This window comes from Strongylocentrotus purpuratus, unplaced genomic scaffold, assembly GCF_000002235.5.
Source record: "Strongylocentrotus purpuratus isolate Spur 01 unplaced genomic scaffold, Spur_5.0 spur5_scaffold_14, whole genome shotgun sequence".
NCBI classification, from domain to species: Eukaryota; Metazoa; Echinodermata; class Echinoidea; order Camarodonta; family Strongylocentrotidae; genus Strongylocentrotus; species Strongylocentrotus purpuratus.
The window spans coordinates 23,758,320-23,830,408 of NW_022145599.1; the positions used below are offsets into that span (position 1 = coordinate 23,758,320).

Here is a 72,089-nt window from a genome sequence, read left to right on the forward strand (position 1 = left end):
GGCCACTTTCAAAGTGAAATATGCTTTTGTAATGATAAATACTCTTTGCTACACTCGTCTGACAATGCGAAAGGAAATGGAGCAAAATTTCCTGAAATATTAATCAAAATTACTCGACTGGGCATGTGTTGGTACTAATCTGACTGATGACATCATTAAGAACTGTACATGAACAAATTTATTTTTTATTTTCGTGAGCCGGAAATAGCCGGGAAAAAAATCGGAAAAGTGTCAAAGTGAAGGCTTTAGGATTGTGCATTTTACTATTTTTCACAAATTAAAACTGCTTTTATACAATGTTAGCAAATTTCTTGACACAATTAGGCTTTTGTACTCATATTTTATCATCTGTTCGATTTTCCCCTTGTTAATTCAAATAAAAAAGGGAAATATTAACGATATTTCTTTGTGAACATAATCCTAATCAAGCTTTCCAATGATATTGGCGGCTTCGAACCTCCGACATCACCAGTTGTAGATTCTATTGTGCAACCTTAGAAAACGGTAGCTGCTTGGAATAATTTGTTGCCAGTTGGGACTCAAGTTCTGGTCATGCGATTGCATTGTGAAAGAAAAGGGGTGGATTGGATCAGAAAAAGTTGATCATGTGGCATGTAAGTATTGGTGTGTACTGCAATGTTTCGGAATCATCAAAATCATAATAAATTTGGCCCAGTCTTGGTAAAGCAACAAACACTGTATACACAGAAAGATGTATATTGGACTACAAAAATGGTGTCGGGGTTACTTAACTTGATTTCCTTATCTTTCTATGCTCATTACTCAGCCAGTACAATTTTGGTAGAACATGTAAATATACATGTTCTACCAAAATTGTTTGGCAAATGACATTATTTGTAATCTTGAACATTCAGTGTAAGTTTCGTTTGATTCTGTGAGAATTAATTTTCTTTTTTAAAAACCAGAACTCAAGTTCATCTTTTAAACTCTTTGGTTACAATAAGCCAGTTCATAGTTGCAGTCTGAGCATGAGCAGATAAAGGTCATAGCAGATCATTTTGTGAAATACACGGAGACGAAATACTGGATACGTGCTAATGAAAGTTATGTAATCATTATTAATTTATGCACAAGCAGTGCATTCCATGATACATAGGTGGAAGCATTATTTGAAGAGGGGAAACACAGGCTATTAAGCACCTCCATCGCTGTAGAAGTGATTATTTCAAAATGTACAAAGTGGGACCTCTTCATGTTTTGAAGATCTGTGGATATTCGGGGTAATTTGGGACATGTGCTAACCGTGAGCTGGTCTATTAGGTTCCTTCATATCCAAAAGATATAACAATGATGGATACCTATGTAGGATGATCATGATCGCATACAAAGTTATATTCCCTTCAGGCGATGAAAGCTAAAACGACGATTATTTCAAGGGGACCTATGGAAATCCAAATTTCATGTTGCAAGAGGGGCTACCCGTCTATTGACAGCCAATTCGTGAATTTGAATGCCCAAGACCACCTGTCAGACAGTATAAATATACTGGTTTACTGACATAATTATTCACATTTATGGATTTTTCTTTTCTGGGTCCTAATGACGAGGTATCCATTCACCTGTTATCAATGAATGAACTACAATACTTGGAATCCAGTCTGCATACATTACTTGTTGCTATGTCGGGCAAGCCTCGGACGAGCTTTCAGTTTGTAAAGAACAACCTTTGTTAAAAAAAGTATGCATACAATTTGAATATGTTGGTAAACCGCTCTATTGCCGATGAATTTGATTTTGAATGAATCTTAGGACACGAGCTAGACGGAATGAATTTAAATGATAAAACTGCGAAATCCTTTGTCTGATACTTTAATTAAATGACTGAAGTGCATTTTCGAATGACAGTCTCTGCCGAAGTATGCTTTTAGCGCTAAAATGAATGAACGCTTTATCAAATGGACTGGAAAAAACACCGAGCGTAACCGGGAAAATTCATATGTTATGCTTATTTGATTGCAAGTAACTCTGGGGGGGGGGGGGGGGGAGCTACATTAAGTCATATTCGAGGGACTTGATAATGAGAATCAATGCCTACGAAAAATGCACAAGCGCTTCGACTTGGTTTCGAACCTGAGATCTCCCGGTTACGAAACCACTGCTACTACCACAGAGCCCCCCCCCCCCCACCATAAAAGACTAAATAAAATAACATAAAATAAAATAAATAAATTTTAATAAAATAGAAACATTTTTTGTTATAGTTCTGCATCATTTTTTCTCTCTCTCTCTGACCTATTTAAAATGACTTCAAGTCTATAAACAACCGTTGCTTTGAGAACGGAAATATTTTTCTTTGGTCAAGTTGAAAGCAATTTGGGGTTTCCTGGTATGGCACATATCCCCGTCATTGCCGAATAATGTGCTTATTGTTCAAGGGATAATGATACCAACGTTGGTTGAATTTTTTTTGATCAGGGATGTGATATGTGCTTTTATTTAAGGTCACGTTCAGTCATAACAAAAGTCAAAACAATAAGGAAATACATAGCTCATTTACACACCTCTTTTTAATACATGCATGCATATAGTATAAGTCCAAAATATCACTCATTTGATATATACCATGTACAGAAACGGTGAGATTTGATATCATCATTTTTACTTTGTAATTAAATATATGTCGCTAATTAAATTGACCGAGTCGAATTAAAAAAAAGTTACTTTCTAAAACAATGTGGAACAATAATTGTAAGGGTAATTTGACATTAAGCAGTTAAGGATAAGAAGAAGTTTTGGTATCAAAATGTAGTGTGTTGGTTTTTCCTATTATATTATCATAATATTTCATTGCCCTGTAATCTTTTCAATATACTTTAGGAACACATTACCAGGGCCAATAGTCCCTTTATCGATTAATAAAAGGTGGTTTTAATAGTGTTTTTTTTAATCATCGATTATTATCGTTAATGACATTCATTGTTGACAAAAAGTAGCAGCAATGGTAAAGCACGTTTTCTAAGAATGTTTTTATATAGTTAGACCATCTAGACTATACACTATTTGAGCATTCGCAGGAGAATTATTTAAAACAGAAAATCGTTTCAGCTTATTTTATAGAAACTCATCTTGATATTAATATATCATAAATCACTTCATCACATTTAGGCGATTGAAACCCGACCATATAGGCAATACAAAAGATAATAATGAATAATAATAATAGGCATTCAATATAGCACCGTCAATTCTATTCTGAGGCGCACAAAAAATAGAAAGAATAAGAGAGTTCGGATGAGTAAGTACAGGTATTGTTAAAAAAGATAAGATTTTAGCTTGGACTTAAAGATTTCTAAGGAAGTTATGATTCTCAAATTCAATGGTAAATTATTTCAAAGAGAACTTGAGGTGCTGCAGCTGAAAAGGCCCTTTCACCACAGGCTACATGTACTCGCGTATTGGGGAAGATGCTGATGTGATGATCTCAGACAATAATAATAATGATAATAATAATAATAATAATAATAATAATAATAATAATAATAATAATAATAATAATAATAATAATAATAATAATAATAATAATAATAATAACAATCTTTAAGTCCACTCCAAATTTTATTAAACCGAAAATGTAAATTCTTTTTTCCCCAATTGATAGTGAGCCCGGTAGCGAAATTTTTATTCCAAAATTAGCAGCCCGATAGCCACTGAGCAGCGCCGAATCGCCGTTGCTCTATCCCCTTATTGTTGAACGCCAAACAAGGTTACCGTAGCAGCAACTCCCGTATTTTAACGTCTTTTCGTCTGACGCGACTGGGGTTCGAACCCACGACCTCCCAGTTGTTATTAGTTTGGTGCAAATCCATTTTAAGCCTTTCATGTGAGGATAAGGAAATTAAATTCTACGCGCTTGCAGATTGACAACCAGTGCAGCTTTTTGAGAACAGGAGAAATGTGGCATAATTCATTCATGTTTATCATTCTCTTTTTGAAATAAATTTGTGAAGATAATGTCATAACCCTAAACTATCCAAAGTGAAATAAATGCGTTTTATGGAGGCATAAGAGCCTCTTTAGCGGGATAGTCACGGCATAAAAATCATCAACGATTGTGGTCAAGTAGAATACTGAGGGCTTGGTTTCGAAACAACAGGATGAAATCGAATCTATGGTAATAAATCAGGTTAAAAACCCAAGAGTCTTATGATTTCTATCATAAATTGAACTTTTAAAGACAACGGTGTTGCTATTTTGTGATTTGACATCTACATACTTAAGGAACAGTCTCATAATTAAATGCCAGGCTCAAAATAGTAATATAATTACAAGTCAAAGCTAGTCTAATCTTAAAAAAGTGAAAGTTTAATGGATTGGTTAAAGAAAATCAAAGTGTATTATAGTGCATAGAGTAAAATACAATGAATGCCAATCATGGGTTAAAACATACCACACATATTTATCAACAATAGCATGTCTCATTATTAAACACATAATTACAAATCAATATAACCTACAATGATTAACGAAAATGAAGATGAAAATGAAGGTTCACCGATGTGTCTAAAAAAGGTGCACGATGTTTGAAGGTATACCTTTGATAGTTAGGGTTATCATGTTAACGTATCTTTGATTATAATAATTTTTTTTAAATCACCAGTAAAATCTCGTAAGTTTTATTGTCCTTTGTTTAGTTATTGAGTGAAAGGGTTTTCATAACACATGACTAAATGTACAATTCAAATTTCGACATCATCGCAAAAGTAGTTGAATTAATTTTTGTTTTAATTTTTTAAAATATTTATTGTCAACTTCTATTTTAAAACGACCAATGGGAATTATATTCGTTTTATTTGTACCGTGAAACGTTTACTCATCAATTTATTGATATCATCATAACTAGAGTATCAATTTAAAAAAAAATTCGTTCAATTTTCGCCATCTATACAATTTTGCTTTCAACTACCTTCGGTACTGACTTTTCGTCATGAACAACGATAAGTACAACTGCGCACTTTTCGTTTCTACGCCAAGCAGTCGGATCTTGAAAGTTGAACCTGTATTGTCTTTCGAATAAGGTGAGCGTTTTGTCGGGTCAAGCTTCGACCTTTGGGGTCACGTCAATCATAACAGTCTTCGATATTTTACGCCAATAAGTTGTGGAATTTGTTACCGCTGACTTGAAATGCGTTGCTATCAAAATTTAATGTTGAGATGTTTGGCGAATATGTGTCCCACTTCATTATGCGATTGACCTCCTGTTTTTCGGAGATTGGACCGCAGACACGTCACGGTGACGGAGCTCAGAAGAAAATCAAACGCCTCTCATATCCCACTCAAGCCTCACACCAACGAGATAGACCATTCTCAGTAGGTCCATGAATGGACACACATACATTGAACCGAACACTTACCCCGATGAACCGGTCCGTTCGGAGTCGGTCAAACAAGAACTCATGTTGAAATGTGAAATAGCGCCATCTGGCATGCCCGATGAAATACTAACTTCATGACCTACACAAGACGGATGCAGCCAACACGTAATGTGAAATAACAACAGGGGCGGATGAGGGAGGAGGAGAGGGGGAGGGGGAGGGGGGGGGGGGGGGACAGGAAGACCACCTGCCTCCTCCATTAAATATGACAGCAGTGCCATCAAATTGGTTGGACTTACGTTATACAGCAATAACAAATCGTACCAAAAATAAATAAATACAAACTAATATTAAAACAAAAAACACATTAGCAATTATAACAGCCGTCTCACAATTGTCTCTTTCTTCACGTAACTCCGAATGCCCTTTTGAGATATTCTCATACACCATCCTTCTCCCGTCAGAAAACTGGTGACATTCTAATCATGTAATTCATCGCGATGGTAATCAGAGTTCTTTCTGTCATCACTTATTTCCTCAAACCCTTGATTATTATCACAACATGTGATGAATGATTTAAAGAGTTGAGTTCTAATCATTGTGAAAGAAGCTGCCTTGAAGGAGTTGAAGCCATTGGGAAAAGCTTGATTATATATAATATATAAGAAGGATGTACACTGTGAGGTTTGGAAATTGATGAAAATTGAAGGAAATTAAATCAACTTGATTTAAAAAAAAATATCACACAATGCACGGACTGCACACATAATTCAGAAATACGTATGTGGGACTGCATACAGATGTGGATGACAAATAAAGGTCCAAAATGTTTTAGTTACTTTTCGTCACAATCCGGATATTCCGGAGTGTTGGCTCAGTCAGTAGAGCGTCCGCCTCACAACCGGGAGGTCGTCGGTTCGAACCCCGGCCGCGTCATACCAAAAGACGTTAAAAGACGGGAGTTGTTGCTACCTTGTTTGGCGTTCAACAATAAGGCATAGAGCAACGCCGATCTGGCGCTGCTCAGTGGCTGCCGGGCTCACGATCAATTGGGCAAAAAGAATTTCCGTTTCGGTTTAATAAAATTTGGAGTGGACCATTAAAGGTTATTATTATTATTATTATTATTAAATAAGTACCATTTACCCACACCTCATGAATAAGACGGTTCTCCATGCATGCCCTACATTTATTCTTACCCTTGCACTGCATTTGATACATCTTGGTCGAGAGGGGAATTGGGAGATCGTATGAGAGTCATGAACCTTCACTAATACCATGGTGCTCCTACTGCATCTGAAAATCAATTCTTTTACGGGAAATTTCTTTCGTGTCTATTATGATATCCATCTACACTGACATACAAAGAATGGTGAAAACCGGCTCACAGATGATTCTCATCTTAACCGGAACTCAACCTTCCCTTTAAGCTAGCTAGTAGGCACATGCGTTAAGTTTTTCTAGTACATTATCGTATCTATTACACACTATCATGTTCCGGCTGCCTTGTATAATCATTGCATTGGCATTGATTAATTATCGAACAAATCAGTTGAAATATAATCCCTTCAATCTAGATCGGTCCGTTCAGAATACGTGTATCCATCTCATGCCGTATCTTGCAAGGGTGTTGTGTTTGCCATGGGAAGGGCAGGAGGAGGGGGGGGGGGGGGGGGTGTTGGGGGTGATCATTGAAATGAGAGGAGGATATGGGAGGGAATGACATGGCACTTACCCCCTCATACCCCCTCCTTAGCTACACCATTATCACATCACGTTATCATCATGAAGACTTCAACCGAAGGAATACGAACTATATCAAACACTTGCTCGTCAATGTGAACAACCCTCTTAAAACCACAAGAAGGATATGAAAGTAAATAATGTTAGAGTGTCTTTAAAACCTATCCGGGTTCGCCATCGCATATCATTTTGTTTATGCAAGAGATATCATTCTCTTTTTTTCTTTGCCAGGATCCGGGATCGTAGTCCTCATAAGGCCAAGTGAAATTGAATTCTTGTTTCTCGTCCGCATTACAAATGAAAATATGACGAGGGGGGCTGATACTTGATCTTTTGTCTGTACTTACAAATACAATCGGGTCAATTTCAACACAGGTTTGTTTAAATTATTCGCATTTGTATACGCATTTTAGCTGCTCAAGACAAGGTGAAATTGCAATTATTTATCTTTAGTTCATTCTCTACGTGTCCTAAGAATCTTCATGGTTTTATTTCAAAACAAAAATATTAAATACCACCCCCCCAAAAAAAAACAAAAAAAAATAAATAAAAAATAATAATAATAATAATAATAATAAAAGGTAGGCTAAAAAGGGAAGTGAGAGGGGCGAAAAACTAAGAATTCATTTTATTTGGCCTGAAAGACGGAAATGAAACTGTATGGAGATAGCGAAACTGATGTCTAGTTTTTTTGTCATCATAATAGTAGCTTGCTTAATTATCGTCTGTCATATTGAGCGGTCCATAATACATGTCTGGTATTGCGGATACGACAGGTTTTTGGTATTTTCTGATGAGGGCTTGAAGGGCGTGCGTTCCCTCTATATTGAAGTACTAATGAGTTTTAAAGCGCAATTCTAGTTCGAAACCTGCAGTCGAATATGGTTAAGTAGTCTGCGACGGTTTAAAGCAACAGTGCAAAACAGGTCAGATAGCGGTTTTGTATTCTCTATGGTTTGCGGTGATAGAACATCCACATTATTTTCAAGTATCCGATGATAATCATTTCTGGTTAGCAAGTAGTAAGATGCGTTAACCAGCTGTGTGAACAATTTTATTTGTGTCAATAAATAAATTAATAAGATAAATACATCATAAGTGACTCAGTTCATTAATTGTCATAATCCGGGGAAACAGACAACTTTATTAATAAAGGACATCATTCAGAAAGTCCTATGCGAGGGACTTTAGACTTTGGTTGACACAAAAATTCATTTCATAGCACTGATGGCTTAGCTATTTCCAACCTTTACACACTCGAGCAATTGATTGTTTATCAAATCAGAGTATATGAAATATTACTCTATTAATCAGAACGCATGTACATTATTTTGGTTGAAAAGACCCACAGCTGCTGTTAGTCACATCCGAAGGACTAAGCCTTCCCGACAGAGAGCACGAACACTGATTATTGGTTTCCAATGGGAGGTATAAAATAACTCTGTCTCCTGGCCAATTGACAATGCAGTTTCCGCCCCAAAACTGTTTAAATATTGATAATCTTACGACGACGATGATGATAATGATGATGATGATGATGAGAAAGAGGAGGAGGAGGAGGAGGAGGAGGAGGAGGAGGAGGATGATAGTGACGGTTGTTTGTTGCTGTCGATGATGATGTTTATTTTTGAAATAGGTATAACATTTCACTTTATATCTTATCATATTATATTAAAGTATATCACATCCTGATTATATCATGATCTTTTAGGTTACATGACTGCAATTTAAAACAGCCTTGAGCTAATTGTTTTTATTTGTGTTTTAAGAAAGATATAAATAAAAATAAATGATGACGTAGTTGTTGTGGTTTTTGTTGCTGGTGATCAAGAAGAAGTGGAAGAACACTCCCATAACTAGGATGATAGTGGGGAGGGGGATGGGTGCAGACATATTACCCTTTAATAATGCGTTCAGCATGTTCAAGGGATTCTTGAGCCGAAACGGAAACGAACATATAACTGTAAACCCTCGTTATCATGATGAAAAGGATGGAAGTATGCTCTTAAACAGGTTAGGTATCGTCTTACAAACTAGTTTTATGTGCTTTAGCATAGAAGTAACGATTTGAGGAAATGAATTATGATACGTTTTTGAAGAATATTGTTTCTTTTACTGTTTAAGATGTGTTTATTTATGCAATGATTTGTATTCTGTAATTAAATCTTCCACGGTTAGTATAGTCTGTGATTAATTTGGATAAACGTGCGTCGATGAGTTTAAGGTTAATTCACCTTGCCGCCAACATTCGAAAGAATCAAGCTTTTCTTTGCCAGACAGACCAAAAAGCAAATAGCTCCTTTGATACAAGACATGAATACGGAAACAAAGAAAGAAAAATTATGTTTACATTTAAAAAAAATGAGAGAGCCAGAGAATGAAAGAGGGGAAAGGGGGGAGAGAGAGAGAGAGAGAGAGAGAGAAAAAGAGAGTGGGAGAGAAGAGAGAGAGAGAGAGAGAGAGAGAGAGAAGGAGAGGGAGTAGGAGAGAGAACTATTATAACGTACTATTAGTTTATTTGTTCCACATTTACATAAAAATAGCAAATTGTTTCGAGGTAAGTGTGAATATAACAGACAATATGAAAACAGTGTAAATATGAGGAGCTTAAATAAAAAGCAATGCTTGTATTTCATCGTCGTTTTGTCGTTTTGTCGTTTTTATAATCATTTTGCATTGCGGAAAACACACAAAAAAAATTATGATTATAATTGTTTGTGATGACGGATCTCCTATAGCGAATAATGAAAGATTATAGGTTGTATGTGGCAACCACCTAGCTAAAAGTTTATACCCATTTAAATTCTCCAATGAAAATTTGATAATTAGGCCTACAACGTTCTACATTTGGAACGGATGGCAGTGAGTAAAATCAGATTAGTTACAATTACTCGAAGGATACATGTTCTGAACTACATTTATCTGAAAGCCTCAATATATTTAAACGATTAACGAATGCATTACATTCCATTTTGGAGGAACAACCCCTTTTCCAGCAGTAGAACAAATCAAGCAAATCAACGGCAAACAAAAATAAAACATCGTGCCCCTTCCCAACAAGCTGGCACAACTATTTCAGGTATAGTGCCATCTACGTCAAATAGCAGCTATCTTTTGACGTGTACGTATGTTGTATGACTTGCATCTCCGGTTGTAACAAGAGTACGTTTGTTGATGGGGATGGGGGGGGGGGGGGGGGGAGGCCGAGTAGTTCTATGCTGATTGAGTGATTTCTATTTAAGTAGAATAATTAGAATTTTCAATGTATTGTAACTATGAATTCCAGAGAACCCACGGTTACAATACCACAATCAGAAGGTCTATCTATGTACATGTAAATACATGTAATGAGATAGTGACTTACCGAGCTCCCCAATTCAGCCGTTTCTCGAACCCAGAATTTCCTAGTAAAAAAAACAAAACATAGCCTTTAAGTGAGCCATATGCATTGCCCAACAACAGTACTGATGCCAATGAATTACTACATAGTGTTCTCTCAGAAATCGAGGCTAGATCAGTTCTGAAAGCCTTCTACCCCCTCCATAAAAAAGGTCATATTAAACAAACAATCACACAAAAGACAAATTTAAAACAAAACAAAACATAAACGAACAGGCAAACGAATATAACCGCATGCCGTAGCTGAAGGAAATATCTACAGCATGGTATACATTTTCAGAACAAAATTCTTCTCTCCGATTACACTTTATTTTCCACTTTATGACAGAAAATGTAAAACATTCAGACTCATAAAAATAGCTTTATACAAAAAGAAAGAAAAAGAAAAACGAGAAATGCAGTACACAAATCTAAATACATTGCAGTTAATTCCAATTCAGAGTTGATTGAGTTTTACTCCGGAAAAGACGCAGACAAAAATGAGTCAGAACACGATAATATGATATATAGAATAATAAAATAAAATATTTTATTGAAGAACGTGTGCTACAAAAAGATTGCCTTCTGTGATTACAATGTGTATAATTTCAATCTCACTTCCACAAATTGCCAAGTTATAAAGTTTTCTAAAGAAACGTTATTTATAATTATAGATCAAGAAAACATATGCATACAAGAATCGCATAACTATTCTATGGCAATGGAATTAAAAAATATAAAACGTTGGTATTTCCTGTTTCGTTTGTGTAAAATTTACTGCTGTACACTTTTAGACATTCATCAGATTCTGTCTATAGATACGATAAGATACTAAATATATATGATATTTAAACAATTTTGATAAGGTTAATAATTAATCTAATAAATAAACTTGTAAGAATTTCTTCTCTTGCATGTATCAAGGCATTTGCGTAGTTCAGGGAGGGGCACGAGGGGCACTTTTACCCGCAGAAAAGGAGAGAGAGAGAGAGAGAGAGCGAAAGAGGGAAGAGAGAGAGAGAGAGAAAAAAAGAGAAAGAGAAAATATGTGTGTATGGTTGTGCACGTGGGTGTGCGTGTGCGTGTGTGTGTGTGTGGTTGTTAGAGAGAGAGAGAGAGAGAGAGAGAGAGACAGAGGATTGCGAGTGATATATATATATATAGAGAGAGAGAGAGAGAGAGAGAGAGAGAGAGAGAAAAGAGGGGGAAAGGACCCTGAAAAAGATACACCCCTTCCATACCCAACCCATAATCAGTGACATTGTCGAGTATTATACCATCCACCTAGTAAGACAAGCCCCCCCCCCCCCACCCACGTGTTTCTAGACTATGGCTACGCCCCTGTGGATGAGGTATGCAGCCTTCCTTTTTTTTGGCACACCAATGAAACACATCACCAGTGTGCAAGCATAAACCTATTACGAAAATGGAGAGAGCGACCATAATTATAAACTATCATGCGGCTCGGTCGCAAACGGGTCCAAACTGGAAATGTGTAGCTCGAACCGGAGAAGAGCATTATTGGATTTGGCGGGCTCTCGTAAAAGTGTGAACGTGTGAAAAACAGATGCGTGATAATATTGTAATTGATAGGTACCTTATTCATACTGGCGCAGATTTAATTTCATATCAAAGGTAATTATCAAGTAATGGCTTGAGCCGTCTCCATCGTTGATATTTCAGAAATTATATATTTAGTTACTTAGTTATTTATTCATTTTTCTATTCATTTATGTATTTATATATACACACACACACACTCACACACATACACCCTATCATAAACGTACATTAATTTGTTGATTTATTTATTCATTTATTCATTTCTATATATATTTATTAATTCATATATTTATGCCATCATTTGTCGTTTTTCAGCTTTCATTGGGCAACGGTTATATTTAGAAAAGACAAAACAAATAGAACGATAAAAACACATATATTTGGGTTTACCCTTTGTTATCTCTTGTATCTCTAGATTTAGCTGGCAACATATTTATTTGCGGTGACCGTTCTTCATCATAATTCTTCATCTAGTAGCACAGAGCTAGGTGATATGATATTCAAAATCCTAATTACCAGGTTAAAGTGGCAGTGCACCCTGATATTAAATTGGTCTTCGTTTAAAGGAGAAAAATGGGAGAGACAAATTAGTAAAAGTTTGAGAAATATCCGTTGAAAAAAATAGGGGAGTTATCGATTTTTTAAGTTGTCAGCAGTGAAACACAAATTGGCAACACTGTGACGTATGTGAGCTCCTCTCCAATTCGCTCTGTACTGAAAATTCAATATACTTTAATTTGTTAGTTATTGATGACGAAATAGATTTGTTTCATACAGGGGTGTATAAAGGCATAATTGCAATATTTATAGTTTGGGTGAATGTATGATTTAGGGCAAATGGGAGGGGACCTTTGAAGATACGTCGCAGAGTTGCAAATTTGTGTTTAATTTCTGATTTATAATCGGTTTTCGCTCAAACTTTAACTAACCAGATTCTCTCATTTCTCTGCTTATACAATTGTATTAAACACAACTTAAAACTAATACCAGGGTGAACTTCCCCTTTAAGAATCTTTAATTAAGATATACACAGCACAAGTACTGCTTGACCTACATTTTTGCACTCTTTGTTGTGGCTCAGAAATGCTCCCATGATGCAATAGCGATGGACATTTCTTGACTCATAGGCTGAATTGTTCTCTTAATTTTGGAGGGCATAATTACGTAATAAGAATTATGATTAACATGATCAAAAAGACTGTATGACAAATCAACCAGAGGCAATTGCATTAGGCTTGTGCGTCACGCATTGCAATGAAGTTTGACTTTAAATAATAATATACATAGGATGAACATGATTCATTTGGATATATAAATAGGGTATTGACCCTGCATGACTTCGTCTTCTTTTTTCGCGCATTTATGCTGTCAAATACCTCATTAAAAAATCGCGATGTTTTGCGCTCCCGTTTTCACTTGTGTGGAATCATCACCGATTGAAAAGCTCAGTGATGTTTTGGCGTGTTTTGGTTGGTAATGCGCATGTGCGGTATTCCCGATGCAAAATGCCTCTTCGATCAGCACGATCTTTATCTTCCAAAATTTCAGACTACGTATCATGACGCGAACGCAAGGGCCCGAATTCACAAAGGAGATTTGGCGACAAACCTAGGTTTATGTGCGTCATATGACAAACCTTGGTGTGAAACGCGTCGAAACGCGTCATATGACGCACGTAAACCTAGGTTTGTCGACAAACCTCCTTCGTGAATTCGGGCCAAATAGTTTGTGAAGGTGATAAGTTTTTAGGCTGAAACGTTTATGGGCTTACGTAGATACGTAAATCAAGAATTATGATTTTTTTTTTTAATAGAGCAAAAATATGAATAGACGCTTTTCTGTAGTCAGACCCTATTTAGTCAGCTTTAACAAAATCAATCTAGGAACTATTCTAATGGGCTATTCAATAACCTATGTCTTGTTTTTTTTTTACAGATTTTTACATATATTCGTCGTTAATCTGCCATCAAGTCCAGCGAAAGTACTTAATTACCCAAAACAAATTGCAGCAGAATCAACTTAACTGCATCTTGATTTGGAATTTAAAAAATATATGGAAGAATTTTTAATTTGCATTTAATATTTATTCAAAATGGACGTTATTGTTTTTCTTGACCATATCTAGGGATGTTTAGTCTCATAACGATAATTATAATGTTGTCGATATTGAAACAACACTTTCGATAACTCTTTAAAAGGTAATACAAAGTTTGGTATGGGGTCATGACTTTGGTTCAAATGAACATATTGGAAGCATAGGCGATTTTACAATATTCAATGATCGTTGTCGCGGCTGAAATCGAGTCTAAAGTGATGAAATCTTAGATAATAAATTCTTCATGTTGTATAGCGCCCTCTCAAGACTGATATTACTTTAGCTTTAATACCATGTTTCTAGACTACAATCGACCGATTTGGTATTTAATTCCCGTTTGGAAATTATATATCAGCACTGCATATTCTGAGATTTTCATGGTCGCAGCTACCATGAAATGGCCTTAGGCACTATTTGAAATATTTGAAATTTACCGGGAGCACCGATAAATTTTTGGATATTAAATTTCTCGAAAGCAAAAGTGTTTTAGGGGCTAAATTTTCTAGTTTTTATAATACATCCACAGGAGCATCCACATATATCAAAATTGTAAAGAAGTACTAGCTATCCAATTCTCAAAATTTCCCAAAACTTTGCATTACCTTTATAGCGAGTTCCAATAACACATCAAGTGGGCCTTCTGAAGGTGATTTGTAATTATTAGGCTTCATCGGTTAATGCTTTAGACGAAATATCAATTGATATACCGTGAAGAGCAATGATATTTTAGATCACAGTAACTGGTTCTGCCATACTAATTAGCCATCTTCCAACCATTCTTTATGGCAATAAAATGGTAAATACCCCGGAGACCGGAAAAAATAAAGTCATACGACTACAATCATGATCATAAAAACATAATAATGGGGAAGCTAATGGCATGCACATCAGGTAATCAGATTCATTACATTTCCATTTAAAAATGGAAGAGCGGAATAAAAAAATTAAAAAAAGAAGAGAGAGAGAGAGATAGAGAGAGAAAGAAAGAGAGAGACAGGGGGACGAAACATCCAATCGACAATACATTGAATTACCGTTCATTCTATCTATCAAACAAAATTCATACAAGCAGTCATCCATTCATTCAATAAATCAAACAATCAATCAATCACATAGTTTAACAGTCTATCCATTCATTTATTCATTCAATAAATCAAACAATCAATCAATCACATAGTTTAACAGTCTATCCATTCATTTATTCATTCAATAAATCAAACAATCAATCAATCACATAGTTTAACAGTCTATCCATTCATTTATTCATTCAATAAATCAAACAATCAATCAATCACATAGTTAAACAGTCTATCCATTCATCCATTCATTCAATAAATCAAACAATCAACCAATCACATAGTTTAACAGTTTATCCATTCATCCATTCATTCAATAAATCAAACAATCAATCAATTACATAGTTTAACAGTCTATTCAGTCATCCATTCATTCAATAAATCAAACAATCAATCAATCACATAGTTTAACAGTTTAATCATTCATCCATTCATTCAATAAATCAACCACTCAATCGATTGATAATTTAAATCAACGAATCAATCAATCAACATTCAATCATACGACAATCAATCATATAGTTAAGTCAGCCGAAGTTCTTTCATTCATAAATTCATTCATTCATCCATTTGTTCATTCATTCATTCATTCATCATTCACCATTCATTCATTAAACTTTACAAATAATCAATCAATTACAAAGTAAGTCTACCAATTATTTAATCAATCAATCAATCAATAAGTCAACCAATCAATCAATTGTCGTAGAGGTTTTGTGGTCCAGTGGATGCGTCACAAGACTGTTGATCAAGATAGAGGTTCGTAGTAAAATGTTATTCCTTGAATTCTGTCAGCGCCTTTGGGGCAACGCGGCCACAGCCAGGGTAACAAAATTACCTTGAAGGCGCATTGAGCACCCCCTGAACATCCTGAATGGATTATGCGCAATAGATATGTAGCTATTATAATTTTAGTAATAATCAATCAATAATGAAAATCAATCAATCATACAATCAATCGATCACATAGTTAAGTCAACCTTTCATACATTCATCTAATCAATCAATCACATAGTTAAGTCAACCTTTCATACATTCATCTAATCAATCAATCATACAATCAATCAATCACATAGTTAAGTCAACCTTTCATACATTCATCTAATCAATCAATCACATAGTTAAGTCAACCTTTCATACATTCATCTAATCAATCAATCATACAATCAATCAATCACATAGTTAAGTCAACCTTTCATACATCCATCTAATCAATCAATCATACAATCAATCACATAGTTAAGTCAACCTTTCATACATTCATCTAATCAATCAATCATACAATCAATCAATCACATAGTTAAGTCAACCTTTCATACATCCATCTAATCAATCAATCATACAATCAATCACATAGTTAAGTCAACCTTTCATACATTCATCTAATCAATCAATCATACAATCAATCACATAGTTAAGTCAACCTTTCATACATTCATCTAATCAATCAATCATACAATCAATCAATCACATAGTTAAGTCAACCTTTCATACATCCATCTAATCAATCAATCATACAATCAATCACATAGTTAAGTCAACCTTTCATACATTCATCTAATCAATCAATCATACAATCAATCAATCACATAGTTAAAGGGATCCGGTAACTTTGTCTCAGATTCTGAAACAAAATTCTGGATTTACCTCATGATACAGTGATAATTATAAACATTTAGGTCAGTCAGGAACCCCATGACTTTTACAAGCCGATCGCCTGTCTGATTATCAAGATATTTATGATTGGAATTACAAATTTTGAAAACCGTTCGCCTGACGGTTTTAATAACTCTACAGTCTATTTGGGAAAACGAGTATGGTAAAACCGGTCACTCTAAGAATTTTTACTTTTTTGAGGCACTTCTTGATCATTTTGAAGCGCAATTTTTAGGGCTTCAATGTTACACCATACCACAGACACTGATAACACGTAGGGCCGTGTATCTCAGATTTAACATTGTTAAACGATCCCTTTAAGTCAACCTTTCATACATCCATCTAATTAATCAATCATACAATCAATCAATCACATAGTTAAGTCAACCTTTCATACATTCATCTAATCAATTAATCAATCATACAATTAATCAATCACATAGTTAAGTCAACCTTTCATACATTCATCTAATCAATCAATCACATAGTTAAGTCAACCTTTCATACATTCATCTAATCAATCAATCATACAATCAATCAATCACATAGTTAAGTCAACCTTTCATACATTCATCTAATCAATCAATCATACAATCAATCACATAGTTAAGTCAACCTTTCATACATTCATCTAATCAATCAATCATACAATCAATCAATCACATAGTTAAGTCAACCTTTCATACATCCATCTAATCAATCAATCATACAATCAATCACATAGTTAAGTCAACCTTTCATACATTCATCTAATCAATCAATCATACAATCAATCAATCACATAGTTAAAGGGATCCGGTAACTTTGTCTCAGATTCTGAAACAAAATTCTGGATTTACCTCATGATACAGTGATAATTATAAACATTTAGGTCAGTCAGGAACCCCATGACTTTTACAAGCCGATCGCCTGTCTGATTATCAAGATATTTATGATTGGAATTACAAATTTTGAAAACCGTTCGCCTGACGGTTTTAATAACTCTACAGTCTCTTGGGGAAAACGAGTATGGTAAAACCGGTCACTCTAAGAATTTTTACTTTTTTGAGGCACTTCTTGATCATTTTGAAGCGCAATTTTTAGGGCTTCAATATTACACCATACCACAGACACTGATAACACGTAGGGCCGTGTATCTCAGATTTAACATTGTTAAACGATCCCTTTAAGTCAACCCTTCATACATCCATCTAATCAATCAATCATACAATCAATCAATCACATAGTTAAGTCAACCTTTCATACATTCATCTAATCAATTAATCAATCATACAATTAATCAATCACATAGTTAAGTCAACCTTTCATACATTCATCTAATCAATCAATCATACAATCAATTGATCACATAGTTAAGTCAACCTTTCATACATCTAATCAATCAATCATACAATCAATCAATCACATAGTTAAGTCGACCTTTCATACATTCATCTAATTAATCAATCAACCGACCAATCAATCTTTCACTTAACCAATAAATAGATAACAACACACTGGCAACTAGCTTTTTCAACTCATACTGAAATGAAATTAAGACCTTTATTCAATAATTCAAACTGTACAAGAACATAAATTTGGAACGACATGAACAAGTTTCGTTAACACGTTCATTATTATCCTGAAAAATTCAATTATTATAACGAATCCGACAAACAGCTATATCATTTTTGAAAAATCAGAAGATTGTTTTTTTTTATAATATGCTTTTTTGTTTGTTTTTATAAATTAAAGCTACAAAGTTCCAATCCACGCGATCTATCTCCATCAATGACTTTCTTAGGTGTGACAGCAGTGTCTTCCAGTTACAAAACATTCCTTAAACAAGGCAGACCATCTTTCTCCATATTTACAATATTTAAAAAATATATCTCTTTTCCAAATTCCTCCATATTTATGTACATCATTGCTTTACCTTGAACATGTCGAATTTTACAACTCCAAAACAATCTCGGAAGCCTTATCTTATAAATCAAGAAGCTCATAAGTGCAAAATAGTCAAATGTAAAGCTTCAAATTTTCATTCGAGTTCTTTCAACTTAGGTGATCCACTTTTGACACCACTTCCATAGTGTGTCTTTCATCCATTTTGGCAAGTCTGCATCTAATATCTGCCGCACTCTTTCATTTTCATTGGTTGAAGAAAGGCACTTTATTACTACTATATTTTCCAAAAAACTATGACAACCAACTTTAACCTTAAACAGCATTATGAAGGTAAATAGTGTATACCGAAAGAAGACAAAGAAAATACAGGGAAATAAAGTGAAGTGAAGAATGCAAGAAAGAAAGGAAGAGAGAGAAGAGCGGAAATGGAGAGGAATATGAAGAAGAAAATAAAAGAAGAAGAAGAACTTAGGATAAGGTGAAAGTAGGCAAGAAACTTTTTAAACAAATCAAATGATAACATACAATGAATCTAATTATTTTCAAAAACAAGTTCATTTTACCTTCAAATTGGTAAGTACTGACACGGTCAAATATAAGACATATCTTTACAAATTTGCTTTTTAACTTTGTCTGATTAAAATGAATCAAAATTCTCTCATATACACCAGAAAAAGAATACAGATACTTATATCAAGGTAAAACAATTTTAAAAACCCCGTCAAACTATGGAATGCTCTGTCATGACACAAATTCACAGCTATCCACAAAGGGCAGAAAATATTGTTAACAAGACATTAACAAATATATGTATGTATTCACATTTCATTTAACGTTAATTTCTTCATATTTGTTCAGCTTTTCGTTTGGACAGACAGTCGCACTAAAAGCCGTCGAAAAGTTATATAATAAAATCACATTTAGAACACTAGGCTCTCAAACAAGCTCCCAAATGAAAGTTGTCCCGTTTACCATTAAATCTATGGCAGAGTAAATTTGCACATGTTGTATACCAATGTATACAAAAATCCCAGAAGGTACAAAACTACCTGGAATTGAAAGATTCCACATCAAATATTTCACATACGATTCAAGAGCTGCTCCACGAATATGGATATTGATACAAATGAATATAACATTCAAATTATTACGATAGGATTACGTAAAGATAACCAAAAAATAAAAAAAAATCACCACTATGATTTAATGTATCGTGACTATATCAACTACAATGAGTAGGGTATCACTTGAGAGCATGAAGCATTAAGCACATCCCATGGCCACGCAGTCAATTTCAAAATGAGTACACACTCTGGTATGAATAGAGTACTATAGCTGTGTTATATCCGTCCCCTTGTGCATGCAAAAGACAACCGTATATGCTCTCTCATAAACTTGACATGTTGAATGGGTATTCTGTGTTCATTCAGATTTTAACCCATGTAATAACGTGGTTCAGAATAAACTGGAAACACACATAGCAAAACAAATTTCGTACCATTCTGAAAATGTATAAAAACAGTATACTGAATATATATTTTATGGACGAATAAAGTAACAATCAAAGGTTTTAAAACTTGTCATATACTTGAAAACAGATACAAGACAAATGTATCAAATGTTTTTCTTCAGGTATTTCATATTCTTTATACAAAGTATTTCCTTACAAGAGCGTGGTGAAACATGCTGTGCTACAGAGTTCACTGCTTGGCATGGTACAGTCATCTTCCCGTTGAAAACAAGAGTTGTTTCCGCTTTCGGTGTAGAATAACAGACTGTATTTCGACGTGTTGGCATTCACGCTGTGTTGACCAGCAAAGGGAACCCTGGTCCATTGGCATCGCGAGGTCAGTCCTGTTATCCTAACTTCTGCATCCTCTAGCAACCACGAGCCACGAATGTCCTTGATTTGTACAAGGTCTGTCTGCCAAGGGTACTCAGTGGCTCAGCGTCTTTGAAACTACTGGAACGAGCTACCAGAGATTGCCCAGTGATGTTGTCCACGCTGGTAGGAACAGCGAGTCTCTGACAAAAATCCCTTGAGACCTCTCATGAAAGTACCTCGGCAAAAGGTTTCATCATCTTTTGACCTTGAACAGTCGCATATTTGAAATATTGATTAGTCTTGCATACTCACAATGCCGATTAACCTATAACTACGAGCTGCACCAACCGTTGCTACTTTGGCCAGATACCGAAGAAGGCGATTCGCATTCCCGGAAGAATCCCGCTGGTGTGTTTCCTTCCCGAATGGCCACCGTCACGTTCCCGACTGTCACGTCCGTAACCGTCACGTGGAGGTTCTCCTCGATAGAGTTGCGGTATTTGCGCAGGAGCGCGAACTTGCCCTGCTTCAGGCTACCTACTGACGACGTCGGGGAAACGGCGACAGGGCTGCCATCTTCCCTTGGTGACGTCATCGATCGGTACGGATCAGTGGTCGGTGTGTTTGGTAGTGAGGCTGACGTAGGTGTCGCTGCACAAGGTGATGGAAGGCTGCCTGCGATCGGGGAGTTGGCATCGCGGCAGTTGCCGAAATACTGTTGACGCTGCACTTGCAGAAGATGGCTACTTTCATTCTGGTGATCACGTAAAAACAAAGTCTTTGGCTTCTTGAGGATCTTCAGATCATGCTCACGGTTAGACACTATGGGGTAGTTCCCGTTGGCGTCTTTGAAGTGTTCTTTCTTGTCAACAGCTGCAAGGTGGTTGGTTATAATTTTCTCTGGCTCCTGTGTCTTCTTGAAATCGTTCTGCTCGTCATCAGTGGTCTTTGGTTTGGTCGATTCGTGTTCTTTGTTTCGGGTGAGTCCTGTGAGTAGGCAGTATTGTCGTTCCTTTGAGTACAGGTCGTTAGTTTTTCGCCATGTTTTCAGTTCCTGTAAGGGGATATAACAAAGGAAAATGTACTGAACCAATCTATCACATTAATGTCTTGCATGTCACTCAAGCCACCAAAATTTGGATTATTATACCGATCATTATCTTCAATCTTCTAGACACGACGCAGCCACCTTAAACTTGACATCGATTTGATATTTTTATTGAGCCATGCCACTAAATATTCAACAAAGCAAAGAGTTACATACACTTTATAAATTTAATCAAATCTGAATTCGAGCAAAAACATCTTCAGTCATTCAGTTCGATGACATTCAATAATGAATTCATGACTTATGTTACTTGGCAATTTAAAAACAAAAAGAGTTGATAAGTAATCTGAAGATTATCTGTTTTAAGCTAAGCTATAATGCATGTGTATTCATTACTTTCTCTCATTCTCTCTTTTCACTCCTTTCTCCTCTTTTTAATGAATCATTTCACTGATTTTTGTTTTAGTTATTGTCATCGAGTCATATATGCAATGTTATTGATTATGTAATGTTATAAAGTAATTTCAAAGAAGAAATTTAAAAAAAAATCTTCTTTTCCATGATTTTTTTTTGTTTTGGCATGGTTCAATGATATCACTAGCCATCATTCAAGATTCTCTTGAACAAATGAGAGACAACATGCAGGGGGTGCGAAGACACTTGGCCAAATCTAAAATGTCATTTATCATCAACGACTGATTACTCATCGTCAACTCTCACATTTTCATAAAGAGTGAAAAAAATCTTAATAATCCTTGCCAGCTAGAGATCCCCTTTGAAGGTTCACGCGCCAAAAAGGCTCATATGTATTTGGCAAGCTGCCAGAATGTGGATGCTCGTCAAATCCCAGTTGCAGGATGAATTGTGTATTCCCTTACCTCTAGTCAACATAAGCATGATCAATGAACATTTTAAATGTTAAATTCAGTGTTTGCAGATTCTGCGTTTAATAACGATGATCATAATGTTGAGTAGAATTAGCGTAATATTAAGGAAAATCATCGGAAGACAAACTGTCCAGTAATTGTTCTTATGGTTAACGTTCATAGAACAATAAGACTCAATTGTCGATTGTGATCTTTTGGGAATACAAAAGACAAATCTTTAATACTCAAATATCAAACAACAAAAAGCAGAGCACACTTTAGTGAGTACGTGGGACTACTCCAACATGTGGCGTTGGAATCCAGTGCTAAGTAGCAAAACTTACTTGTCATGTTCAAAATATAAGTAGTTCTTAGACTTAAAAGAGAAATTCTTTTCGTGGGCCATTGATATTCTTCAAATGGGAAAGAGAGAGAAAGCTCACAAATTATCTTCATCTTTTGAGGCCTATCAAAACTAGACTGAGTGCCTCTAATGTGTTGAAAACATTATTTTTGTCATGAAAAGATGTGGGACAGTGGAAGACTTGTACTCGAGCGAGTCATTAGCGAATAAATAATAAATGACATATGCCTAAAAGTAGAGACTTGGAATCCATCTTAGCCATGCAAAGGGGGTCTACACTGTAAAAGGAAGCTGCATTTCCACGATCGCAGTTACTCATAATCACTTGTTTACGTTATGAGTGAGGCGATACAAAGTGATCCCTTTACGCCCTGCAACGGCTTCCGATCGCCTCATGTTTTGACTGGGAATTTTCATAGCACGTAACGATGACGTGACTTGAGGAAAGAGGTTCTTCGTTCTAGTTCGTTGTAAGGATCTAGAAAAATCTCAGTTAGATTGTCATGTGTCCTCGCAAGTCATGTTCAATTTCCAGAGCTTATCTGTAATTGTGGAGCAAGCAACTCAGCGTTCATTTGACACACTCTAAACATTCCTGCTTTCTTTGAACTTGAGGCACAGGCAAATAGCGATCAGTACTCATCTCAAGTGTATCAAAGCCAATGCATTATTAGTCTGAGGCCTAATACACTGTCTAAACATCACCAGCCACAAATTGTGTTGACAAAAGTTGTTTGGAAAATGCCTTTAAAAGTAAATTTGTTGTCAACAAAAACGGAAGTGAAAGAATGAATGTCAAATTAATGGTGAAAAGTGGAAACGATTCGGCTAAAATGCAACAAATCAAATAAATACCACATACAGTACATGATTATCATCAGACGAACGCACTTTCCTAAGACCCCTAAGTCTCGATCATTTTGAAAATAACACGTGTGATTCCAAGAACACAAAAACAGTTTGGCTATACCGCCATTTTCTTGGGGGGGGGGGGTGGTGTCAATATCTAGGAAATTGTAAAGGGCACACTTCTTTTGATGTTGGACTGACCTTTGACATTTACATCTAGCGTGATATCCAGGCGTTAACTCGGATTATTGGCTTAAAGTAAAGAGTCGTGTGTGGCAAATAAAGTCATTGTCAATAACAAAACACACGTGAACATTTGACCTGTACACTTGCAAATTGACGGATTCACAGGAAATGTCATGTCTTTTGGCTGTATCAAAATGTTGATCATTTAGTGAATAGAAACAATTGTGTACTATGACTATGGAATGATTTGGATTCATTTTTTTTTATAGAAAATTGACAACATCTTGCTTATATGACAAAGAACAAAAGGCTAAGGAAATAGATATTAGTACATGGGACTACACAAACATGATGAATCAGATTTTGGTGTCCAAATTTGTAATAAGGCTTTTCTGGTCCGTTTTGAAATATGAGAGTACTTCAAGAGCAATCCTTTTACTGTTTCTTTTTCTACCAAGTCGACTAACGAAGAATGAGAGCGCTAAAACAGCTTTGCAAGCTTTGAAAAAAAGAAAAGAAAACACACACATATATTTCGACTTTAAAGAAAAACGGATCTAAAGTATAGATAAACACAAATGATTAAGGAGAATATAGATTAGATTCAATAGGCCTTCAGGAGGCAGGACATATTCTAGAGACGGTGTATAAAAAACAAAATCAACTTTAAATTGATTCAGCCGCTCTAAAACATATATTCATGACCTTCCGTTGAAGACATTACGAGCGATAACCATGAATTGAAAATATATGATTGTAAAGTGTCAGAGTACCAGTAACATTTATATGCTGTCACGAAGGACTCGGTGTTATCATATTACTTATTGTGGCACGCAGAATATTCAATCAAATTTTATTTGATTATTATTCAGATGGCTGGCCATACATAATCAATGAGGGATCGCATGTGTATCATCTATTCCCAAACTGTTGGTGTTAGCTTCACGATAGTATCTATTTTGGAATGAAAAATGAAAGCGCGTGTTGGATTACGCATAAATCATAAATGCTGAAAGAAATGTCCCTTGTAAAATAAAACTTTATGAGGGTTGAAGTAGGAGTTTTACCTTTTAATTTCTTAATTAAAAAACCTTAAGATTTTCTCTTGTTTTCAAAAATAGATATTCTTTTCCTCGTTGTGATGGATTTTGTATCACTGCCGCAAAATGAAGGATGGTGGAAGGGGAAAAATATGAGAACATAAATGTTGAGCCACTTTCAAAAATGGAACTTTGATGCAATAACTGGAACAAAACAATATCTCGCTACTACTGCTCATTTCATTTCTCGGAAATGAGACTAATCAGACCGTAATTATTGGTTTTCCCCCAATGAGTTCCCTGCGGATCATAAACGATTACCACTCATGCACTTAGTCCCCGCCCCCCCCCCCCCCCCCCCCACTAAGGGTACGCATATGCTCGTTCCCTCTTTAAGCACCCCCTATCTGAGGACATTTCCGAACTCCCTTTCGCGGGCTTTTTGCGGGCTTTTCCTGCCTTGGAGACCCCCTTAAATTCGGAAAAATGCTCAATGTACCCCCCTAAATTCGGAATAATTTCTCAGTAGTCCAAAGAGATGAAAGAGAAAAAGAAAAAACACCCCCTTTTTAAAGTAATCTCCGGGTGAAAAGTCAAATACACCCCTTTTTTAAATTCTCGGGCCGGACTTTGTCGCACGAAAAGTACCCCTTTACCGGACATTTTGGCAACATGCATGCGGTCATTCCGACCCCGGAATTGGGGGGGGGGGGCGGGACTTAGTCTATCACACCTTTTTAAAGTGGCTGCTGTACTCATTCAATTGTGTTCCATTTCCCACGGGGTTGTCCAAAGCAAGTCATAGACATGAAAATGAAACGAAAAGCAGGCAGCATACGTTCGATAACAATGGCCTACGAGTATAATGATGGTTTGCATTTCTTGATAAAACGATGACCCAATTGACCTTATTATTCTGTCGCAATGCTTCTATTAAAGTCAAAGTCTTGGAAAAACAGGCTAAACTTGACTTTATTGCTTAACTGTATTTTGGAGCCTTATCATGTTACTTGCAGGGCCAAGGTCTCGTGCTTTCTTTCAGGGAAAGGGCTTGATTCAAAATACATTTTAACCACAATGTTTTTACGATGATCAATTTACCTCTTGATCACAGAACATCTGTCCATGCTTCTGTGAACCTCAACAACATTTTTTTTCTCCCAGTATTTTGTTTTCACAACTCATAAACTATTATAACAAGAATGAATGTACAGTAGGCTTGCGGGTGTACCATGCGAGAGAGAGGGAGGATTGAGGAGTCCTGAAAAGGACTCTTGGTAATCTTTCGTGAGGGTTTGTAGTCCAGAAAAGGACTGTTGGTATAGTCTTGAAAAAGACTGTTAGTTATCTTTCTTAGCTTGTTTTAAGGAGAACTATAGCGCTTGGAGAATGAATGGTTTAAAACGTTATTTCCGGTTCCGGTGGTTCGTGCATCTGTGAGGTATCTTCCTTTTATGAAATGAACTAGATTTGAAGATAATAAGCATGCTAGGTTTCATAACCATAATAATAATCCCTAACAAGAAAGCGCACTTGAGGAAAATGCATGAACACGGGGCAATATTAACATCGAAATGTCTTTCAATCAATCACGTAAGCCATGGATGAAACAATCGTGCTTATTATAATGATAATGGCCGATTATTTTACATATGTTCAGAATTGAGTACATTATCGTTTGTTTATACTTTATAGCTATGGTCATATCCCAAATATATAGCTAGCTACCACTCACATATTTTGAAAATCAAATTTTTCAAACACTGTGCATTACATATTCACTACATGCAAAAAGAAATGGCGTTTTCGATTGACTCATCTCGGGTCTAGCTGCGATTTATTTGTCAATTAGGTTTAGGGCATACGACTCGCATTTATGCGTGGGTTGAACACAATATACATGTAGGAGCATGACTAATAGAGCTCCCGGTAAAGAAATATAAACTCCACCCCTCTACGCTTTCTATCTTTTCATCATTCTGCTATGTGTGTCACATGGCATCACCATCTCTATCCATTTCATCAGATTGATATAATAGCAGAGTCACTCGCCGTGCACTTTAACCATAGATCTCTAGATCTCCCTCTTTAGACATGTTTAAAAGTCAGGTAGATATATGCAGCAAAAGATCTTCCCCTTTTATCTTGAAAAATAAAATGTAATTCTCTGTCACCCTCTCTCTCCCATCACTCATCAGCTCTATCTATGATTGTTTTCTCTTCGTTTCCCTCGTCATCTCCCCTCTATACCCCTCTCTCCTTCTCCCCCTCTCTAAACATTGTTCTTCCCCTCTCTGTTTCTCTCTCACTCCCTTTCTCTAAACCTCCCCTCACTTTCTTCCTTTCTCACACCTTCCCTTCCATCTCCTCCCCTCTCTCTCCACTGCTTCTATGGGCGCTCATTCTCTCTCTCATTCTCTTCCACTCTCCCTCTCTCTCTCGCTCTCTCTCTCTCCATCCACTCTCATACCATGCCACATTTCATCATAAACTGAGCAATTCTCGAGGGTACGAGACATGAGAGAAGAAAGTCATTACCAGGCCTGCTGATCGCACATCAAGTCTAAAAATAACCGCCATCTAGATAGGTTCAGACACTTTCACTCGACGGGTCGCTTATTAGTTCACATCCAGCATCCTACATACTCACCTAGGAGGAGACAGTATACATAAAACCATGTCTAAACGATGTTGACACTGCACTCCTCGTCCCCATGAATATCAATGATTTTGGAAGCATTAAACCATTTTGGTAAGCGAAACATGAATTCATAATATAAACTTCCGCAATGTATTGTCCATCCCAGAATGCAAGATAGTTGCATTTAAATGATGGATGCTTTAGGCAAGTCAGTGAACAAACTATAAACGGCCATCACGCCAGCCCTATTCGTGGTTATTTCCCCTTTAGAACCTTGTACAGTGAAATCTCATAAAAACTCTCAATTTGCCGATGTATTTGAATTTTATGCTACAAATAAGACCAAACTACACCAAACTAAACCAAACCAGTCGTGTGGTTTATCCTCACATAACGTGACATTAAATTCGTAATGTGTATAGTTGTGTATATTAAATGGATAGGCCTTTATGTATTTTCAATTTCATGCTAAAAATAAAACAACACTAAACCAAACCATTCGTGTGATTGATATTGTCCCCACCAATCATAGAATGTTGTCATGTAAGTCCATCTCTTAAAATGCATTCTACATGCTTCAAGTACTGTCGTATTTGTTTAGTCTGTCCATTTATTCCTCTGTGCACGGTGTCGTGTTTTTCCATATTCAATAAGTGCACTGCCGATACTCGATCAATCGCCCGATTTAATTTCTGTTCCGAGTCTGAAAACATCGCACATTCTTACGTCATTACACCACGTGATCCATGTAAAACAATCCTATTTCCAATATGAACAGACGAGGTACGAATCTTTCCTGGCGCGCTTTGGTTTGAATAACTCGCGTGTGTACACTGTTATTTGACATTGGACGTCAATAATTGCAATTCATCAACGTCATTACATTTGTCAACAAGATAATTGTGTATGCTTTGGTTTCCATATGATTACTAATGCGATTTTTTAAATGCGACTTTAAACATAGTACCAATAAGCTGAGTTAAATGGGATGATGCCATTATTATTAAAGCAATGTTCAAAAGAAATAAGAATGTTTTAATTTGATGGAAGAACACATCTTACTGTGCATGCCTACATCTTTAAACGAAAAATAAAGAGTGAACAACCGCGGTTCAATATTAAAGCGTATCCCATCTATTCTTGATAATTTATGATCACCCTCACCATCGCCATCATCGTCATAACGAGGTTCGCAATAGAAAACATGAAAACAAAATAATTATGCTTTTAAAAAGCACAAGAAAGGTCTTCAGAAATTTGGCGAGTGTCACACTCCACACATGCCAGCCCCCCCCCCCCCCCACACCCCAGCAACGCGCTTTTCTTTACACGATGGTAATTGTAATTGATACATAACTTGGCTTCGATTCTTTAGGTGTTTACATAATGTCGCAATCAATCAAAATTGATATACAACGCCATCACGTACCATACGGCAAACGAAGTGCTATTACACAGTGGGTGGGTAATACATTGGTGATTATGAATGCGAATTAATGTGTTTGATCTGCTGTGACCGAGCATTAATGAGAACATAAATAATGAGGTGACAGGGGTGGAGCATGAGGTAGGTTCAAAGGTGGAGCAGGAGCATGTTCAGATGCTAAAGCAGAAGAACATGAGTTTTGTTTACCAAGTTGCGTCATAATATTGAGTTCCAGTAATTAAAATACTCAATGCAAAAATTTCCCTACGAACATTATCAAGCTATTTGTTTACGAAATAGCAATAAGACCGGATAGAATTTTAAAATGCCTGCTAGTCGTTGTAAAAGCACTCCATCTCTCAATGTCTTCAAATCCAAATTAAAAACATATTTGTTCAATTGAGAGATCCGATTTTGTAGAATTTAGTAAAAAGGAGCTCTGAACCAGCGCAGCTGAATACATTTGTATAAAAGCTGCGCTATATAAATTAATTATTATTATTATTATAGACAGAGAAATAAAGTCAGACGAGAACGAAGAAAATATTAGAGAGAAGGAGAAAAAAAGAAACATCAATGTGCCTAAACGCGTACCAGCAATTCAATTCAGATTTATTCAACACAATGTATTTACCTATCATGCCTATATTACAAACCAACGAAAAGAGACGGGACAAAATCATGACTGTTAGTCGGAGTATGTCATAGGCGTTGTCACATTACATGTAAACATGAATACAGGGGAGGTGGGCGTGGGTTGGAGCACGTTACATGTAGCTCGGTAGAAATATAGAGACAGGTGCCCTCTTAGCATTGCGTCCGATGAACATAAAAATGAATTTAGATGAATACATGGGCGTGGTCATTTTGGCTTAGAGGGAAAGGGAATGTTAACAATGGAAGAAATGCCAGCTTTTTTTCTTTGGACCAACATGGATGCACCAAGAAATAATCTTTTAAAGCTCATCATCATTTCGATAAAATAATACAAAACATGCCTAAGATATACATTGCAAAAAGTTAAGCAACCTTAAACACAAATCCCCTTTCTATCCCACTTTCACGATGACTTATTCTGAATCACAGAGATCACTATAATATCCATGACGAATCGAACGATCTATACTGTCATGCCTGTTTGTTCAAACAATAATCCAGATAAATGAGATAATACAATAATGGGTTATCTATGTAGGGATAAAGTGAGTCAGCTCGTAGATTGGTCCAGCGATCAACGATGAGGGCGAACAGAATTTATCGAAGCATCTCATTATCTTTGCCTTGACATTATAAGCAACATCGTTGGAGTGAACTAGTCATCGAGCGGGGCTTTTTACTTAGGCTATTTCATTTTCGTTTTTATTTAAAGGGAATGTCGTTGATTGATAGCATGTGAAGAGCAGAGTGTTAAAGAGTGATACTTATACTTCCTTCAATTTCATATTCAGTTAAAGGAACACCAAAGGTATACCAATCAGAAAATGAAATTGTATGCGAGAAATATCTTTCCTACAACAGTATTGTATCATATCATATTCCGACTTCAAAACGAAATTATTGACAGCTTAATTGCATAAACCAGGGTCCATGCATAAACTGACTGAAACTATACAGCATGTCATTGTTGACGTTTTATTTCTCACGAAAATACACTAATTTATCATAGAGGTGACATCTGGAGAAACTATATACCATGTAAGAACATGAAATCGAAAGGTACATTCTCGATAGTGTGAATTCCCATGCAGCTAGACCTCGCACGTGGCATTGGAGAATAATAGTATACATGACATCTTTCGTTGAGGCTAATTCTCATATTCATATTCACCGCTGGATGAATATTTACCATGCCAACAAATAAATAATGTCAAACCATGAACTTTGTATAAAGGGGTAACATATCATAATACAAAAATATCAGTCAGATCATATATACAGAAGTAAATATTAATCTTGAAACAGAACAGGAAATGTATTTTTGTTGTTTCATCTTGTGCTATTCTTTATCAAGTTGTCATTGTTTCAACTTAATTGGTAACAGTGAACGCTATTATAGGTGGTTGACCACGTTTAGACATCAACATTCAATGAGTATACCTTATAGTAGCCATACCCTACTAGAAGTTTCCGTATGCCTTTTCCCCCTTTTTTTCCTACAAAGATGAGTACCTAATAGATACGGCATTCTAGCTTAAAACTCATGGATGATCAACTATGTAGGCCAATATTTGCTTAATTGAAAATTTACGACTTTTACCAGAGCATGACGAAATTTGCAATAAAGTGACCCCGTTATCAAATTTCCCAGGTGAATAATTACTGCACATTATCGTGGCAATAAAGAGAAAATGAAAATGAAAGTTGTCTATTACCAAACCTTGTAAGTCGCAATTCTTCACGTGGCCTAATTAATGACGCGATTTGATATTACACAACTATATTACATGAGGCTTATGCTCGTAAATATTTGTCAATTCGCGAGAAATCGCAAATATATCAGTCACGATAGGAAAGAGAGAAAACAAACGGAAGCTATGTAGTTTCAATATCACTTATTACCAGACACACTCCCCTCAATATCGATTCCTGAATAATGAATAAATGACATTAAGCTATTTGTAAGAGATGGTCCCTTTCCTCTCTCACTCTCACGCTCTCTCTCTCCCACCTCCCACTGTGAAGATAGGTGGTCTTTGTAGACAGGTTCCTTTAGTACATGTTTCAATAATAAACAATTTTCAAGGAAAACAAAAAACGTGGTCTCTGACTGTAGACAGTCATTTACAACACAATGTTGTTAATTCAACTTTCATGAAAGTACATGCGCACAGAGGCTAAAAACAAGGTTTAATTGCATTGTCGATTTTTGTTAACATTATTGTCTGGATATATATTTTATTCATTTCTATTTCTCATAAAATGATCGCAAAACTCGAGCGGACAATAAACTAGAAGTTTCTAAACGATACTTTATGCATAACTTGATCTTCATTGGAATTCCTTCCAGACAGCATCTTTCCCCATTCTCCGCTTCGTTCAATGTTGATTTTAGGAAATCCCAGGCTGTATTAGGTCTATTGTGTCTCGCCCTTACCCCTCCAGGCTCTCATAAATCAGTGACTCACTTTTCTCATTCTTCTACAAATTTGATACAAATGCCCATTATCATAATAAAATCACGATGAGGCCCCCATCCGACTACCATATTTATCCCGCCGAGTCTGGATGGAGCAGTGATTCACGCTGAGTCATGGTTGATGGTTTGTTTTACCTGACTGCTATATAAGAAAGCATGTGTATGCTTTTAAGCAAGCAACCATGGGACAGACGGCTTTGAGTCCTTTCCGAGGGACTTAGTAATGAGGATAAATGCCTAACCAAGGGACGCTTACGAGACCACTGCTCCACCAATCATGTTCTGATTACATAATATTATATCATTGTCATGTTTGCACATTTCTATTGATGTAGCATAAAGCTATTTACTTGTCTTAGCTAAGCATACACAGAATTCTTAACGATCGGCAGACTTGTTCCTCCCCCCTTTTCCCCCTCCCCCTTTTATTCGCCTTAACCCTATTTTTTTCCTTCTTCTATTTTCAAGGGATATGGAGACCGAGCATTTTCCTCTATTGCTCCTCGCCTGTGGAATTCCCTCCCATCATCTATTCGCGAAATTGACATCCTTGACCACTTCAAAGCTTCACTCAAAACTCACATCTTCCTTCAGACATTTAAATGCTAACTTTATTGGAGGGGCTCGCGCCTTTGTATGTTTTTTTTTAACAGATGAATGGCGCCATGCAAATGCTGTGAATCATCACCATCTTCTATTTTGCCAAATATGCTTTAATAGTAGCACTTGCTTTCTGCAAATAAATGCAATATAATGCCTACACAAATTTGATATTTTAGAAACTGATCATCCACGTATTTTACGCGAGGTTACTCCAGTTCACAGCAAAATATACAGAACCAAAATATCCCTAAGATTATGACCATGATGAAAGATTTAGATCCGCTCTGCATAGAAATAAGGGGGAAATTATCATAATTATCCCTCAGCTCTAAGCGGATGTGATCACGGAGTGATCCACTCTAATCACTCAGATACTTTGATATTCATCCGCCGATTTTAATTAGAGCGAGGGAAGTCTTGATAACCTTGTGCGATAAAATTTAATTCCCTCCCGCGACACTGCAAGCTAGAGGATCACAGTGGCGTAGCCCCAATGGGCGGCTCACATCACGGGTGATGGACACTTATCCGCCCCTTTCTGATGGGAAGATGAGTTTCCGATGGGAGTTGGTCTATAAGTATCTTCCTGTGTTCTAAATAACATGATGCTAATTGTGTGCACTTCCTGCAACCCCCCCCCCCCGGAAGAAGGAAATAGGAGATAAATATCCAATAATGATAATCCCCTTTCGGGGGGGGGGGGCTTGGTTTCTGAGGATGAAGGAACGGTACCAGTGGAGGCAGGTTGACTAGACATCGTTGTACATGGATCATAATCATCATCATCATCATGTATCGCTTGACCAAGCCACAATGCAACGCGTAAATGTATACCATAAATTGCACCGCAAAGATATATGAAAAGGTACTAAGATAAATCACTAAAGTGTTTGCACTGTGTATTGTGGCTGCCTTCTAACACGTATGAATAGCTCAAGACCTGAGGTCTATATACAGCTAATTGTCCACGAACAAACGATTATTGCATCCATTAATCATGCGAGTGAGGTCATTACTAATACATTCATGAAGGACTGTGTCATTAAAGACGTCGACTGCTTAGATTACCTGGTACTCAGTTCCACCTATTCAATCGTTTACTTTGAATTAATGCAAAGTCATGTTTATTTAATTTATAACCATTAACTTTGTATTGATGACTTGAGCACATAACGAAATTAAGAGTTTTATTGTGTGTGTTTGAGCATTGAACGAAAATCGATTGGCAATTTATTATGCATTGCAAGTTAATTTGATATGTGATTATTCTGTGCCTGAAAACGTGCTGGTGTTATCCTCTCTCCCTCCCACCATGGCACTTACAACTCAAAACCGCCACTTATGTGAAAATACAATGCTATGCTTACCTTAATTTTGAGGAGGGTAGGTTTTCTGCCTGGACGACCCTTCCTATACTCTTCAAGCAACCTGCAAAACAAATCAACAAAGAAATTTGTGAAACAAGACACGTTTAAGGAAATACACACAGTGAATATTGGACATTTAATACACATAAAAGAACAAAAATATATAACTATTTTATGTTTTAAGATACGACAGTCTCACACTGGGAACTATTAATTTTGTCATCGCATCCGATTTGGCCACACGGTAGGTTATTTTCATTTCATATTTAATTTTGTATAATCTGGTACCTACGAACGTTGAAATAATTCCATTTCGTAATCACTGATTGATTCGTCTACTGAAGAAAAAAGAAAAAAAAAAGCATTGTAATCCTCATGATATGATGAATTATGTTATGTCTATTTTTCCAGATTAGATTGAGTGGCGAAAACACTCGCCTAATAATAAAAAAAGAGGAAATTACCTAAATTGCAAGTCGGCCAAATCAACAAACATGATTAACTATAGGTGCATTGCTTTATAAGAAGAAAAACATTTGCCAACATTTTAATTTCTATCAGGCATGTGAGGAAATGTAATCTGAGTAGCTACCCATAGAATGATGTAAACATGTAGATATGAAAGTTACTAAATTGTTTCGTTTTCCTTGTGATAATTATTGGCTACGCCTACGCTACATTACAGGGAATAGCATATTTTCATTTGGTACATGGGAACAGAATTGTTTATGCTCGTGTTGGAATAATAACAGGGTTTGGATTTAATTATTCCTTCATATACGTGTTGTTTGTTTGATTTATTCCGCATGTCATTTACATGGGACAGTCAAACATGTCTATATCAACCGCCCAAGGGAAACACAAACAGTGGTCTTTGTAGACAGTTTCCTTTAGTACATGCTTCAATGAGAAATCGATCTTTGTAGACAGGGTTCTTTTAGACAGGTGGTCACTAAAGCAGGTTTAACTATATATCATTCTTCAATATAGGTACATTTATATGGTCCTATCTTTTGCTCCATCTCTCTGCATAAAAAATAGAAAATATGAATATCTTTACCCCAAAAGATTATTTCATAAACTCAAACAAATTTAAGTTTCTGTGTATATAGTTATAAGGCTCATGCCGTATTTTTGTTTGTTAAATCTTTGAGTAGACCTCTTTGCCAATAACCAATTAATGTTTCATAGGGTCCATGATATAATAAACAGCTAAATAAATCAAATTAATTCCGACAATTGGATTAAAATCAATCCATTCATGTCTAATCAATAATTCATGGTGTAAATAAAAATGTAGCTAAGTGGATCACAGTCAAATATGTTGTACAGAATCCATTTGACCTATATGGTGATGTGTACATACATGATGTTGATAATGATATTTGATCAATTATTGTTTGTTGATGTAATGGTAAAACAGTTGTGTCCCAGATCAGTCAATGTCAATCCTCTTAATGGAGCATTAACCAATTTCCCGCGTAATACCAGATACACCGCCGTAGAAGTTAATGAACTCTGACTACAGGGTACCTCAAAAGATAATAAACAATCACAAAAAATGAGCCCCACTTCTCAATGAGTAAAGAAGATTGTGGATGAAGGTGAGTTTGTTGTTTGATAAATCACATGAAGAACAATTTAATACCTGCAATACTTGCAATGAAATTTATATCATACTTCAAGGGTGCCTTAATAATCAGTATGCTACTGCTAAGTGTGTATGCATTTCACCTCTGACTTAGTCACCCTTTAGACCTATGATATTTTGTTTCGAGGGACACAGTTTAATAAAGGAACTGTGACAATGGCCGGTGAGTGAGAAGAATACAACATTCACACCAAACAATAATAATAACATCAATAATAATAATAATTAGGTAAAACGATTAAAAAAAATATCACATACACTTCCTTTGGGGACACAGATTTGCATCATTATCGAATACTTCTAGATAAACTATGATACTATTTTGTTCAAATAAATCTATAAATATTTTTAAATGATTCAACAATCCTTACTTAGTTATGAGAAAGCAAAATTAACACAAGAAATAAAACATTGGCTGACCCCAAACAGATAATTTAAGAAACTTTCGTTTCAAAATCAAATGGGATTTTTTTTCTTGAAACACCCTGTACCGCGGTTAGTTCGGTGCCCACAAAAACATACAGAATATGGTTTGAAGGATTTGCTAAATCCATGCGCATTAAACTCGAAACTATGCCTGATATATCAACTTAGTGTATAATGCATATCCTCTGAAATCTCTTCGATCACATGTTAAGGATTAATACGCCACGGAAAAGTCGTGTTTATTCCAGTACGTGATGTTAAAGATAGAGGCAAGAGGTCATTAACATCAACTGTAAAACGAACTTACATAAACTAAAATATAGTGTATTATATAAAACATTTAAACAAAATAACAGACTGCTTTTTAACGATAAAGCCCTTTTCATATTGAATAATCACTACTTACGCTTTGAAATCAATTATAAATTAAGCAAGGTTGTTTGACAATTTTGAAAAAATACGATAATATACAAACAAATAAACAAAAAATCAGGACGAGAGCAAAGTAAATAAACTTTGATTAAATCTACAGTTTCTTCAAATACCGACAAAACACCAAAATATGAGAAAACTCGACAGTTTTTGCTTGCAATGTAAATGCAGCTATTATATCTTTTTAGCCACTGAATCTCACAGGCCATGCACAAATTCAATTGGACAGAAAAGTGACCGATACTTCCTTTATTATTTTTAAAAGGTTCAGACAAGAAACACATAATAATATTTCTATTTGCCCTTCTACTTGCTGGTAATGACTGTGCTAAACCCTCTGTTATGTTCCCATCAGGGCACTACATTGACTTGCTAATAGACTTCTGTTGTCAACCGGCTTGTTGATCAAACCTAATATATCATACATTGATCTATTTCCCGAGAATCCTATTCATCAAAATGCTTTATACGCTCACGTTGCTTCGGGTTCCGCATAACAACGTGGCGAGGGAGATGACACGTTTATTATTCGATGCCACATTAATTCGGCCATCTATCTAGGTAACGGATGTTCACACTACTGAAGAACGTGACCAATCGATCGCTGCTGACAAGACGCTTGAAATCATCATCATCATATTTATAAGCATCTCGTCATTTATTTTCACCTTTCTTCCGCCCTTCCGGGTGTAATTTGTAAAGCGCTTAGAGACATTTGTATTAAGCGCGATATAAACATTAAATATTATTATTATTATTAATTGTCTGAACACACTTCTATCAGGTAACCATTGGAGAGAGTTTTGTCAGATTACAAAATTAAATTGTGAACAATTATTACGGTGAATCAAAATATCAGTCTTTGTAATAATTCGATATTGCGTTTTTTTTATAGAAATACGTAGATAATTATATGCCTAATCATTAATAAACTTTAAACTACCTTTGTTATCTTATTTTATTGACTGTCGTATCAAGAAGAAACATGAATATTACGCATTTTCTGGAATTATGATTGCCGACCTGAACATGCCCTTTGTAGAACCTATTGTTTTTTAAACATGTGGGTTAGTAGTCACATATACAAATATGAAGCAAATGCAAATTCATGCATACTTTTACCATTCTTTTAATAGCAGTCATAAAGTCAACACACCAACAGACCGCATTTAAATTTTGCATATCAATGTGAACTAGTTAATGTGAACATTCCATATTGTATTCGCCTGGGATCTAGAGCAAACGAACAATCGTGGGCAGATGGATAATCGATTTTCTTGGGCACATTTTCAGAGTGTAGCTACAAAAGGGCGCATTTTTCTGCTAACGGATCTCCGTGCGTATTTTGTGTGCTCAAACTGTTTGAGATGACTAAAATAAAGATTAATCAATAGAACTCAATATCACATTAAATGTTTAGTACTTTCGTAGATACTTGAATTCCAATATTGGAAATAAGTTATTACATTTTACCAAATTGAACTTCATTCGTTGATATCTACAATATTGGATTGGACGAAGTTCCGCATCCACAAACTCTAAAAAGAAATAGTATAATAAGGCGTCGTTCCATAGGCCTACATAAACTATTTGTTATTGTATGAACATCTATTACAATGAAGACGTCAATTCATGCTATGTTTATGACGACCCCCTTGTCACTAGACAGGTTAAAATCTTGTTAACCTATGATGACCTATATACTATATAGAAATGAATAACGTCAAATCTGATCAGATAGTTTTGTCTTTCGATATGACTATGGACTCCGCCCGACGCATGGTTACATTCAATGGCTGGCATACCCGCCTACATCACAGACCTACATACCCACAGAGCATTATGCCCAGAGTATCCCATCAGACTGATCACTCAAGGTCTTGAGCAATTAATCCTCCTCTTCGACGCCTCCTGATCATCGTGTATTGACACGTCACAGGCCTTGACGACGCCAACTCAAATTCTTTAACGGTTCAATGAAATATTTCAAGTTGTTAAAGCAAGATGTTGTAAGCGGTTTTAAAGGAAGTGTCAAGCACAGCGAGCTTGTCTTGTGGGCGTAATGGTCCCTCCCCCCTTCGGCTTAATTCGTTCCATCGGATCTTCGCGTCGGGTCGGGTTAGACGACCTTTCGTGAAAACTTACCTCCATATTCTTGAAAAGTCGGGTAATCTGAATGCGAATAATCACCTTTCTTTGTTCACTGAAGTTTAGTTTATAATACTTGTATGAAAGCATACACATACAATCGGACAGTGACGAAGTGTCTATCACTTTCCTTTTAACGACAACTTTTGCTTATACCGTATTAAAATTTAAAAGTGTTGGGTGAACTGGACTCGACACTTCGGCGATAAATAGGTTGTTTCACAAACCCTTTGGGAATTAGAGCTTGTGTATTCACGAATATTCATGTAATGCGAAGAAGAAGTAAGCTCCATTTTCTATGAAGATTAATGTTAGCCAAGTTAGAATATACAGATAAAAATTCATCATTTTATGCCTTCATGACTTTATGTGTACTTATTCCAAAATCGGTTTGAACTGAAGAAAAATGTATCTCATATCAGAGAAGAGATGTGACAATAAAGTGACTAACTGAATGGTTCTCTACACCTGAGCAGGGATGGTCTATCAAAGCAACTAATTCCTTGACCATTAACCAAATTACAAACACATTTAACGTCACTAATTAACCAAACAGCGAATTACTTGTAATGGGATATGAGCAGGGAAGAGTCGTTAGGCCATAAACTCAAACATTTAACATGACTTATTAATCAATCAGCTATCAATGAATGATACCATAATTGTGAAGAATAATTGCGACATACGTAGGCACCTCCATTGATCGCTATATTGGGCAGAGTCGGCTGGTTTCCCTTTTTACGGTTGGTTGGTTTACCTGCAGAGTTTCTACGAAATGGACCTTGATGTGGTTGATGTACCATGCATGGCATGCTTCCCGGATCCTTCCCATTTGTGGATGAGGTAATGATATAGGTCTATTTACACAAAGATTAAATCAACACGATTCTAAGAACTCACGAGGGTCTAAGCATCCCCAGGGAGAGGAGATTGTGCACACAGTGTGTGCGGGCAAGCACTGAATCCAATGACCGGTGTAATAATATATTTGTAAAGCGCTTAGAGACATTTGTGATAAGCGCTATATAAAAGCTAAATATCATTATTATTATAAACATAGAGGACCTAACCATTGCCTAAGCGACCAACGGCCAACGAGACTAACATCCCTAGAAGACCAACACCCCATACGACCGACACCTACATATCAGTCCCATGATCCTACGACAACTGTTTCTGACCCTTCACGAGACCGTGGCCGTCATGTATACCTGGTCCGCTGTTACTCTACTTCATAGAATGCCACGCGTGGTTAGAAATGTGAGGAGACAACATAAAATCACGATGTTTTGACCACGGTGTAAAACATGGCCACATTCTCTCCAACCCCCCCCCCCCCCCCGAGGGTCACATGTTTCACGTGTGGCACTGTCAGGTCACGAGGAAGTAATTGGGGGTATAGTTTTGACAATGGAAATCTGCTCGATTAATCCAGCTGCGGTTTTCACGGTAAGAAGAATACATGAGAGGGGGCATTGTGGTTATTGTGGCTCGGAGGTTATTGCATTCACTTTGAACATGAGCCTCGCTTATTAATTTACAACCAAGGCGATGTTTGTTTGTTTTTGTTTGTGTTGTTGTTAGGGGGCTGATCACCCCAAGTACCCCTCCTAAAAAGCACATGATCAATCCTGGACCAGTGATTTATTGATTTTAGGTTACAGGAAGGTATGGAAAAAAAGGAAACAGTTGTGCAGAAAGTAAACACTTCAATTGGTACAAATTCCAGGCATACCCACTTTAGGAGCTTATGCGGCACGTAGCAATATCAATACATCATAATATAGGTCTACGTGTATACATAACATATCAGTTAACATACATGTACAAACAGGGTAGGATATTAGTTTAACCTCTGAATTAATTTGTATGTAAACAAAATCAAAACAATTTCAAACTTCCCTTAGTTCTACAAGTAGGGAATCGGCTGATTGTGTGACTTGCAAGGGTTCACATGTTCAGAAGCTGTCTATTTTTGACCACCTTAATTACATTTCAATTAATGTATTAAAATAAAAGTTTTAGATATTTTTTATATTATAAAAACGTTCAATTTTTCCTGTATTTAGATCTGACATGATTGTGACTAAGGAGGGTATTTTATTTATTTACTTATTTATTTATTATCATTCATTCATTCATTCATTCACTGAATTTCAACAGAAAAAAGGGGATTTATAGCATAGCACATGAACAAGACCTCTGTCCTTGAAGTAAGCAAAATTTGCTGTCTGTCATTTTAAAATAAATTCATCAGCCTAAATCGAACGAGAATTTGGGGGAAATGAGGAGACTTAGCTCAGGTGTATCACCCCACTTCGCCTCATCCTAATGAATATTATGACATGATAAATATTCCTCCCGCGCTTTCAATAATACTTCCGCATTCTTGTGAAGTATGGATTGCTATATGCGGTGCCATTGGAATGTGTATTAGAGGCTTGTGAGCGACATGGGTTCAGAGAAAATATGACAAGAATGGTAACAGGAAATTATCCGAGATTGCCAAGTGCAACTGAAATCTTGTCCAAGCTATACAGTCGAAGATTGGCGCGATTATGATAAACAATCATCAGTACTAGTGTTGCATCAGGGAAAATAATATTTGTAAAGAACAGAACGCAATGAGGCTGATGCATGAGGAAATCTCCATCGTATATGGCAGAAGTAAACGAAATAACTAAATATACAAATAAAATGACCTGTTTTGTTCAGGAATATCATAAACCTTTCGCAATTCAACCTTTAAAAATGCTCGAATTGTGACGGGCTTGATTAATTGAGTAGGGTTAAGCAAATGGGTATAGTTTTGTTGTAGCATGGCATATAGGCCTTTAATTTTGTGGTCGAAATACACCTTGAAAATGAGAGATTTTATACTAAAATTCTGATTATCAAATGTTAAAAATTCTACTCTCTGAATAGTCGAAATGTCGCGAAGCCTTTCCAACGGCCGTTTCAGATCGCAATGTGAGGATTTACGTCTAGCTATTGATACGCATGCCATTCTGCGCCCGAGATAGTAATATAATATCTAATGTTCTTGCCAACTGTCATCTTTGATCAACATCGTCACTAGTCTTCAAATCCCATCGCTCGCTCGCTCGCTAGGCGCTGCTTGCCATAGCTTTCAACGGCTCACTTTCTTGGCAATCAAGTTTAACCGCCATTTTAAAAAGGTGATACATGCATTTATGATAGAAAGTAGAATTCTTTTCTTAACATAATTTCGAAATAGGTCATTTCGTATACTTAAATTTTGGTTTCGTAAACGCAATAAGGTATATTCTTCACACTCACTGTCTCTTCATTTTCTCCAGTTTATTGGCATTCAAGTTTAGCCGTCATTAACAATGCTTCAAGCATGTTTTTTCTTTCGACAGAAAATAGGCCTTTAAACACAAAACGTATCTACATATTCTTTTTACATGCAAATTTGAGTTGGTTTTAACAATATGAAATACAAGGTAATAACACATTAAGGAACACAGAATTAAAACATTTTACACGGACTATTCAAGCGATTTGATTATCTAAAATGCATGATGATTAATGGCAAGAGTCCGAAAGATTTGTTGAAATCATCGCACGTTAATCAATGGGCTATGGGCTTTATTGCCACAATAAACAACATGTGACTCGGTTTGCGGTTAGTATAGTTAAACTGTAATAACAGTTTTCTGAAGGGTTATTGGTTTGTGATTAAGGTTAAAAGGGAAAGCGATGGGGTAATTACATAGTCATGTAACCTCCCATCCTCAATGTATTGAGTAGGTCTTGTATCTCACCATCAAACTTCAATAAATAATTTTGATATAACTGGGGAGGGAATAATATTGTTACGAAGTTATCTTGCCGAGGACATGTAACTATTTAAATGACAAGCCTTTTTTCCCCCGAGTCATATTCACATGTAAAGCAGGCCTGACGGGTGGGGGAGGGGTAGCTTGAGTACCCCAGCCTACCCCCTCTCAGAACCTCTCAGAGTGTAGCCAAATCTGGAGGTATTCTTCATTGGAACACCACCTCTCTCTCTCTCTCTCTCTCTCTCTCTCTCTCTCTCTCACACACACACACACGCACACACACACGCACACACACGTCCGCGCGCATACACACAATTATTTTTTTACGAGATTGACGCCCCAAAAGTACATTCGCTACAATAACAAGCATATTACCACATTGATTGTATAACCTTTCAGTCAAATTATCAATCAATTGGCCCGCTTCCAGACCCCACTCCTATATGAAAATTGATAAACACATCCGCCAAGGGCCTAAGGCTAAGGGAGTCCAGACAAACACACATACAATGGAAAGGTTAGTACTCAGTGAAACCAATTTCCTTATGACAGATATTGGAAAGAGCTCATCCTGCTGCCTGATGTTTAATATTCAAGGTCGAATTTAAATTATTTCAGTTCATTCCAAGAAGAGACAGACATGCAGAATGATCAAAGACGACGTGGAATGGCGAATCATTACATCACTGAACTTACCTTTCTTCGAAGTCGAGGACCAAGCTAGGATCTAGGATGTTATCCTCGGGCTCCCAAGTATTGCATCTGTAAAACAAGGGGGAAAGTAAAATGTGTTATACAAATACAGCCATTATTCCACTAAAATGCACGCAGATAATCAGTGGTGGATTTATTACCGATTATATGAAATGGTAAACTGCCAACTAATCTGGATTATGTAGGTGGTGGTGTTTATGTGGGTGCGTGGGAGGGTGTCGGATCCACTGAGTCAGACCCCTTTCATAACGGTCGAAGGGCGAGGACGTGTGTCCTTTCATATAAAGCATAATGCCCATCTACTGCCCAGTATTCTTTGTCAACAAAGACGATCAATATCCGATGAAGGAAAAACCGTTCATCCTCTTTCAAATCATTCTACTCTTATCGTTGGTCGGAGATACAATCACCGCTGCTATCTTCACTTAAATCACCCTTGGCTAGGCTTTGACATGATCATAATACTTGCTTAGAACTGTTCACATATGCAATGGTAATTTACAAACGCACTTAAAATTTGCCAATGGTAGGCGAAATAAGGGTTTGTGAATTTTGCATTCACATTCTGTACTCGTTATGATAATGTTATCAGTCAAATGTGATTAGTTACCTCTAGGGACCGACCATTAACATCATCACCAACCGAAAGACGTGACTCGCGAAGTGAACCGGTGTTCGTAAAGATCAGTTTCTTTGGGAAGACAGAGATGTCCCATTTCATTATATTATTGAACGATTATATGCACCGGGGAGGGGGGGGGGGGTGGTGGTCCGATTTGTGTTTACACATTTGTCACCCCAATGTCACTTCCTTGTTAGCAAAAGGACAACCTGTCGCAATTTTCTTCATTCCTGGAAAAGGAAAGGTTAGAGTACTTGGCCTTGCATATAAATCAATACTCTTCGTGTGGGATGGAGTAATTTGTTACGATGATAATTCGACGAGATTTGCAGGCTTGATGTTCTAGTCAAAGACATGCGATTTCATTTATTTATACAATATAGCAATTGGGAAATGTTGGTTATGATGTAGGCCCCCATACTGCGAGGTTTGGGCATGAAATTTGGTCCAAACACGGTCATACTCCGAATTTAAGGGTATTTGAAGAGGCACCCTTTTCAGGGAATATTTTGTTTTCTATGATATTCTTCCACACTACCATAACAAGAATTAAAACCAAAAAATACCTCATAAAATATTCCTCACCTATCCCAGAACTCAACCCTCTCTCTGAGTGATCAACTTTTTCTGATCGATTCACACCGTTCCTTTCACATTGCAATCGCATGACCAGAACTCTTAAAGGTTCTCCATTGCTCATTGAATTTTCAAAGGCTTCCTGTTGGCGGAAGATCGAAATGTCAGCAATTAACCTGGCTTTTTTCATCTTCAGTAATGTATTCACACACGTCTTCGTCGATAGGTAGGTCAATGGTTTTATACTGGCGCAGAACAGGTGGAATGCCGTGTCGTGTACCTCCATAAAATTATTCTGGAGTAATGGGGTAAGAAAACATCCGTATGTGTCTCAACGTAGAAGCTTCTTTGCAGCGCATCAGTTTATATTTGTTTTTGGTGATGACGGTTATGGTTATAATGTTCGTCAACTTGAATGAAATTTTTACAGTTAAAAGATAAAGTAATACCAAAACTCATAAAATTATTGATTCAATCTAAACAAATTAAATTAATGATATTTCCTACGCGGTTTGATCACAGAGCAGACATCTGCGATTGACAGATTTGTCGCAGACTTCGTACCCGCAAATGTGTGCGAAGCAAAAAGTGGCGCTCCCCCCCCCCCCCCCCCCAGCATCCGTTCCCGCCATTTACTTTTTTAGCGAAGCATCCATGTTAGTAATTCCACTCTCTTGGGTGAGCTCTAAAGAGAGATTTCCGCGGGAAATTAGCTGGATAGTTGTTTAATAGATCCCCTCAAACACATGTGCACTTCGTGACATCTTTTAACTAATATTGCGGCTCGTGCTAACAGCAGTTGGACCGAGAAGCGGAAAGAGATAAATAGGATGTAAAATTCGTACTCAAATATAATTCATTTTATATCGTGCTTGAGGGATCAACACCGGACAAAGCGATTTCGATGCAATGCGACATTAGACAGCTTAGAAATTAGAACAATCACCCTCCTTGTCACCATAATAACTGAAGTTAGCTGGCAATGTGTAAATCATTTTTATACTATATCTTGAATAATATTACAGTTACAAGCGTACAAATAATTTTTACAACAAAATTGATGAATTCTGTTTGCGGAGTATCGCTGATTTTTGCCAAGGGGTCAAATTACTTTTAGTTCTTACAAAACCATATAAATTTAGTGGAAAACTACATTTTCCATTGAAATAGGGTGGATGGATCTTTAAAAGGAGTAGAGCCAGAATAGAATCCTGCGATATGTCTTATACCTGTTCGTGTACATGTTGGTGTTTTGCAAAATTGGGTTTTGCGGAAGAGTTATCAAACACGGTAGAGGAGGGGGGGGGGGGTAGATAGATGGATTTTATTTTATGCGTTTTTTTTTGTAATGGACTAATTCAACCATGTCGCGAAGACAACTATAAGATAATTATCTAGATTTGTAATACCAATACCATAATTTCCCAAGTAAATCACCGCCTTACTGTTGTACACGTCTTGTATTGCGTTACCAAGTCTTCAAACAGATCACAATGCATGCGAGTGATGAGACAACGACCTAATGAATGGCGCATTTAACCTACACTGTCGTGGAAGAGAGAGCAGCTACATATGGCTTCAAAACAAAACGGCGTTCAATCTCGAAAGCGCAATTTGTAACCAGACTCGATTGTGCTGGATTCTCCTTAACCTTCAGCTCTCACCTCTTGAATATCCTCCCCATTACCTATTGATTTCAACCCGATATGAGCTTCCTCCATCTGATAAGATACACGAGAAGAGACCCCCCGTTTAGACGACAAAATTTCATCGTCCGGCTTTACCTAAATCGTATAGTAGCTATACGATGAATAATAATTGTGATAACTTAATAAGTAACCTTTTTGTAATGCTACAAATATTAGTCATTGCGGATGTAGTATCGAAAATAATATCGCTAGTGATATTCGTTTGTCTCGCAATGTATGGTCAACAATAGATCTAAATGATCACAACGTTTCGTGCGTTGCTGCAACACTTCGTCAGGTGATGAAATATAATGTAAGCAACCGTAGAGTATAAGTATAAGTGTTACAGCGGTGTAAGCGAAACGTTGTGAACTCTTAGATCCCTTGTTGACCATACATTTCGAGACAAATATCACTAGCGAGATTATTTTCGAACCTTTTTGTAGTCTGACGTATGAACGAAACGTCGTATAGCGGAACGTATGTCCAAGCAACGTCTCAAACAAAACTCGATCTAGTCTGAACGTCGTAGGCCAGTCGTAGAAGAAGAAAAAAGGCGTATATACCTGGCGGGTGTTATCCTGAGCATCGATTAATGGCTAGCTGTCATGTAAATTGAACTCTCTAAAACCAGTTTCTTTATAAGATGTTTTTATCAGTGTGAAAACCCCTTTCGCTATACGGTGCACGATGATTCTTTATATCGGGGTTCCGTAAACAAATTAATGCAGTATGAACAGGCTATTTCGCATGTGTTTTCTGCAGTGTGAACAGGTACAGTGGCAAATTATTGAGTGATGCGCACCCCATCCGTAGCTATCTCATCATCGCCCACTTATGAATGTATGTATATAGGACATGATGCAACTCACGCGGGGGGGGGGCATTAAAGGTACTATGTCCCATTTGCAGCCAACATCTAATTGTGTAGAACTTTGCAGGAATTATGAATATGTCACGTATGTCCTATTTGTGAAATTTAAACGTTAGTAGTGTCATAATATTCAAATTGTGCAAAGAAACCCGTTTACTTTCTACTAGATTTCACTGTCAAACACTATTGAGTGACTCACTGACTCCTTTTTTCCCTTTCCTAATAACATACGGAACATGAGCTGTAAAGGGTACATGAGCATTTGTCTACATCAATAACCCACTTCTTGTAATGGCCAAAATCAAACTGATTGAATCCGTCCGCAGCACAAAACGTACGACCATTCGGTACAAGGGTCTGAAAATCAGACTATTACTACAAGAATTGCCATCACTAAAGTCGATTCGGCAACTAATGGTCGTTATTTTTCCACTTAAAGACATTTTCTCGCCCTTTCGTTTTCAAATGCCGTTGGAATTTAACCTTTTCATTATTTTGGCCTGCAAATGAAACGTTTAAATTAAAGGTAAAATGATGTTCTGGAAAAGGTTAATTATGAAGCAATAAGTGTATACTCTACGATTTCGGAATCATCAAATTAAGAACTTGACTTAATCTTGCTGAAAATCTCATGCACGGCACAGAGAGTTATGCATATGGGACCATACACTCTTGAATCATGACAGCTAGGTCCAAACATTTCAGCTATTTCTGTTCATATTTCGGATATGACGGCTTTATAGAGCAAACCTTTTCAGAGGACTTTAGTTTTGTACTATCGTCTTCCACAATAACAAAGAATGAATCAAAAAGCTCCCACATTTTGTTTACACCTTTTCCAGAACTCAACGTTTTCTTTAATGATTCGGTGGCCGTATGAGGTTGAAGATCTGTCTAAACCGCTCAACTGGTTTTTGGACCGGGGCATCACCCATGCCATGATGCAACACCCAAGGGGCTCGCATTACATCCTGGGCTTTTGATTCTCTGGCATTATGAGAAGCATCACCGAATCGGCACGTTCATAAACAGTAAATGTGCTTGGTATAGGCCTACATCGTATAACGATCGCGAAATGTTATCATCCTAACTGCACAAAATGACAAGTAGACATGCAAGTCAACGCTACTATCACTGACACTTCATTTAGGTAAAGCTCCTTGCATGTTCATCAATCATCAACACGGTTATTATCTCTATACCATGTAATATTTCTTTAGAGCATCTCGTAAAAACATAGGCATATTTATCAATTGCCGAAGTGCATCATCTTGTGCCACCCACAATTTCCATCACAAATAGTAAAAAGTATTATGAAACGGAGATTCTTTTACTCTTTATTAATAAGCAACACATCATGATTTATGTGGTTAAGGTCAATACAAATCTTTGAATTTGACTATCTTTATCACCAAAAGGCATGCTCGTTGGGTGATGGAAAGATAATAGGATCTCTATTTTTGGGCATAGTTTATTACAGTCCCACCCACTCAGTTTGGTGACATCCAAAGTGCACCGTTTACGTGAACCTGGTGTCACATGACATCGAAGACGGTCTTGGTCAATCGGATTACAAGGTTATAACCTCGCCATTGACTCGAGGAGGAGAGTGTGAACCAAATGGAACTGACGTGATGTGTGAGTGAGGTTGCCAACTCTGGAAACTCAATGCTCCCATCATATCATGTCAGTCACATGCCCAATCTTCGTAGTAGGTCCATGCAAGGAGTAACTCCTTGGTCCATGGTACAACTAGGGCGATCATCTCCCTGGTACAACCATGTATGCCTGACTGTACGTAACATTCATCCGATACAGATATCGTCATCGATTTCGCCAGAAGTAAAACAAATCAGATAGGCTGTTTTATGTGTAAGGATACTACGCTGTGGCGCATTTGTCTATACATCAATAACCCACTTCTTGTTATGGCCAAATTAAACTGATTGAATCTTTGCGCAGCATAAAACGTACGACCATCCGGTACAATGGTCTGAAAATCAGACTATTACTTACTGGCTCTATAGCTCATAAGTCGATTCGACAGCTATTCGTTATGTTCCTACTTAAAGACATTTTCAAGCCCCTCCTTTTTTAGGGAAGTTCTAAATTAGTTTTTGGGCCTGCAAATGGGACATAGTACCTTTAAGTTGCTTGGTATTAAGTTGACGGATGACGCCAGTGCGATGAGAAAATAGTCACTATAGAGAGAAGGTGGGGAATGAAGAAACGAAAGAACTTTAACATCATAGAACAGGGGTGACCAAGGAGTCGTTATATAACAACCCTCCAGATCGCTCATGGTCAAGATTATGTCCCACAATCCTCTTGTCAAGGAGGTCCCACGGTTTGATATCAGCACACCTGCCTGGGTCATGTGTGAGCTCCTGATACAAGATTATCTCTTCATATTTCTCAATCAGGGTGATGACTGAAGTGTCCTTCGTGTGTTGAATTCAATTTGACTAAACCTCGTTTGCGGTCAAATGCAATTCTTGCCAAGGGTAACTCGTTCAATTGGTATTGACAATCGCTTCCACAACTTGCCATTGACAGAGCTTCTGACAGAGCTTTCGACAATCTGTCAAAGAAGTTTGGGAATACGAACGACGGATGATTTCAAAGAATCGTTAGCTTACACTTGTAATTTATCTCAATTTAATTGAATTAATCAAACATGAAAGAAGAAAGTCTGTCTTCCAAGAAATGCATAACAGACCTCATGAACCATGGACCTACCCTTATCGCTTAATACCATTTGTATCGTTATTTAGTGTGAACAGAAGGGGCTTATATCATTTATAGGCCTAGTGACCTACTACAAAAGCAAAGGCCTTTGGCAAATAATATAGCCAAAATCCACAGTTTAATAGCATTCACTGTAATCAAATATCTTTATGCAGTACCTTTTTTTCGAGTGGACAAAGTTATGTCCGTGTCTATTTTCTTTGCATTGCTATATCTATGAGATGCGGCAGAAATGTAAATTGAAACCACCGTCTTGTAAATAGAAACGGATATGCTCTCAGAGAGTGTTGAGTATCATTCCTTCTCTTGCACATGGGACGGCGATTTCCTCCTTCCCTTGTCCTCCACTTTGTAATGAAGTCACGTCCTTACAAACAGACGTTATTCAGCACATTGTTGAGAAGTGAAATAAAGTGCTCCAATCCTTGGCCCGTTGAATTCATGGCTCGACCCTTGCCACATCCAATTACACCCGATAATCGGATTAAAACCGTGAAATGACATTGATGATGAAGAGGCATTTCCAATGGAAAATTGTAAACATAATAATATGTAATTGGCATGCGCAAACATAGCTATAGTTGTAAACAAAAATACATGCCTTATTTAATTTAATGGGTTATAAATTGTACACAAACTTTTTTTTTAAAATCGCAAAATAATCAGTGATCAAACGTATGCTCAGGCGACATTAACTTCGGAATTTGTTTTGTTAGAGAGGGAAATTAGGTTAGATGTACCAAGAACATACATGTACGTAATAGGTCCATGGATATACTTTTACTGAGCCACCAATCACAAACTATATATTAGCTTCTTCTGTAGAGCTTCAAGCTACACATGTTTCATGTGTTTGTCTGCGGTTTTTATTGCCGTGTAGTTTGCTCCAGAGCATTAAATATTGACATTTAAGATTGACACGGCTAATTAGGGAGCGAATATGGTTTCTTGGAAATGAACCGGACGGTCAATACGCCTCGCTGGAAATGTCTCGTTTACTCCAGGGTCGAATTCTGTGGAGGCATCACACTTTACTTCATGCATCATAACGAACGTGAGAGTCGGACCCCATTTTCTCTAGTAGTACGTAGTAGCAGTAGTAGTGGTTAGATAATTAAATAAAGATTACATACATGGTACAACAAAGATGTGTTTTGTGTTTTTGTTTCATTGTGGGGTTACCTTGAAAGTTACGAATGTGTGTACAGAAATCGATGGTATAAATAGCAGAATTTATCTCTAATAAGAGCTCTGGGAGTTATACTGAGAAACAACTACTTTAATACAAGCATACATAACACATGCCTTCTTAGCAGTCAGGTAAATCAAACAACCAAACCACCTGAAACTACGAAATGTCTGTATTAAAAAGCAACCGATAACCGAGACTGATTGTACGTAAACGCTCCATGTATGACCTAAAATGAACTAAAACATTTGAGATTTCTATGATTTATTCAAACTGTCATGGACACAGTATATTCAATCATTTACGAACTGATTTATCATTACAAAAATAAAGGGGGTAACAATCGAACAAACAATTGAAATAAAACTACGACTGTCTGTCTCATGTCCTTCTACTGTCGTCTCGAGAAGATTCGCATTACTCATTTCTTGTGACCATTAAATATCTCCAAACGTGCACACTTTTCCCAAAGGTATAACCTAAAAGTATTGTAATAACCTTTTAAGACCGTCGAAGAAATATTACATCTGGGCACAGCATGCCAGCAGTTCGTGACCTTCAACTTTACGAGGCGGAGGAGCACGACACCCAAAACCCATTGAAGAAAAACGAAAAGCCCCATGGATTTTCTTAGAAAACGTGACGGTACGTCTTGAGGGCAGTAAATTTACCGGGCGTTAACAAAATAATGAGAACAGAAACGAGGGAAACTGATGTTGTAACAGGAACCAGGGACTTGATGCAGGAACATTTCATTGCTTCCGTTCACATATCGAGAGTATTGTCAGATCAGGGAGTTGGAATTGACCATGGACCCTGGTCAGACGATCTGTTCCCCCATGTATTCCGCATCTGCGCTATTCGACAACATCAATTGACGAGGGGATGGGGTGGGGGTGGGGATGGGAGTGGACGTTTTATTTCAATAGCTACAATAAATTACAGACGAATATAAAATAAATACTTGCACAAGACCTCTGCCGATGATTGCAAGTGCGACAACCCTTCTGGCAAAACATCACCAGCTTTTTTGTAGGAAAACTTCTCTCTCATTTACGTGAAATTGTCTCAACCTATGAGATAACGTACAACTTGTTCACGTTGAAACAAGTAAAAAAAAAAATTGAAACGAATTTCGGAAACTGATTGGTTGCTCGACTCACGACCTAATAATATATTTCCTTGAATAATTAATTCACTAATCCTTCCGCGGTTGTAGGCCTTTAGCTCACGTTTCCAGTGCCACTTTGGGTTTTATCAGGTTTCTGATTTGTCATTATAAATTAATAGGTTCCGATTAGCTAATTAATACCCTTCATTTGGGGACTACTTGTAACCACAATTCCTGGAAATGACGTAAGTAGTTTCGGGTATATATTAAAATATATCTTTTTTATCCTTGACAAACAAAGTTGATCTACTTGATCATTAACCTTTATTGATGAGTCTTTATCGCGGTAAGCCTACGACTGATTTATCACATGTGGTTATCATGCTGCTTTACTGTTATGTTCTGAGTATTAAAGATAAACTCCAGTTCTGGTAATGCGATTGCATTGTGAAAGAAAAGGTGTGGAATGGATCAGAAACAGTTGATCATGTAGCATGTAAGTATTGGTGTGCACTGTAAGGTTCTGGAGTCATCAAATTCATAATAAATTTGGCCGAGTCTTGGTAAAGTAACAAGCACTGTACACAGAAAGCTATATATGGGACAAAACACATGGTGTCGGTGCTCGTTACTACCTTGATTTCCTTGTCATGATGCTCATTACTCAGCCAGTATACATTTTCTTCCAAAATTGTTTGGCACATGTCATTTATTTGTAATCTTGAACATTCAGTGTAAGTTTCGTTTGATTCTGTGAGAATTTTTTTTTTTTTTTTTTTTTTACCAGAACTGGAGTTTATCTTTAAAGGTATACTGCACCATGATGGTAATATATTTATATTGGAATATCAAATTTATTTAATCATAACGGTTCTTACATGGTTTCGATTTAAAAGAACATATAGTATGAACGACGACCATGGGCGTGTCCATGTGTGTGTGTGACCAAAATCACCAAATAACTCCTTGGTGTGACGAGATGGACAATCTAGCTAGACCCTGACATATCATTTTAGACTACAAAATAGATTTGAAATGTTCTTTTCTTTACGTGTAAACACCCAAAATGGTGATTACAAGGTGCTTTAGCAATATTTCCGGAAAGAAATTCGTGCATTCAATATGCAATTGCACATCTATTTTTCAAGTAGGCTAATACAAGATGTAGCTTTCAGGCGCTGACCATATGCAACAACCTTATACAATATTCGTTATTAATCCTGCATATCTGAGATCAGAACACTATGTAGTATGTACTCAGTACCGATTGTAGTACGTTGATTTCGGGGTCTTTGAAGTAATTAAAGGGTCATTTATCTTTTGAAAGGCGTGATTTCTTCGAAGAATATCTAAACTGAGTACTCAATTAATTTGGATACAGACTAGAACAATAATGTCAACGTCTTTACTATTGAATTCTCCCATTTATATTGGCTAAAACCAGAAACCACCTAGTTTCACTGTTCATGAGATGCTATTCCGATTTTAAGTGTCAGTAAAATATTAATGATATAGAATCAAAAAGGCTGATTATATTGCAGATAAGTATTTTGTATACTTTTAGGTTTTAGAGTAATCAAAACGAAAGAAATTAGCTCAGTTTTGCTAAAGGTCAAATGCGCTGGACACAGAATATGTGTGGCATGAATTAAAGTGACTCGGTAACATTGTTGAAGGTTGATGAAAAAATTGCTTAATTTTTGTATAAAATGTTACTTACTATATTCCTTCTACTGTACTAACCCTTTGACATGCGAAAAATCCTGAATAAAATTCTCAAACCACGAAGATATATATGGGTTTTTTTTAAGGCGTCGATGTATAACACCCTCTAACAGTGATTAACAGTAAATTCTCCCAACCATTTTTGAATTTTCCCAACCGTTTTTCCATGAACAAAAGACATAAAACAGGCTATAAAAAATCTGTCAACACTTAAAATATGTCTGGAATGGAATGTAGAGCCATTTTATTGTTTTGTGACGATTTACATTCACCTAAAATGTAATAAAATTGTAATAATATAGTAGGGAGAATTAAGGAATCGATCAGATCAGTTTTTCCCAATTTGTACCATGAATAATGGTCCGTTTTCACTCAAATTTTCAGATTATCTTTCATTGTACATCTGCCATTGAAGTCACTACCTGAGCACCACTATCTCTCATCTGAACAATGTTACCACGTCCCTTTAAAGTTGCGATCCACAATCTTTAGCTGTTACTTGCCATGTGAGGGCATTTGAGGAGCAATCTTTTTCAGGAGACATTTTTCCTATGATACTCTACCACACTAAAATAAAAGGACGGAAAAGGTTCACAAATCATATTGGTCACCTTTCCCAGAGCTCAATATTCTCTTCAAGACTCGTTCAAAAATATTTTTAAATAAATGAATAGTCTACTTACTTGCTTGAACATCCCCGCCATTTCACCAGATACTGCACCTTTCCCTAAAAAGAAAAAGGAAAACAGGCTGATTACTTTGTGTACGTTACTCATCAATTTTGTGTATTATTTATCAGCAAAAGCAAAATATTCTTAAACATACCTTACAAGAGAATAAATTTATTGATATTTTTTGTTTAAACATCTCGTTTTATGACTTTGCGTATACACATTTGTAACAACGCCCTCATATTCTGGATTTTATTATTTTATTATTTTATTTATCAGCCCTTGAGGCTTGAGTAAACAGATACCAAATATTGGGCATTTTCACTCAATGTTGTTTAAAACTTTTCCCAAAACAACAAGTATGCTCCTTTTAGACACTAGACAATATTGAATAAAATTCTACCCATGGTAATTTCTAATCTCAAATTGTGAAGCCCTTTTAATAAGTGCAACTTTAATGAGATGTGTTTTTCCCCTGAAAATGAGTCAGCTTTTTTGTCAATGAATCCTCGGATATATATCTAGAGTGAGATGCAAACAAATATAAATGCAAAAACGGTTTATAAAATCCATACCCTGACGCTATCCAGTGTCTCAGGTTATAATAACAACAAACATAATAGTAATGATGAATCAGATGACGAAATGGACTATGATTGCGCCATTATGATGAAATCATAACCAGCGTCATCATGGCAGTCGTGTCATGGAAAAGCTTCGTCTAATTATTATAATAAGGTAGGTCTATCATATTCATACCCTTTGCATACGTGACGTCATTTCGATGACATGCATATTGCCTTTATCAAGTCTGTGCTTGAAGCTATAGATGAGCCATAATTATGTCAGTAATTCAATATGATTTTGGACTATTCATTTCGGAATTCAGATAACGTTGCCACTATCACATTGTGCGTCAAGCACGGGGTCAAAGACCGCTTCATGAGTGGCTGACGTAGCCCTACGTCAGTAAAACGATGCATCGTGCTTGGTGCAACGGGTATAATACCCTTTGATACCCGTATGGGCAGAGCCTGTCGCCCTGGTCATAAGAATATCATAACTATTTAAAACTCAATTTTAGTAGTGTATTATTGAAAGAAAATACATTAACCGATAACGTTTTCTATCATATCTATCGGATTTGCTCATTTAATAGCTCATTGAGAATAACAATTACTTTAACCCCACGTCAAAGTTTCATAAATTTATTCAATGAACCGGTACACTGCTGGTCCATGAGTTGCTCAAAGCCCCAAAGCAATATCCGCTTTGTATTGACTATTTTTCTCCCGTAACGTGTAGTTACACTACTTCCCTATATTCTTCTATCTCATGTATTGTCTGATGCGGTTACAAAATACTCTAATGGGATTTAAAACATTTCTCAGAACTACCCTGGAGTTCTGGCCAAACTTCTCTTGACTTCACAATCCTATTATTTTGATTGGGGCTGCTGTCGCTATTATAACACCATTAGTGTTGACATGGAAACAGGTCAGAAACTATAAATTAGTGCGTGGGAGAGTTGCATGGTCACAAAGATACAAAAGTAATATTTCCCCACTAATGATTGTTGAACGTGGGCTAAGCTCAGATCAACTGAACAACTGTGTACAATGGTATCTCCTCTTCTAACAATCAATTTTAACTTGAAAAGTAATTCGCTGCTGATTTATTATCTATTCAACCCTTCCGAGTAAAATTAATTGATTGTAGTTGCTAACAAGGGCTAGGTAGTAGGTATCGATTACAATGTTTAGATATTTTATTTAGTTTCAGTATGAGAATGTTTCGCTTTTCCATTCAGGTGAAACGTGACTCTTCCTGTCTACATTCTGCAACTCACGATTTTATGACAAAGATGTTACATATGCTTACCAGTACTTTAGTTTTGTTTGATTTATAATTATTTTTCATCTCTAACACTAGATCGGTTTATTGTCGTAGTAACTGACTTTCTTTTTTCACCGATCTGGACAAATAAGTTGTATTATTATTAGGAAAGTACACTATTTAAATTGTTTTAATTAAAGGATCAAAATGCGAAGCATAAGTTACCAAACGCAGGAGGTACGATTTGACAGGACGGATTACTCGTGCAGTGTGCGAAGTCCTTTAATTAATCCATGCGAACTCGATCAACCAAACCATTATCATTCACCGCAGAGTACATAACATCCTCGGTCTAAGCCTGATCTCTATAACACTACAAAATGGCTCTTGACACCTCAGCATAGCCGCAGGGTAAATAAAAGATGTATCCTATACCCGAGTTTGAATAGTGACGAACTTAGGTCTTCCCCCTCTTCATCGACCCCCTCAACCCTCTTCCGCTCTCTCTCTCTCTCTCTCTCTCTCTATACATATATTTTCCCCTTCGCCATTTTAAGCATAAACATCAAATATAGCGCACATACCTCAGGCCTCAAACTTAAAAGTTAGTGACTGATAAACCATGATCCCTGAAGCGTGACGAGCTAAAACAATTATAAAAAACGAACAAATCATTATTATGATCATGGAGTAGGACCATGTTATGATGCACACATTCAGTCACCACCCAACGAACACCCTTGCTATTCTTTCCCGAACGTGCCAATCTGTCACCTGAGATGATGCGAAAACACCAACTAGTAACCGCCATCTCGAATATAGAATTCAAACCATATCAAAATACTCACCCCTCTTATCCGCCTCTTCTTGATACAATCAGCTGTGAAAATCTGATCAGCCTCCATTTCGTTTGAGGAGAAAATGCGATGCTACCACCAGATGATATAAAGGATGAGAAGAATGAGTTATTCCAAGTTTAAAATCCAATATTCATCAAGTCTGATAGAGATATGATTGAAGAGATGATCAGACGTCAGGACACGATTAATATATTCCAACAGTTATAAAATCCAGGTAGAGCGAAGATGAGATGGAGAGGTGAGATGTATTTATTGATCCGAGGGACGTCGGAAAATTCAGCAGATGAAAAGATCTAGAAAGTTCTCCTTCCACGAGTCGGAAACACCGCCACCTCGGCTCAGGGTTTGGTAATTGCTCAGTCCCCGACGAGTTTTTCTTTTTTACACGAATTGTCTGCTCAGCTAGACGATCACAGACTGTTTGAAGTGTAACGGCCGAGTGAGTGCTGATAAAAACAGCGCGGTTTGCAGCTAAATGCAATCGTTGTGTCTGGCACGCCTTCTAATAGCCAACCCGAAGCCAGCTAGCTCGCAGCCACTGTTTTTCCTGTGTGCGCACCAACTATGTGCGAAACCCTTTGCAGTTCATTGACACACACAAACACGTGCGATACACACACACGCACACAAAGCAACGCACTAAGAAAAACCCGCACACTTTGCTAGCACACCTCGCTGAACTGCCGGTAAAGCTGATCTTCTTGTGCGAGAAACGTACCGTCTGTTCCCGAACCCTCAGCTGCTTCTGAATAATGAAGTAAACATTCAGCGAGGTCAGGTTATTATATACCCCTCATAATGCATCGCTCCGAGTGACGTCACGCTTTTTGGGAGTGTTTACTATTAAATAGTGACGTCATTTGCAAATAGGATGGCCCTACAGTGACGGGAATCGGTTCCTGATAGAGACAAGTATCTTATGGTGACCCTAAAATACATAAACTACTAGCTAGAATTACCTGATTTGAGATTTTAAAAAATACATGTATAGTTTATTATACTATACTATGATGATCCTGTCATCAACATGCACTGCTACCGATGTAATATGGTAGCAATAATGAAAAATGACGGATGTTGCTATAAATAGATATGGTACGAGTCAATGACTAAGAACATGCAGTAACAAGATGAAATAATTGGCCAATAGTGGGTAATGTTATTCTCATATCACACGGACAATAACACCCTAATTCGTAATTATTCAAGCCCCGATGAAGTTCAACTATAGTACGCCTATTGTAAAATATAGCCAATTCGTGGCAAGCGAAACACTGATGTTTAATTTCCCTTTTCAATTCGGTCCTAAACTTCCTACTTTTCTGTTATTTCTCCGTGACTGTTTTTCACATGGCCCTTTTTTCTGGCTATAAAATTTGTGTTCATCTGAGGGGGAAAATCCCCAGATGAAAGGCACAACAAAGAGGCCTTTCCTTTTAAAAAAATACAAGTGCTCAAATACGATGAATCATTTATAAAATGGTACAATATTGGCTATATAACAATTAAATATTAATATTATTATTATATGTTGAATATTATTTTATTGAAGGTACCAATATATTTTCCATCCAAAGTGAATAATGCAACCAAAAAAGTCCAGTTGAAATGCTTCTCTCAAAGAATTCTGTTGTCGATAATTTGAGCATTATTCTCTAAGTACATTAAAAATGCCCTCGGAAAACGAAGAATAAAAAGTTTAAGACTGGCTTGCAATAATTTGAAGGTTGGTGTATGCCTATTTTAACCATTTTCATTATACTTGACACTACAAATATGAAAGTACTTTCACTGATTTTTAAAATATAGTATGTTCTGGTGTGTTACTGTTATAATAATGGGCTTGTTTCCCCATTCCTATTTCTGATATAAAATGGAGTGACGGGGTTGGAGTATGTTATCACTTACTAAATCAAAATCACTGGACTACTATCACGAATTAATTTAACAAGGCAGGAAAGACTTTTCCTCTTTGCCCTTAATGAAGTGTTTATTCAATATTTATTAATTACATAATTTCACAAACCATTTAGCAAAACAATGGAACATCAATAATACACATAATATTTTTTTTAGATATAACTAAGTAAATTTGCAGGGAATTTCAGGAAAGACTTTTCTCTGAAGAAAAAAAAAATCATATAGGCCTACCTGTTACGTTGAAAGTAATGGGTTTGTCCTCTTTGCCCTTAATGAAGTGTTTATTCAATATTTATTAATTACATAATTTCACAAACCATTTAGCAAAACAATGGAACATCAATAATACACATAATATTTTTTTAGATATAACTAAGTAAATTTGCAGGGAATTTCATATTTTGTACTTTCAAATTTTAATTTATTTTTAGTCTGTGAGTCATTTCTCTCTTAAATAGATATATCAAATTCGAATCCCTATCCATACTTATTACGAAAAATAATCATTTTATAAATAGATCAAAATGCAATCGTCATGATCAAATCGATTTCGGTTTGCGAATTCATTTTGAGTAAGAAATTAATATCTATCTCTCTTTTAAGATTAAAGGCCCACTGCACTACTTGTAGCTACTTGCGCCCTCTATATAGCAAACAATGCCTAATCGGTGACCATAGGTCCCCCATGATCCTCTTTTTCTTATGTTAACTGAGAGCTGAGTTGATGAGATAACCACCTGTCCAGTGACCTTGTAGGGCAGTCTAATCCCTCCTGTAAACTACGGCAGATAAGCTTTAAAAGCTCTCGAAGAAGGTTTTGTTTGCCTGACATGAAATAAACGCAAGAACAACATCTTCAGTTTCTTTGCACTTAAGTTAAACAAAGTTACGCATCGTATACAAGAACCCACTTAAACAGATTTTCCCGAACTGGTAGCATATCATATAAAAGCTAGGAATTAAATTCACTTAGAAGAAATTCTTTGTTTTAAAATGTTCATATTATACCACTGTTTACCACTTAAATGGCTAACATGCTTAACTGCTTTCCAAAATACAATGGGTAATGAAATTATGGTCTTTGAATCCTAAAGGTACCCTGTGCTTATCATTTATCCAAAATTATGGAATTAATTTTTGTAGCTTTGTTTAGTCAAAAATAAAAAGTTGTTGAAAGCAATGCGTGATTAAACCAAGATTTGAATAATCCCTATTAAGCAATAGTAGTATAAACAAACAGAAAACGTCCTATAACTTCCTTCGTATTTCCCCTAGGGAATTTTTACTTGACAGTGTCAGGATTCACAGTGGCAACAGCAAGAACAACAGCAGTAAAATTGTGTAATATTTATGTGGTATATTTAGATCTAGGCCTACTTATGGTAAAGGAAATTTCCGTTCGTACGCAGTTCAAATCCACGAACTTCCCATTTCGACATGGCACACTAAATAGCACAATGTACCGGTAGAAATGCATTAATTCATATTTCACTATACGGTATCAGGCCAACTTTTAATTGCGTAAGCGTTAAGAAATTGCAATCTAAACGATGATAATTTTTATCTCACGAAAAATCTTTAATCATCATTATCATTATTTTGCTAGTGGAAAATGTATTTTCCTAATAAGTGATAATTAATAACGCCGTCATATAGTTCAAATAAATGGTGACTTGAAGCCAATTGGTAAAGAGTGTCTATACTTTCTGATGATTATTCCCCTGCGATGTAAATATATTTCTTCTGTACAAACATCTCTCTGTTTTATAATTGGTAACAATGGGTCCTAAAAGCTAATAGCCGTCATCAACTAACTACGAGTTGCACTGTTCAAGTATTGGTCACTGAATACATGATTTTGTTTTAAATGGTATTATCATGTTTGTATCATTCATTATTATTGAATAAAAAACGGATTAATTCGTAAATTTAAACATCCCTTTCAAACCTGAATTAAGGAGAAGAAAAAAAATGGTTGCTTATTGACTTGTAATTTGGCTGATATATTGCTCAACCATTGACATGTTATATACCGTGTGAGTAATATTTAAAAAAAAAACAATTTTCCAGGCGTAAACGTTTTTTTGACTCGCACTGTATATCACACCAATCTAAACAAAAACATTTGAACACGTTTGCGAAATATTGCACAATCACGCTTTAAAACCATATTACCTCATTCAGCCACGCGGCCCTATTATCTTATGGTATACCATGCCATAATGAATCATGGTTTACAAACACGCAATCACCTGTTTATAAATAAACCCGACCATAAATCAAGCTCTTTTGAGACTATAATGTAATACGTACTTGTTTGTAGTTTGCATATATGCTTAATATGTGATCATACACGTATACAAAGATGTAAATATGCATATCAAATTAAAGTCAAAATGATTACAGAATACAGCATGTGATAAAAAAGAACATGTTTAAAGTTGATGTTTATTGATTTTAAAAACTAACTTAATTTCATTATTGCAAAGTTGAAACGTTGATTCGACAAGGTTATCAAAATTCAATGCTTGGAAACATTCGAAATAATGATTATTATAAATTATAAAACGCTTAAATACAGCCCCGTCATAGCACCTGAAGAGCTCCCCGAACGCTGCTGAGATGCGTGAGATCACAGTATGGACATGACTTGCACAAGCAGACGATGTCCCATGACATCTCACACATTTTCAGTGCCTGTGTTTTCATCTTTTCTAGAGTTCTTTCTCTTACTCCACTACCGTCAGGCTAAATGTATAATCTATTGCCTCACTCTTAACCCCGCACATGGTTTTATTTTGATGACAAATGCAGCGATACAAAAATAAAGGAATTTGTCGCTTGTAAACAAATAAGACGCCATTGAATATTCAGCTGGACACACCGCGGTATGTTCGGCGTTTCAAGAGGGAACAAATGCCGTCCTCAACATCGTTCCGGGGGTTTTCAATTCGAAAGTCTGGTTTCTTTGACTGTTAATTAACCCCTATCCTGTGTATTTACAAGCAAAAGATTTTAGTTATCGGAATCGGGTCATATCCCCTTTTGAATGGTTTGACATGCCATCACATTTATATACACTAAACTCATTATAATTTGACAAATAAAAGCTTTGCAATTATGTTCATTCTCTATGGGATGTCGTCTGCTTGGGCAGTATTGGTCCATATAGTGACGTCATTAAAACATCTTTATTTTTCCGGCGAATCTCTCGTATATCCCAGCTGCTATGCCGGTGGTTGTATTTGTATTTTTATAAATCACCCGATATGTATATTGACCTAAAACTTGTACGATGGCCATCTGTTAGCTTACCAGTTTCTAGTCATACATTAGTTGACATATTTGTGATTTTCTTTGAAGTTCAACTTTAACGTTCATCGATATCTAGGACGTATTACCACATACATACATGGGTGTTTTGTAAGTAATGGGTTATCGATAAGATCTCAGGAAGACCAGGAGAATCGTGTCCACTTGTCGGACATTATATATAGTCATAGGTTTGCCCCCTCCCCAACCTATCAAGTAATTACAGATTAGTATTGCTCTGGCATGTTCTCAATATGATTCCAATTTCAATTTTCCAAACTGAAGCAGTATGATATATACATTATTTTTAAATAATTTAGTGGACACTCCGACAGGCCATTTTATCAAAAAAATAAATCTCCCGGCAACATATTTAAATACATTTACAAATGAATATTATATAAAACTTCAGAATAAGATATACATAATGAATATAATAAACGGAGTATAATATGAAGCAGTATAATATGCCAGCTTGTTAGAAGTTGCATACAAAGTCATTCCTTGTGAGATGTTTAAGCAGTCGACTTGCTAATCCAGATTTTAGGGAATATTGGTTAATCCATATTAAACAAAATTATGTACAGACTGATTGGTCTTCTAAATCAAAGATTTTTTTTCTCGATAGCGCGATGTTTTGTCATTCTTATGCAACAACATAACCTACACCAAATCAATAACCACGTGATGTGAGCACGGTGTTTCCTGCTGATTGCAATTTTCATTATTTTGTTAGTTGTTTTAATTAGGTCAATGTGAAGGAAATTAACGGCAATTAACTATCTTAATTTCTGACAGTCATAAATCCGACCGACGCCTACCTCATTGCACAATTTCACCTTCTCACAGTGAAAGGTCCTACATTAGCTTTCAATATTTCTTTTCATCCCGGGCATTCGTTATTATTTGTCAACCTATATTTTGTAATTTCTCTGCACAGCCCAATCGTCAAGACATCCGATTAACTTACACGATTCATCATTACATTACAGGAAAAAAATATTCAAATGTTCATCAAAAATTGTTTTGTTTTGTCCACTATTTTCAATAAACATACTAATATAATAAAAGTTGCAATCAATTCCGCTTGTCTGTCGGCTATTAATTGTGCATAAAGGTTTTGCAAGGAGGCTCACATCTCTTACCATAAAATGTCTAAATCATTGCAAGCTAGCCGAGGGAATAAGCAATATACTTGCTAAAGACTTTTCATTCCTGATCCCCACTTCATTATTAGTGTTTCACTATAATTCGTGAGAAGAAGCAACAAAAAAAAGCATTACGCCGCCCGAAATGAGAAGATGCCTCCCCAAATTATCATGTGTGTGTGTGGGGGGGGGGGGGGGGTGCAGAATCTTGCCACCCTTCATCTCATACGATTATGTCAGAACACTGAGTATGGAGCACTAACCTTTTAAAAGAGATGTCTCTCTCTCTCTTTTACTTAAGTCCATTCCTCCAATTCTGAACGGATACAAAAGACATGAAGATCTTGATGTTATCCAAAAGCAGGTTTTATAGTCATCATGGTGATATAAACGATTAACATGCAATTAACATAATGATATTAATGATTTCTTTTAAAACCCATTGTCGATGGTTATCCACATGTATGTGCTACATGTACATAATGTGTAAGTATACCCCCCCCCCCCCCCTCTTTCTCAACTGTGTGTCTTCACTGATATTTTCGTACAGTAAACCTAATATTCCTAAGCATAATTATGCTCAATATTATTGAATTTTTCCTTGAATATTTAATGACATACCCTTAATTGTTTTTGAGGCTACTTATCCGCATCTTCGATACATTTTCCTAAATCATTTATGATATAGCTGTATGATGTTGCCATTGTTTTTGATGTTGTATTGCTTTTGTGTTTTGACACTGTTTTATTGTGAATATCTGATTGCCTTTAAACACATTTAATATCGACCTTTAGCTGTATGTCATGTTTATATTTTAATACACCGATTCAATTTAAAAATAGCAATTGCATGTATAGGGTGCCTTTAAAAATGAGAAGTTGTATGGCTTCACACGTTTTTTATTTAGTCACATAAAAGAAATGGCTTCATTACAAGATCGTTCTTAGTAGGAAGACACAGCTTCAAACGACATCCATAGGAAATTAAAGTTATTTTGAGATATTTCCGTTCTCTTTTTGTAATTGTTATGAAAGAATAAATCTGCTGAAGGAGAGCAAAAAGGAGTGGAAAAGTCCCGTGATATTCTAGATTGATGATACTACACTCATAATTATGGTAAGTTTATATTAAAAACATCATACTCTCTTGAACACGTTCAACAACATATAAGAATATAACGGTTTAAGACGCGAACACCTGACAGGATGAAATAAATGGAATGACCAAAATAGAGAGAAATCTTGCTGAAAATCACATGCACTACACACATAAACGGGCATATTGGACTACACACTCTGTTGCATGAAAAGTTTTATCAAACTTTTCAGCTTTTTCTCGGAAATTCTCGCTATATTTCCAATATGAGGGCATTGGAAAATGAATCTCTTTCACGTGACACTTCTACTACAATTTTCTTCCAAACTAACATGATACGAGTAAGAAGGCTCCTAAATTAAAGGGGAAGCCCTTTCACTGAAAACTAAGAAAATGGAAGTTTATGAAATTTGTGTAGACAAATTAGCGAGGTGTTCGCAAGGCACGTCACAGAGTTGCCAATTTGTGTTTGATTGATTGCACCTTTAAAAATTCATAACTTTCTTATCTTTCATAGGTTTTTACTCAAACTTTCCCTGACCTGTTTCTCTCATTTTTTCCTTTCATTAAAACCAAATTAATATCAGGGCAGACTTTCCCTTTAAAGCTTCTCTTTAAACGCCAAAAGGAACTATGAGGTCACTGTAAAGGAGAACACGGCAAACAGTCTCTACATCAATCATCCGCCCTATATCATGAGCTATACAGTCCATTTACACGATGAAGGGCTTTATAGAGAACGCCCACACACCAGCATCGCGTGAATATTTTCATCCCTCATAATAACATTAGTCATATCAAACAATGTAGCAACTACAATAATCCCTGGCGGATTTAGGGGGCACAGGCTACCCGTCACCCCCTTTAAAAGCCAATATTGCATATCGTAAGTATATACACAACATGTTATTGTGCCCCTTTCAAATTTGAGACAAGCACTTGAAAAGATGATATAATCTTTGACTTTTTCATTATTTTTATCATTTTTTAAAAATAATTCTTGCTAATCGTGAAATGTTCACAGAATCCTTCATCCGCCCCTGAAGCACTATCTTTTAACGTGTTTCCCCCCTTAATTAAGATAAATCATCGTTTGCCAATCTGGTATGAATTCAATTCAGCTCACTGTAAATTTAGGTAATATCCTGTCATGTTATTTCCCCTCATAGTCATAGATAAAAACCAGCTGTTTATGCCCATTTGTTTGAAGGAAAAAAAATCCCCAGTTCTACGAAAAGCGAACGAGGGAGATCTCTTACTGGCTCTGATACGTTTTTAGCCCTTTTACCTGTCTGTAAAAGACAAAACGACGGGAAATGCGAGCAAGGCGAAAAATCAATTCATCTTCATCCATCTGCGCCTTTGAAATGTTAACTGAGTCGTCTGTATCAGCCGGCGAGGGAAATTGGCAACACTTATCACCACAGTATCTAATGACATTTTGTTTTTATCTCCAAACGACATAATGCCTAGAGGCAATTCTCCCGACCTTTTCTCGGATCGCCACATATTCATGTGCACAGTGGAATTCGTCGAAGCTCTAACTAGATGTATTTATTCTCCTCATGTCCCTCGTAGAGCACCAATACGAATGCTCTCGGTGGGATGGGGAAGAAGCGCTCCCTACCCGAATTGCTCCTAAAACTGCTAGACATGAAATGTCACTTCTGTAAAAAAATAAAGGTTGAAAATGCGTTTGTGAAAAAAGTTCTCCTTTTCAAGAATCTTCATTGAATCGTATACGAAATATTATTTACCCCCATCTTCGCTATCTGTCCATAATGACCTGGTGCCGTCCAGGGCGTGGTCAATTTCTCGTCAGTAGGTGAATAAGATATTCGAGAGCAAAGGATTACAAGCGCTTATACGTACCCACACCCTCTCAATCTCGCACTTTGTTTCTATCTCTCTTCCTCCATCTCCCCGTTCCACATTATTCTCCTCTTTGTGGGCCCTCCCTCTCTGTCTCTATATCCCCACCCAACCCCCTCTGTCTCTCCCTTTCTTAAAAAAACGCTAACTGATGATGCACCTTTATTGCCCATGGGCTTCACTCCAGTAAGTGTTCCATTATAAATAACGTATAGGTGGATTCATGAAAAACAATTAAATCGTTCAAAACATATTATAGTTCCCGTTTAGACACCCCCCACGCACACCCAATATGAAGCATACCCTTACGCCACGCTGCATAATTATATATAGACACTCTACTGTCGAAAGGCGCTCTGTTTTCTTGATATTTACTTCCATTTCTATTTGTCAAGTCTGAACAGCGTGAGCATCAACATCATCATGCGTGGCTTCACGTGTAAGATAAAGCCAGAGGCGAATTGAAAGGGAAGAGGATATGAAAAGAGAAATTGTATCGAGGATCTGATGAATACCCCATGCCCAAACATATTTACTTGGTTTGGTCGTGACGTCTGGAACCAAAAATGTATGTATTCACAAATTTTGAAATATTAGATCATGAAGATGACTTAGCGTGAATAATAATAACAATTGGGAGGGGAAAATAGCCGTGGTGTAGACAATGGGTGGTAGATCTGATCTATTTTTCAAAATTATTTTTTAAAACATCTTTCTAAACTCTTCTTGAAATTTTTCATCCATTCTCATGAAACGAAGTTGAGTGAATGTCTCACCTCCCTGCTCTTACCAAGGCGTTAGGAATAAAACTCCATGCCCTGAAGAGGCTGTTCGCAATGTGTACGTGACCCCAGATCTGACATACCAGCAGCGGCCTCCAAACAGGAAGCTCAACGATGAGCTGAAACAAAGAAGGCACTCTGGTGATGAGTACAACAGAAGTCAATTTGAAGAGTTTTTCGAATTGGCCGGTTTACTAACATATTCAAATTAATTTCTTCCTGCGGACCTATTGACGATTTATTATTCACCTGTTATCAATGAATGCACTACAATACTTGGAATCCAGTCTGCATATATTAATATTACTTGTTGCAGTGTCGGGCAAACCTCGGGCAATCTTTCACGTTGTTTAAAAGTATGCATTGAATATGTTAGTAAATCGGTCTGTTGCATGCAAGCGAAAATAAAAACCACGAGGCTGCACGTACACATTTTGATACATTGAACAGAAAACTGCTATCGTGCTTTAACTTCATGTCAGTTTTCAGGGTCAAAGTTTACCTCCTGTATACGATATTAAATATCAGTAAACATGTTTGTCATACGTACACTCAAATGTCATTCACTCAACATATACACTAATTGTCTTTACATCCTAAAATGTGTGGAATGGCGGATTTTGTTCTATATTAATTTTATGAAGATTTGTGAAATGGGAAGAGCAGAAACGTTTTTGCCATTATATTTGGTACTCTGTTTTACAGATGGTATATACAAACGTGAAAATAGGTCGATTGGATGTATTGAAAATCCTATATATCTGTATAAATATACCCATACATTCCAGATTAAAAAAAAAACAAATTACATTTCCCGAAATTCCAGTTTCATAATTATATCAGAGACATGCTAGAGAACAAACCGCTTACGGCTGTTGTGCTCATGAAATCTGAAATCTTTACTCATCTGTTCATTTTTCTGATTATAAATGTTCCGGTCGGTCAAGTCATAAACTTGAGAGTCTGATGAAATGTGAGTTTAGGTGGGTAAAACTCCTTGGTAAAACCGGACATTTTGCTACCTCCTTGGTAAAACCAGATGGGAAAATAGATGAGTTCCGGGAAACTGGGAAAGGACTAATATTATTGTTTGATCACGGACATACACATCTGAATTACTGAAAGGAAAAGAGTGATGTGAGAGGCCGAGAGGGAGAGAGAGAGAGAGAGAGAGAGAGAGAGAGAGAGAGAGAGAGAGAAAATAGACAGAGTGAGAGAAAGAGAAAGAGAGAGAGAGAGAGAGAGAGAGAGAGACAGACAGACAGAAGAGACATTATACAGGCATGATACAATGTAGATGTGTACAGTTCGGAGGTCTTGTCTCTTTGAGGAAGGAAGTAGAATATTATTGGGAATATAATTCTCAATTGTAAAACTTCAAAAATATAAACGGAAGAATGTCAAGAAATCTGCTTATGAGGTTTTTTTATATATACATCCATTTCGTTTTCAAAATCACTTCCGATTTTCAAGAGAAAAAAATCTGCACTTCTTTTTAGTCGTTGCTACAGAATAATATTTAAATTACTCCCTGATTTGTAAAACATAATTATTACGATAATTGATTTAACCTACTAAAATTATCGAATGTGATCGGCTGTGAGAGAATTTGTTATATCATTGTAGCAACAGGCACCAGGACCAAGTGACAGGCCAAGAGTTTAATGCTTCTAAAGTTACATCAGATAATAGAAATGACCTATAAATAAAATTAGTGGCAATCATTTAAAAAATAGTGGTGGTTTTTACAAGAGCCATGTTCAGGATGAAAGAAGTAATACGAGATGGATTGTTATCTATAAAGGAGGATGCGGCGTCTCGAGTAGAAGAGGAAAGAATGATGAAGGTGTTTACATCATACCCCATTCTGCTCTAGTTCCGTCTTTCATATTGGTATTATCAAGGTGTGAACAAACAGATCGAAACCCATGAAATTTAGAAATTATTTAGTCGTGTTTTTCCGCATTTAAATGTCAGGGCATTGACATAAGAGACTGTAAGAAGAGGTAATATGCAATTGGATATACATTCGTAAATTCTTGCATCTATTCGACATGAAGTGCCATTTGCTGAGTGACGTAGTCATACGTCAGGGGCTGAGGTCTTTGTTGCGCCAAGTGAGAATGACAATACAACAATAAATGCAAAATTAACAATGGAAAATTTCGTGCTAACTTACTGGGGCATGCGCTATAGAGTGAGCTCGCATGAAGAACAGAATGGAAAATTTACAGTGAAAAACCAATTGCCTTTGATACTATTGATTAGTGTAGGTAATACCGCAATCGAAACATTGCCTCTTTTTTGTGAAAAGTCATTATGAACGTTTGTATGTCTTTAGAAGAATGCTCGTCATCTCCACCCCCTCCCCCGTCCCGACATCTCACCCCTCTCGAAACCCCCTGCCGCCTAGAGGATTCTCCGGATGGTTTGGCGGATATTTGCCAATGAGTGTTCGGTTCCGTGTTGTTGTTCCTGCTATTGCATTAATCTACATCAAAATTGTGCAAGCACTTATCAAGTATTATTTCTCTCTCTCTCACTCTGTCTTTCTCTTTCTCTCTCTCTCTCTCCCTCTCTCTCTCATTTTTCGTCATCTCCGTCTCTTCTCTTTTCTTCCTCTCTCTCTCTCTCTCTCTCTCTCTCTCTCTCTCTCTCTCTCTTTTCTGCCTCTCACCAAGACATGGACATGCTCTCACTCTGTCCCCTATCTCTCTCACACACTTTCTAACTTTCTCTGTCATTCATTCTCTCTCTCTCTCTCTCTCTCTCTCCTTCTCTCTCATCGTTTTTCCGGTTTTACCATACTCATTTTCTCCAATATATTGTAGTGTTATAAAAACTGTTAGGAAAACGAAAAATGAAATTTCGATTTCCAATCATAAATATCTTAATAATCAGACAGGCGAATGGAATTCCTGACAGACCTAAAGGTTTATAATGAGCTAAATCCAGGATTTTGTTTCAGAACCTGAGGCAATGTTACCGTGTCACTTTAAACAACCATACTGCTATAGGTGCGTTTATGGGGACAATCACTTCATCCCCCAATTTTGTAAAAGAAAATGTCTTCAAGTCGCTGAAATTCACATTCCGTTTTTATTCCAACCATTCCACAGCGACATTATTTGTATATACCCCCCCTTCCCCTCCCATCACCGTGATTTATATAACCAAGTTCGACATACATGTTTAATCTTATCACCCCTCTCATCGGTCGATGCTCCCAATTAAACCTAACATAAATCATTTCTCGAAATTACGTTTTCTTCAAATTCTAGCTTTAAAAAAAGGGAATTTATATAACTGTCTTGCTGTGGAAAAACCCTCTTTTCCTTCACACATTAAAATTATGTTTGGTTGATTTGTTGACATAAGCAATGTTTGCTCGTTAACAAGTTATTTGAAAGAGCTCAGGGCATGTTTACATGTAAAACACGGTTTACACTATAGGAACGGTGTCTGTATAGCATGTAGCCCTATAAGAATTGGAAACTGGTTTATCTATTACACTTTGTATTTTTTGTTTACACATCATGATATGATCTTGACAAACCAGTGATACTGTGAGTAGACAGGCCTATGTAAATATGCAGAGAAGTGTATTCGCCTTTCCCAAAGGCAATTATTACGACAGGACGTGTAGCACTTTTTAGATCCCTTTATGGAATTATTTTTTTTAATTTTGTAATTACATGTTTATAAAACTGTTTTGGCATAGCCGTTAATTGATAATTTATATTTAATTAATTATTACTCATGTACAACATAAACATGGCAATGGCAGAACAATGAATTAATTAGAACGGAATATTGTAGTTAACGATATATCATGATTTCACTTTGTTATCGATGTGGTTGGTTTTCAAATTAGATTAAGATCGACCAATTTAATGACATTTATCATACGTTCATGATGATTTGAATCATTCAATTACTATAATAATCTCCTTGTTCATCAGTTTTTTTCTATTTAATAATTCATTCATTTATTCGTTCATGGATAACTTTTGTGATTATATTTATGTTTCATATCAAACCTGCAATCAGAAGGAGTATTACCATCGACCCCTCAGTTTGTATGTATCAACTTCATGTAGGTCTATGCTCAAATCAAGGCCTTTTTCCCTTGGCAAGTTCGACACTGATTAAAGCATGTAGCATTCTCATAATAAAGTCACTTCTTGCTTCCTCGTTTCAATCAGTTTCTTTTTTACCCAAACTATTAGCCCTTGGGCCGTCCAATCTAGCCAAGTAGGTCAATTGCAATTATTTTGCTGGCGTCTTGAATGTTGATATGTCTCTTTAAATTAAGACGGGCAGCCTGGAATGCGGAGCAACCCTATATTTTTGTTGTTGACCCGATGACGTATGTACGGCAAACCCCTGACGAAAGTGCTAGATAAATCCTCTCTGTTTCCTGGAAGAGGGGGCTATCTTTCTCAGAAGGAGACAAAATTAGATTCTAAAGAAATTGCGACAAGCTTCTACCATGGCATTAGTTTATTACCCCGAGTATTTATTCTACGAAGTTAAAGCATTTATATTGATTGTTGTTATTTGCGATGTATAGCCTCCGATGGTTCTTCATCGCTCGGCGGTCAATAGCCGATGATGGTATTGTTCCAAGAAAGAAACCTTCCATTTCCAAGAAATAGCATGTGTACGTGACAACAATAATTTATCAGTGCCCTGGGATGAGATTCATTGTAAACTTTCGGGTTGGAAATAATCCAGGGAATATTGGATTTGATTCATTCATAACATTCTATATTCTGTTTATTTAATTTTGTTGTATGG

The 72,089-nt window shown here is 36.6% G+C and overlaps 1 protein-coding gene across 1 annotated transcript; it reads right to left on the minus strand.

The window, feature by feature from the left end:
• Nucleotides 1-18,348: 18,348 nt before the first annotated feature.
• Nucleotides 18,349-57,919, minus strand: LOC100888019 (polycomb group protein Pc). Its single transcript, XM_003723726.3, has 5 exons — nucleotides 57,148-57,919; nucleotides 54,476-54,519; nucleotides 43,242-43,307; nucleotides 34,083-34,143; nucleotides 18,349-21,610 (listed from the first exon to the last, which is right to left on the minus strand). Exons 1-5 carry the CDS (start codon nucleotides 57,202-57,204, stop codon nucleotides 20,888-20,890), a joined length of 951 nt encoding a protein of 316 aa, XP_003723774.1. The 5' UTR covers nucleotides 57,205-57,919; the 3' UTR covers nucleotides 18,349-20,887.
• Between the last annotated feature and the right edge of the window lie 14,170 nt (nucleotides 57,920-72,089).

Excerpts from the sequence above, each read along its gene's own strand:
- LOC100888019 (XM_003723726.3), bottom strand. The coding sequence starts at position 57,204 with ATGGAGGCTGATCAGATTTTCACAGCTGATTGTATCAAGAAGAGGCGG. Across the intron at positions 43,308-54,475 it reads TGGCGGGGATGTTCAAGCAA|ATGCAATACTTGGGAGCCCG; the intron begins GTAAGTAGACTA and ends CTTGTTTTACAG. Across the intron at positions 21,611-34,082 it reads CTACCCTCCTCAAAATTAAG|GAACTGAAAACATGGCGAAA; the intron begins GTAAGCATAGCA and ends ATCCCCTTACAG.